This window comes from Phascolarctos cinereus, unplaced genomic scaffold (genome assembly GCF_003287225.1).
Source record: "Phascolarctos cinereus isolate Bilbo 61053 unplaced genomic scaffold, phaCin_HiC Scaffold_7;HRSCAF=346, whole genome shotgun sequence".
NCBI classification, from domain to species: Eukaryota; Metazoa; Chordata; class Mammalia; order Diprotodontia; family Phascolarctidae; genus Phascolarctos; species Phascolarctos cinereus.
The window spans coordinates 45,624,113-45,696,201 of record NW_027556180.1 but is presented as its reverse complement, the minus strand read 5'-3'; the positions used below and the strand labels follow the sequence as shown (position 1 = coordinate 45,696,201).

Sequence of the window (72,089 nt, the reverse complement as noted above, 5' to 3'; positions counted from 1 at the left end):
AAATATTTTTAATCTGTATTAATAGGATCATAAAATTTAGAGTAACCTTGTGACTTGTGTAGGTTAGAAAGTCAAAAAGTAGCAAAATTGGAAATCAGGTTTAAGCACTCTGATGCACAGTTCCACATTCTTTCTGCTCCCATCAGGGTATTACCAAAAGGTGTTGCATCCAGAGAAGGGCCATCAGAAGAGTAAGAGGGATGGATTGGAGTATGAGTATTGGCGAAGGAGCTTGGAATATTTAGCCTGGACAAGACAAGGCTTGGGGTAGATGTGATGGCTGTCTTCAAGTTATTGAGGTGCTGCTATAAAGAAAATATTTTAGATTTCTTTTTTTTTTTTTTTGACTCCAGGCATTAGAAGTGGAAACAGTAAGTAGAAGTTGTGGAAGGGCAACCTTCTTAATTGTCCAACAGGGGAATGAGCTGCCTCAGGAGTGAATGGATTTCCAATAACTTTGAATCCTTAAGAGGAAGGTGGGTGAGAATTTATCAGAGACGTTGAAGGGAGGGAGCAGAGGTTCCTATTCAAAAATAGCTTGGCCTGAATGATGCCTAATATCCATTCCAATTTTGCGATACTGTATTGGGGACAGAGGGAGGGGAAGAAGCATATTGCAAAGGAAAATGTTCTGGATGTGGACTCAGGGTTACATTCCAATCTTAGCTCTGCTATTTGATGGGCATTTTGGCAGATGGGTTAAATGATTTCTAATTTAAGGTCCCTTCCAACTCTAAATCCTAGGATCTTATTCTGTGATTTTTATCATTTCTTCCAATTGAGAATTTACCTTCCCTTCTGCAGATGCCACAATGATGTGAATACATACCAACAGCTGATTCTCAAGTGATTTATATCTATAACCAGTCATTTCCTGTCAATTAAGACATAGTCAATTTGATCTCTTAGGAAGTTACACAACACCTTCCGACTCTTTTCCTTGAAGAAACTATTCATTATGCACAGGTGTGAGGCTTCTGAATAGTCTATAAACTTCTGGTCTCTTTCATTTCTTGATCCTGAAACAATTCCTAACAGGGTTGTCAATCTTCCTCTCCAAATCAATTTATGTGTTGATTTCTATTGCACGAAGGTTGTCAATTCAACAAATTCAATTCAATTCAATAAATATTTGTTAAGTGTCTACTTATGCCAAGAAAAGAGTATTTAAATACTTGGAATCAGGAAGCCTGGGTTCAAATCTTGGCTTGTACTTTTTTAAACTATTTGTTTTTGTTCAGTCATTTTCAGTTGTGTCCTACTCTTCATGACCCCATTTGGGGTTTTCTTGGTAGAGATATTGGAGTGGTTTGCTGTTTCCTTCTCCAGCTCATTCTGTAGGTAAGGAAACTGAGGCAAACAGGGTAAAGTGACTTGCCCAGGGTCACACAGCTAGGAAGTGCCTGAGGCCAGATTTGAACGCGAGGAGATGAGTCACTGTGACACCAGACCCAACACTCTATTCACTGTGCCACTTGACTGCCCTTTTAACTACATGACTGGGGAGAGGGGCTATCTGTTGAATATCTGGCCACTGGACCCAGATGGCTCTGGAGGAAAAAGTGAGGCTGGTAACCTTGCACAGCCCTCCTTGACTCAAAGTCAATTCCAAATCCCATCTTCATCTCCCTGATGTCATGGTCCTCTTGGAGAACAGAGGACAAACACCACAACAACAACAATGACTGGGACAAACAACTTTCCTCTCAGTAGGCCTCAGTTTTCTCATCTATAAAATAGGAATAAAAATCCTTGTACCTTTTGTGGTCTGCTAAAACGGGATTAATTTTTCGGCCACAGAAGCTTCTGCATACTATCTACCAAGTTGCAGAAGAGTAGGTTTATGGAGGGTATACACATCCTCATGAAAAACACAGATTCTTGAAGTTTAAAGATATATGTTTAGACGACCTGTGTTGAAGAATGAAAAATCTTAGGCTGAGAAGCAGAAAGGACCTCAAATGCCACCTTGTCTGACCCACTTATTATACAGATGAGGAACCCTGGGATGAAGAGAAGTTAAGTGATTTGCACTAGTCGCTCAAGTTGTATCTGTCAGAGTCAGGATTTGAATCCAGTTCCTCCAACTCCACAGCCACTTGCAACAATTACTTTATAGTGTTGTTGTGAGAAAGAGCTTCATAAATTTGAAAGCTTCTATGAATGGGATCGATGATTAAATTGTAAATTGGAGCAGGGACTGCGTCATTTTTTTCTGTTCCTGTTCCTTTTTCCAAACTGGGTGTCTTTCAAATAAAAATTTTTGTCCAATCTAATTTAACTGGATTCACTCTACTAGGAACTGAAGGAGACATTAAGTGTTGAGAAAGCATGGTTCTTGCCTTTATGGACCTTCCGGACAAGTAGGAGACCATGACATATACTGTATGCAGGTAATTATAGCATAAAATAATACATGATAAGTGTATCAGAAGGTGCACTCCCCCCAAAGTTCCATGTCAGGTCAAAAAGAGGGAGATATTGGGACTGGGAAAGAGAAATTATAGGTCATTGTTCAAAGAATTCCTCTATTTCTTCATCCTTGATAATCCATCTATCGACCAGCATTAAAGCAATATAGGCATTGTGCTACGCCCTGGGGTTTAAGGGAAAAAAAAACCTGCCCCCCAGAAGCTTACATATGATAAGAGAGACAACATGTAAATAAATAGGTATAGACACCATGGAGTAGAAGGGAGGTAACTTTAGAAAAGAAGGTCCAAGTGGCTGGGGCAGTGAGGGTAGAACGAACCTTAAGTTACATAGCAGATTGCAAAGGAGGTCAATGTAATGGCGCCCTCCCTCCCACATGCCTCCAGAGGTATTTTCTGTCTGTTTCTGGTGGACCATGTGGGAGCTCTGTTGGGGCCATATATGACTGAGACTCTGCTAATTGGCTGCTGGAAAAGCTGATGACTCGTGATGTCACACCTGGTAGAAAAAGGAGTCACTTCCAGCTGGCAGCCTTCTTGGATGCAGCTCTTCAGGTGACAAGATGTGATTTCAGGGAAGGGTGGAGGATGGTCCTTCACTACCCTGACATAGTGGTAGCCACTGCTCCCCTCTTGGAACATAAAATCAACTAATGAGCTTGTACCTGGTTGCCTGGCTGCCTCTTTTGTTCTCCTTCCTTTAGTAATAATCTTGGTGAGCATCAAAACACCCTGAAGAAATGGCAGCTGTCACCTTTCTTTTCCCCAGAACCAAAGCATTCATGGGAAGAGTGCCTAAGCAGTGGCAGGAGTGTGTTAGTACCAAAGGAAGATTTGGCTTCTGAGGGCCACCACTGGACAGATGCAGCTTGGCTATTATAACAGATAATAACTGCCAAAAGGAGGTGAAGTGGAACACAGCTAATTATGTGTCTTGCAAAAACAGTTTTATATTAAATATTAACTTTCTAGCTGATTGTAAGCTTATTGCCAGTAGTAATAAGATAATAAATGATGTTTAAGTCATTCAGTTAATGCTATGATGCTTTATGTGTGAGAATACATGACCTGTCCTATGTCCAATTCTTATCATACGTTGAGTACCTTTTTTGCTTTCCTCCTTTCTGGGAAATCTTTTAGGCTTGAAACTCTAACTATATTATTATAATTAGCAACATTCTCCAGAGTAGCCAGATTGAGGCCCATGAGTCCATGAATATTAGACTTTTCCTAGCAATAAACCCAGTATTCAACCACATAGCCATGTTACAGATCAGGGAATGGTGTATACCACCAGGAATTTGAGACTCAAAGGACCAGTTGCCTCTAGACTATATTAAATTAACTCATAGGCTGAAATGATCTTTATAGTATTTTGTTCATCTTGATCAGTGCAAAAGTGAGATGGCCAACCGTCCTCTAAAGCATCGTTTCCTGTTTCCTTTTGGGCTCACTTTGAAACCAATACCACCAAGGCCTTTATTCAACTTGCAGAGAAATCTTTGCCTAGGCCTTTCATCCAGCTAGAATGTCTTCAGGTCTATGTTTCTTGTAAACCTCTGGTGGTGCCAAGGTGGCTCCTGTAACTTGTGTGGGTTGTGGTATTTGATTCCCAGAGGGTTTGTCCCAAACTTCAGTAGTTCCCTTGCTCATTTCTTTGATCTCTGGCTCTTCCCTCCTTGCCTCCAAATGTGCCCAGGTCTCTCTACTCTTTTTTTTTTTCACTCAGCTAGTAAGTGTCACGTGTGTGGTCTGAGGTCACATTTGAACTCAGGTCCTCCTGACTTCAGGACCAGTGCTCTATTCACTGTGGCACTCTCCACTCTTTAACATGCTTCTTTAGACCCTAACATCCCTACTCTCATAAGGCTTTTCTCACTTTCATTGATGAGTTCTGCAAGTCATTTGTTTGTGCTTTCTTCATTTCTTTACTGCCATTTCTCAGCCCCTAACAATCCAGCTTTTAACCTTAACATGCTACTAAAAATGCCATCTCTATGACTGCCAGTTTTCTCTTAACTGCTGAATGCAATGTCTTTTCATCAATTGTTATCTTCCTTTACATTTCCGTAGCTTTTGACTAAGCTGACTTCTCTTCCTCTCTCGATACTCTCTCCTCCTTTTTCTTCTGGGACACAGGACCTGTCTGTTCACTGCTCCTCCTTTGCTGCTTCATTTACCGCCTCCTAAACAACCCTGCTCTCTATCTAAGGCTCTGACCTGGTCCCTTTTCTCTTCTCTCTATGCTTGGTGATTGCATCAACTCCATATGTTCAGTTATCATCCTAGATGACTCCTAAGTCTATATATCCAGTCCTCATTGCCCCAACGAGAGGTGGCATGGCATGGTAGATAGTGCACCAGCCTCAGAGTCAGAAACACTCGGATTCAGATCTCACCTCCAACACATATTTAGTTGAGTGACTGAAAGCAAATTACTTAATCTCTTAGAATCCTTAGATAAATCTATAAAACTATAAAATGCCAAATAGATCCTCTGCATCGATACAGGGTGTTTCCTTACTAGGAGTACACACCTACACTTGTGAAATCACAGGTTGAGATCAAAACTTTTTTTTTTAAGTTGTAATACATTTATTTTTGGTAGAAATTTTTAGTACATCATGCCTCAGAATTTACGAGAGATGAGAGGCAGAGTGCTGCAATGTAATGGATGGAGTGCTGGGCTTGGAATAGGATATAGGTTCAAATTCTGCCTCAGGCACTAGCTACAATCTAGGCAAATCACTTAACTTCTCTCTGCCTTGCTTCTTGATCTGTAAAATGGGTATAATAATAGCATCAGCTTCAAATGCTTGCTGTGAGGATCAAATGAAATAAATTGCATTAAGATATTTTGTATACCTCAAAGTTCAAGCACGAATGATTAATTTTTAAGCTATCTTTTTCTAGGGGCAGCTAGGTGGCACAGTGGATAGAGCACTAGCCCTGAAGTCAGGAGGACCTGAGTTCAAATCCAGCCTCAGACCAAACACTTGATACTTATTAGCTGTGTGACCCTGGGCAAGTCACTTAACCCTAAATTGCCTAAAAACAAATAAATAAATAATTGATTTAAAAGATGTGTTTTTCTTGGTATAGGGCTTCATGAGTTTCGTTGATCTTTGGGTCTCTATGTTCTATAATGTTTTTCTTTCAGGTAGTTTTGGACAATTGACACGATGGTCTTCTCACAATAAAAAGACACTCATGTAATTCTAGCTCTAAAATGGAAAAACCCAGAAAACCATAGTCATAAATCCATTTGTAATTGTTTAGACAACTGATATTTATTTCCGTCAAATGCTTTCTGGCACCCTACAATTATTCTCCATTTTATCTTGTTGTAACAATTCAGTGATACTCACATACAAAATAAACAGCAGCTATTTAGGGACTGCCAGGAAAACTCACAAGCTGTGGCAGAGACTGTCCAATACCCTATTCATCACTTCCTACACATAGTGGGTACTCCCAAGATGGCGAGGGCTGCCTGAAAGCATTAGCTCTTCAAGTTTACTTTTCTCTAGGGAGGAATTCCTCCAGGTCTTATTCTTTGAAACTATGCTAAATCTTGAAAACATGCTTTCAAATTTTCTTTTTTTTTCCCTGATCATACTATCTTCCAATTAGCTTATCACCCTTATTTTAAAAATCCAAAAAATAACAATAATTTTTTAAAGTTTGCTTTTTTTCTCTTAGGCTCTGCAGATCACATTCCAGGATCTCAGGAACGTGGAGCAGTCTACCATCTGGTACTGATGCTGCTAGATAATAAAGTAACAGAATTTGGGGATAGAAGGCTTCAGAATGATGAATGGATGATGATTCAACAGCTTTTTCCATCACCGGTAATAATCCCGAGTTGCCACGTGCTTTTTTTCCCCCCAATCTCTCTACTTAAAGTCTCCACATTGGAACTACTTAAATTACAGATGGTGAGGTTGATGCCAAGTCTCCAAAATGCGGACCAGCTTGGGCTGTGGGAGTTGGAATTAGGCATTTCCACAACCTCTACCTATTGTTTCTGAGTGCAGGTGGGTTCGGGACTGAGATCTCTCCTAAAGCTAGAGCTAGAACTCTGGTGAGCTGGTTCTTCTGGACCAACTAAAGAACTCCCATTGGATATCCAGTGACTTGGGGACACAGCTATAGATTATTATATTACACAATGCGTGGCACGCAGTAAGTGCCTAATAAGTGTTTCTTGATGGATAATAATTCTACATCAACTCTGAGTTCACAAAGTATACAGATTTATACCTCCCCATTCAGCCTAGAATTACGGTACTATTTTCACTGTGCTTTTTTGTGGGTTCTGCTGCTTTAGAATTTGTTTAGAGCCATTTTTTACAGGTATTTGGAGGGGTTTGGGGGCCATGGTACTATTTTTTCAGGGCAAATTTACACAGGAAGCTAGGACTTTTAAATGATAGAAAATACAACTTTCATGCAAACTACTTTTCTTTTTTTTTTTTCTTAAAAGCTAATGCACCCTACCCCTCCAAATCCCATAGCACTCCAATGGGAACATTCCAGCTACTTTCATTTGATTTTTCTCCTTTCTAAAATACTTTCTAAAACATCTTTAATCTGATCCTTAACAGAAACATGGTTTCTTTGGCCTAGAGAAGACCCAGGGGGACCATGATAGCCCTCTTCAAGCATAAGAAGGTCTGGCATATGGAAAAGAGATCTGATGTGTTTTGGCCTCCAAGAACAGAATCAGGAGCAATGTGGGGAAGCTGCAAAGAGACAAAATTCAGCTTTACGGCAGCAAACATTTCCTAACAATTAGAACTCTCCAAAATGGAATGCTACCTCTGGAGGTGATGGGTGCCCCTTCTTTAAAGATCTTCATGCAAAGGATGACTGCTCATTGGGGATAATATACAAGGGCCTCTTTCTTTACAGGTAAGGGATGACCACATTGTCATGGAGGTCCCTTCCAACTCTGAAATTCTGTGATCTTATGATTCTTTTGGATCACTTCTAAGTCGCCTGTTTTTGGAATTATCTTCGTCTTTACGTCAACTGAAATTCCTTATTTCTTCTAATGTGAAATCCAGTGTTGCTACCAGAAGCCTTAGTTTATTTTACTTTTTCTCTTAGTGATATTTTTTCTACTAAAATCATCATGTGATCACAATACCATTTAAGACTTTTCTGTTAAGAAACTGACAACTGTATTTATTAAACACGATGAACAAAACTGAATCCGCAAGATAAACTCCACTCACAGCAATCAATATCTCTCCTTAACCAACCAGTCAACCAATCCGAGAGCAATGTATTAGTGTGCAAGGAATATAAATACATACAAAATTGAGTTAATTCTTACCCTCAAGGAGAGTACATTCTAATGGAGGGGTACATAACTTGTTTGTAGGTAGGTCATTACAGGATATATACAAAAGACAAGTTGACTTTTTTTTTGGTGGGGAGATCTGGAAGAATCAAGAAAGAATAAGGCAATGAAGGTGAGCTTTGAAGGGAGTTAGAGGCTCCCAGAGGAAGAGGTTAGGAAAGAGCAGTTCAGACATCAGGGATAACTTGCACAAAGACACAGAAGCAGTAGATGAGACTGTTACATATGAGGAGAACCATGGAAGCCAGTTTGTCTGGAATAAGCAGGAAAACTGAGAAGTCAGAAAGCCTTCGCAAAATTTACCTCAAACTACCACTACATTAGCAGTATATTCTAGATTTAGCCAATTTGCTTTTTTTTAAATTTCCTAACCCTAATTTGATTTTTTGGGGAGAGGGCACAGCATTCACCTTTACCAACAAAAGGGCAGCTAGGTGGTACAGTGGATACTGTGCTGGACCTGGCGTCAGGAAGACTCATCTTCCTAACTTCAAATCTGACCTGACACTTACTAGCTGTGTGACCCTGGGCAAGTCACTTAACCCTGTTTGTCTCAGTTTCCTCTTGCATAAAATAAGCTGGAGAAGGAAATGGCAGTCACTCTAGTATCTTTACCTAGAAAATGGAGTCACAAAATGGGATCATGAAGAGTCCAACAGGACTGAAACAATAATTGGTAACAATTTACTGATAAAAACAGCTGATATTTATATGGGACTTAAAGTGTGCAAAGAGCTTAACATATATTATTATCATTTGGTCCTCAAAAACAACCCTCTGAGGTGTTACATCTCTACAGATAAGGAAAGGGATGTTTGGAGAGGTTTAAAGCCTTACACAGTTACATGGCTAGGAAGTACCAGGGCTACAATTCAAATTCTTGTCTGATTACCATAAAGTTGTTAGGAGAGGACTGGATCAAATTCACCAAACATTTATTAAGGGCCTACAATATGCTAGGCACTGTATTGTGCAGTAAGGACAGGGACACAAAAATAAAATGATCCCTGCCCTCAAGGAGTTTTTAATCTTCTCAATGGTAAACTTAGTGGTAGCATAGAACTGAATACAAAGTATACACAAAGTAATGCCTAATAATTTCAGGAGGTAGATAATGGGAGGAGAGAGTGAATTCCAATTCTTAACAAAATCTCAAGAACTTTTGTATTGGCCAACTATTTGGTGAGCTACTCAGAGGTAATCTTGTCCAAATCCTGCAACGAAGTGACTTTCCCAAGGTCACTCAGCTAGTTAGTGGTCTACTTGCTCATTTTTATTCATATCTAATTTTTCCATCTAATTTGGAAAATTTTAGCAGATGACTAAATTTGAATCAGATGTAAAAAATATAGTCCATTGTGCCTTATATTTATGTAGAGCCAACTGATAGAGGAACTCTAAGAAATGAAAGATGAATGACTATCACCATACAATAATTGTTATTGATTCAGTCCCTTAGGATAGGAAGGAAGGGAATAAATATGTATTTAAGTGTCTGAGGCTGGATTTGAACTCACAAAGATGAGTCTTTCTGACTCCAGGTCCAGTGCTCTATGCACTATGGCACCACCTAGCTATCCACTTTACAAATACTATTCCTGGGACTAACGCACTGTAGGAAACTGTACTGATATTTGTGTAAATATGGATAATTATTTCAGCTAATTTGAATTCTAACTAATTTGATCATTTGGGGAGTTTTGTTTTTTTCCCCATAAAACACTTGTGACATGGTCTGGGACACAACTGAATAGAACCAACTACAGACTCAAAGAGTTCCTGTCTCCAGGCTCAAGTCTCATGACCTCAGAGGTAATTAAGACTATTCTCTTACCCCTAAAATCCCTATTGGTACCAGTTTTAAGGGAATCTCACAATGAGTTTTCACATTTTTTTTAACTCAACCAGGATCAGTAGCATGAAATCATGGAATTTTAGACCTAGAAGGACCCCTAGAAGGTAGGTGTCAGCTAGTCTAAGTCATAGAGTCATAGACTTATGGCTTGAAGAGACCTCAGATTAGAAGTCATCTAATCCAACACCTTCATTTTATAGATGAGGAAACTGAGGTTTAGAGAGATCAAATAATCTGACCAAAGTCATATTAGGATTTAAGGCTGGGATTTAAGTCCAAGAATTCTGACTTCAAATGTGGCACTGGATTTCATTGTATCTTGCTGCACTTGGCAAAAGATTTATTCCTAGGTCTGCCAGTAGTCCATTTAGGTTTCTAGTTTTCACAATGTATAGTTGTTTCTTTTTTTTTTCCACACTTCAAAAGACATGTTAATAAAAATTATCAATAGATTACAGAAGATCTGCAAGTCAGGGTCTCAGTCAGTCACTCTGAATACCTAATGCTCCTTCACATTGATGATGAACAGGGTCATTTTCTATCATGATTATGATGCTGGGAAAAGACTGGTTCAAACCAGCGGTCTTGAGGGTACCATACAGTTGAGGTTTAGGGATGCTGGGACCCCAAAATCACATGTGGGTTCTGCCCGAAAGAATTTGACCCAAGCCTTTTTTCAGCCAAAGACAAGATTTATTAGAACATCCATCATATTGGGCAGACTCTTAAGAGTTGGAACATCAGTAAACTATTGGCTAGATTATAAGAATCCGAGCACCTTAATGGAGACAAGATGGACCTTATACACACAAAGACTAAGGGATGGATCTAGGAGTGGCCAAGTAGTTTGGGGTGACTAGAGGAAGGGCCTAAGAACGTCGGAATGGGAGTGGCCAGTAAACAGAATGCCTGGGACTTGGACCTCCTGGCCTAGGGAGAATGGAGCCCAGCTAGGATTAAGGGTGGGAACTGGCCAGGGGCCATAGGGCTAGGCTAGGTTAAGGGTAACAGAATTGGGAGATTGGGCATAGCCACAATGAAAGGCCAGTTAATGGGATTATAGCCTCAGGCAAATGCCAGAGATTTGGCCACGGTGGGAAAGTCCAGAGTTTTTCCTTTTTGGGGTATAGTTCCCATCCTCATCAATACCACTGCCTCTTTTGTGTATCTTTAAATGAGGAGCTCACAGTCTAATGGGAGAGTTGGTGATTATATCTACAGAATACAAAACTACTGAGTTTGATGGCAAAGAAAAGGAAGTACTGTGTAACTCAGTATGTGAGCTTACAGAATTCATAAGGTAACTCTCGCTGCTAATTTAAGTAGGCTCAAGAAGATGACTAATTCATAATAGATTATTGAAAGTGATTGGGGATGAGATCTGGACCCCAAAAAGGAAAAAACCTAGACTTCCCAACCTGGCCAAATCTCTGTCTTTCACCTGAGGCTATATTCCTATCAACAGGCTTTTCATTACAGCTACACCCAATCTCCCAATTCCGGTGTTACCTCCCAATTGCCCCAGGCCACTTCCCACTCTTAATCTTATCTAGACTCCATTCTCCCTTGGCCACCATGGTCCAGGTCCAGGTTTACTGGCCACTCCCATCCGGATCTTCCTCAGACCCCTCACTCCAAACTACTTTGCTACTACTCCTAGATCCCTCCCACAGTCTTTCTGTATATAAGGTTCATCTTGTCTCTATTAAGGTGCTCAGATTCTTAAAATCTGGCCTGCTTGTATTGGCAATACAAATGTTTAGATTCCTTAAGAGTCTGCCTTGTATGATAGATGTTCTAATAAACCTTGTCTTTGGCTGAAAGCTTGGGTCAAATTCTTTCGGGAAGGACCTGCATGTTGTCATTTTGGGGTCCCTGCATACCTAAACCTCTAAACCTCAACAAAAGGACTTAGAGATGTGGCAGAACTGGGGCAGCTAGGTGGCATAGTGGATAGAACACCACGCTCTGCAGTAAGGAGGACCTGAGTTCAAATTCAGTCTTAGACCAGACACTTGACACTTAACTTGCTGTGTGACCCTGGGCAAGACACTTAACCCCAATTGCCTCATCAAAAAAAAAAATGGCAGAACCTCTGAAGTTGACCAACTCCTTGACTCTAGTGCCTTCTGTCAGTAATTATTTCCTATTTATCTTGTATTTACTTGTTTGCACGTAATCTCAACCATTAGATTATAAGCTCCTTGAAGGCAAGGACTATCTTTTGCTTCCTTTTGCATGCCCTGTATTTCTGAACAGTGCCTGGCACATGGTAGGCACTTAATTCTTTTAACATTTCACCCTAATGTGGTCTTTGTATCCACTCCTGCCTTCCCAGGCTTCTCTGTTCTCATCAAATTTGTCATTTCTTAGGCACAGTAATATTTAAGTGTCTTGAGGCTTTCCAACCTTATATTGCTCCTTTTCACCCAAGCTATATTTGAGCCTAACTCATAACAACCAATCAATCAGTATTTGTTAAGTGCCTACTAAGACAGTGAAGCTTACAATCTAACGTGGGTAAGGTAGGGAGGCAGCTCATAAAGAGAGGCTGAAAAGAGGGTGGGGTGAAGGGCCACCAGGGAAGGTAAACTGAGCACCCTCCTGAAGTGGAAGTTTGGTAGTGCCTGACTCTTCCCATTGTGAGAGATGATCTCTCAGAAGTGAACGCTCCTCGGGGGATCAATAGTTCTTGTTAATATTTCTTGATTGTTGCTTGTAAAACCCTCCCCTGCTCAGACCCTGTTTTTAAGGACATAACAGAAATAATATGCCCTGCCCCCAACCTGAACTGCTTGCCCTTAGCTTTCCGACTTCTCTTGCCTCTGGGATAAGGGGGAAGTGGGTTAGGGAGGGGAAATTGCAGGAAATTTCGGTTTCCTAGGAATTACCTAACTCATGGGAATTCGGCCCTAAACCCCCTCCTGATCACCACACCACTGCTAAGTCAGCATTAGGTTTACTAAATAAGGACATGTATAGTTTGGATTGGCTATACCTTGTTTCCTTGTTCTTTCGTCTTTGAATGTTTGAGCCCAGAATGCAAGTCCGCCTCCCAGCTAATGAGATAGGAAGATTTTCTTTCTCACCTAAACTGTGAGCTCTGAAGCCTAGCCAATGGGAAGAAGAACCAGTGGGGGGGGGGGGAGGACTGCGGTTAGGATCTATATAATCTGCTGAGCTGAACACACTCCCTCTCTCTTCAGTTCTCTTCAGTCTGCACCATCTTTTGGGTGCTCTGAGGGGGCCCTTTCTCGAGAAAGCCAATAAACGAACTATTCTTTTTGCTAATATCTCTGAGTCTCTGATTTATTGTACCCCACACACCTTTATTCAGGGTCTCAGAGGGTGGGGATGAGGTGGAGTCTGAGGCTGATGGGATGGTTTTCCCAGAAATGAGCCTCCTGGGGCATGATGGAGAAGTCAGTCAGAGAAGTCCTACAATAGTTTTGCCAGGTGAAAAATGAGATGTCCTGAGCAGAGCTCTCTCCTTAAATGGGTTTTCCTTCTGAGTGATTTCCTGATTCCATACAGTCCTGAGTACTATTTACTTAGGATTCCCACCCCTCATCTCCCATGTCTACCTGTTGACTTTTTACCCATCCTTTAAGGTCCCCGAAGATTTTCTTAGGCATGGGTCTAATCATGTCAGCCCTATCTCAAGAATCTTAAGAGGCTCCCAACTGACTCTAGGATAAAATTCAAACTTCTCAGCTTGGCATTTTCAAAATCTGCTGACAGACTATTTTTCCACTCTTCGGTTCAATGACTTAGAGTTGGAAGGAATTTTTAATCAAACTCTAATTTTTACAGGTGAAGAAATTAAAGCTTAGAGAAGTTCATGAATGTCTGAGGTCGTTAAAGGTAGTAAATGAGAGTCAGGACTCATTCTTAGGGGTCCTCTGTCTTTTTTGGGGGGAAGGGAGCAAAGTACAGAGAACCCCCCCCACCTGCACAGGAGCCAAGGCTTGTGTATAATTAATTCCCTTTCCTTTAGCTTTATACCTAGTGAAGAATAGGAGGGCATGGGTCTTCATCACCACTACCCTCTTTCTAGACTCATAGGATATCCCTATGAAGCTCAGTGAGAGAGAGCTTTGGGGGCAGAAGACAGAAGGGCTGAGAAATGGAGCCAAAGGATAGTCTGGCCTTGAGCTATGGTAGTTGGGACTTAGGAGCAAAGTGGCCTGCCTTGTCACATTTTTATAAGCATTTATTAGGCACCTACTATGTGCCAGGCACTGTGCTATAGGGAGAAGGCTCAGAGGAGATATTTAGGAGCTGTTTCCTGAGAATATAACTCCTTTGAAAGGACTGTTTGGGAAGGCATGGTCAGAAGACAATAGTAACTATTTTAGGATCACCCAAGGAAAGGGGACTCCAGTGGATTTGTGATCTCATTCATTTGGAAGTTCCCTCTGCCAATGCAGATCACAACCTATCCATGACTGCCCATCCTGTGCTGCTTTCATACAGGTCCTTTCATCAGCTTGCCCATAAAACAAAGGAAAGGGTCCTAGGATTAAATGCCTTCCCCCATCCAGGCAGTAGGAAGATATTAAGGAATTTTGCTGAGTTTGCTTTCTTTAACAATCCATAGAGTGGGCTTGCATAGGGAATACACAGTTATTAAAGACTCTCTCCCTTAAGAATTATGGGGGGCTAGTGGTGTGATTCAGGAGAATTAGGGTTCAGGCTGAGCCATCCATGGGAAAAACTGATGTCCTATTCAACACTATTGAATGGCTCCAAATCATCCACATGTACTAACACTAATGACCTCTCTTCCTGTGGCAGGCAGATCTGCTTCCCCACTCCTCCTTTCTGAGCAAGGTTAGAAGCAAGCCAGTTGAACTGGTTTCTCCTAAAGAGGAGGATCCCTTGATCCACTTCTGTCCTCTGTTCCTTTGCATGGGCAGTGCCCCATGCCTAGAATACCCTTGCTTCTCACTTCCAGCTGGCTTCTTTCAAAACCCAGTTCAAGTGCCACTTCCTCAGGAAACCTCATCGGATTCCCTCTACCCCACTGTGGCTCACACTTTCGTAGGATGAATAGACTTAAAGATGCAAGAAACCTGAGAAGCCGCATGGTCCAAACCCCTCATTTTACAGAAAAGAATAAACCAAGACTAGAGAGAATAAAGAACTTGCCCATGGGCACACAGGACACCAACCCAGGTCCCTTTCCATGGAACACAATGTCTCACCGTTTTGTTAATACTGACCTATGTCCCTGTTATTTTCTTCCAGGAGAATGTTAAGTACCTTAAGGGCAGGTGCCATATTTGTTTTTTGTCTCTATCTTCAGTGCTTAGTCAAATAGTAGGTGCTCAATAAATGCTTGTTGACTTGAATTTCAAATTCATGTTTAAGCCAACCTGGAGACAGGGAGCAGGTTCCTTGAGGATAGGGCCAACTTTTTTTTTCTTTACATCACCACTTCTTAGCATAGCACCTAGCATACAGTAGGCACTTAATACTCATTGACTTCCAGTTACTCCAAACTGCCATTTCCTCCTCCTGTGCCTTGGTGCAAGGGATCTCTCATGGATCCCCTAATGTTCCCATTCCCCTCTGCCTCTCAGAATTCCAATTTCCATTCATGGGCCACCCCTGACAGGAAGCCTTTCCCGACTCCCCAGTTGTTGGGGACTGTGCCCTCAAATGCTCCAGAATTGATGGTTTAACTGGATGTACCAGAAAAATAAGAGTGTAAACTCCTCCAGGGCCAAGTTTGTCTTTTGTCTGCCCAAGGGAAGGCACTAGAATCAAGAGGAGTTGGTCAACTTCAGAGGTTCTGCCACATTTTTTTTTGTCACAGTACCTAACACATAAACAGTGTCTTACACATTCAGGCCTGCTTTAAGATGCTTATTAAATGGAATCAAATTGAATCGTCCCAGTTCTAAATTCCCTTTCTTCTCCGTGACCTTAAATAGCATTTTGTAGCCCTTTTGTGCACTTATCATATTCTGTTATTCCAAACTGCTGTTATTACAATATTCTGGAACTGAGAAGTTTTGAAGAATATTAATAGCTTATATTTATAAGGCATCTTATGGTTTTCAAAAGCTTTAAAGCATTTTCAAATGAGATAATAATTGTAAAGTATTTAACATAGTTCTTGGTATATAGTAAGTACCATGTAAATGGTTGTTGTAGCCTCATTTCAGTATCAGAAACCTAGGTGGCAGAGTGAATGGAGTATTGGGCCTAGAGTCGGCAAGAACTGAGCTCAAATTTGGCCTCAGCCACTTAGTAGCTGTGTGACCCTGGGCAAGTCACTTACTTTAGTTTCCTCATCTGTAAAATGAGATTAATAATAGCACCTGCCTGCAGGATTATTGTAAGGATCAAATAAGGTAATAATTGTAAAGTATGTAGTACTGTGCGTGGTACATGTTAGGCTATGTAAATGTTAACTATTATTACTATATTATACTATATGCTATATATTATATATTAGCTGCCACTACTATATAAATGTTAGCTATTAGCTATAATTGTGAGCTCCTTAAGGAAAGGAACTGTCTTTTGCCTCTTTTTGTATCCCCAGTCAGGCATATAGTAGGCACTTAATAAATGTTTGATTGGTTGATTATTAAAAAGTTATTGTCTTCTAGAGAGTGTACTTCTTGACCACCTTTGCTTCTCTCTTTTCCCAGATACCCCAGCCTCAACAAATAACTCACAGCCATCACACCCCTACTCCTCCCCCACCACACAAACTCGAGGTAATCTACTGGTCTTGGAGAATTGCCTGGGGCACTGAGAGGTTGGGACACTTGCCCAAGACCACTCAGCATGCTTGTGTAACCAGGATCACCAGTCTAGAGCTGGGACCTCCCACATCTAGTCCAATCCCCTCTTTTTACAATTAAGGAAACTGAGGTCTACAGAGTTTAAGTGACTTGCAGAGGTCAAACAATAAACATTCAGAGGTGGAATTTGAACTGAAATGGGCTGGAGGCTTCTCTAGCATATTTTGAAAGTCTAAAGAGGAGGGATGGCCCTGTCAAACCAAGCTTTGGAATGTTGTCCTTGGAAAACTCAGAAGGAGACGCAGCCAGCTGGAGCAGTGGATAGAGCACCAGCCCTGAAGTCAGGAGGACCTGAGTTCAGATCTGATCTCAGACCAAACGCTCCACATTTACTAGCTGTGTGACCTTGAGCAAGTCACTTAATCCCAATTGCCTAAAAAAAAGCGCCAAAAACAGAAACTCCCACTCCACCCGAAAATTTGGAAGGAAAACAGCTTCACAAGACTTTCAAAATAAAATGCTAAAAATTTCAAAGATAATGCTCCCTCTCCTTTTCCTACTGAAGAAAAAGAAGCATTAAATAGACTCCATGCAAGTTTTGGGGCATGTTTTGCTTTTTTAAAAATATGCTGTGGGTCTGATTCTGAATTTTGAGGAACTTCAGACTCCCAGAATTGCTCATCCCCTGTCTACTGAACTACCTCCTGGAACCCAAGGCTTCCTGATTTTCAGTCAGTCAGTAAATAAGCAATTATTAAGCCAGGCACTGTGCTAAAAATGAGAAATTTGTAAAGATTGTTGCAAACCTTCAAGTGCTGAAGTGTATGTGTGTGGGTGTTTATATATATGAAAATACCCACACACATACACAAACCCACACACATATACACATATATATATGAAATAATCTATTTCCCTGATCAACATTTGTAACCAGTTGGTCCTTCCAGCTGGCCAAACTTCTGACCCCTCTGATTTTTCCTCCCATCCTACACCTTCAATGTTATCTGGCGATTGTTAATAGGTAAGGCTGGGCACTGCAAAGCTCCCCCACCCCCGTTGCCCCCTGTCCCCGATACCTTTAGTGTTATCCGGTGACTGTGAGTGGGTGACCTTGGGTGCTGCACCCCATCCCCTCTCATTGCTCCCCGTTGCTCACAATGTTATCTGGTGACTGTGAAGTGGGTGACCTTGGGTGTTGCACCCCGTCCCCTCTGGTTACTCCCCCATTGCCTGTTATCTGGTGACTGTGAGTGGGTGACAGTGGGTGCTGCACCCTGTCCCCTCTCATTACTCCCTGTCCCCTACACCTTTAGTGTTATTTGGTGACTGCAAGTGAGTGACCCTGGGCACTGCACCCCTGTCCCCTCGTTGCTCCCCGTTGCCTATGTTATCTGGTGACTGTGAGTGGGTGACCCTGGGCGCTGCACCCCGTCCCCTCTCATTGCTCCCCGCTGCCCATAATGTTATCTGGTGACTATTAGAGGGTGACGCCGGACGCTGCACATGACTCAGGACCTCAGAGCTGGAAGGTGACCTCATAGGTCATCCAGTCCACACAATGCGAGAGTTGGACTAGACGGTCTCTAAGGTCCCTCGTGGCTCACGATATCCCGAGTTTACGCGAACCCGGGCTCCTCTCGGGTCTTGAAGCCCCGGGGTCCAGACCCTGTCCCCCAAATAAAAGTACTGACAGCACGCTCTCTCGTGCCGGCGTCGCGCGGAAAGCCGCCCTCCTGCAGGCTTCGTCCACTCCGGCGTACGCATGTCTGTCCACGTCTGCTTTCGCGGAGGTGCCCGAGGGTCGAGCTCCTTGAGGCCGGACGCGGCGGCGCAGGGATGCCCGCAGAGGCAGAGGCAGAGGCTGAGGCACGCCAACGAGCATTGGCGTCCTCCCCGCCCTCCCGCTCCGCCTCCTCCCTGGCCGCACGTCGGCCCCGCCCACTTCTGGTCTCCCGCGAGCTCCACGCGAAGCCCTCTCCCAGCGCCGCAGGAAGCCGGCCGGGGCGGGGGGCGGGGCGGTGACGTCACGACGCCGGCGCGTCACGGGGCAGCGGCGGCGGCGGCCAGAGTAGCAGCGGCGGCGGCGGTGTCAGCGGCAGCAGCGGCAGGAGCGGCGGCCGGGGCAGCATCGTCCTCTTCTCCTCCTCCTCGTCGTCGTCCTTCTGCTTCCCTCCTCGCGGTCAGCGGCGGCGGCGGCGGCGGGGCGGCCACGGCGGCGCTGCCGCTCCTCCTCCCAGCATCCCTGGCGCGGCCGTTCCGGCCCCATCTTGGCCGAGGGGAGGGAGCTGCCGCCGCCAGAGCAGCAGCCGCAGCAGTTTGAATTTGAGTTCCGGCCGAGCGCCGCGCCGCGCAGCGCAGCCCAGCCCGAGGAGCCCCGAGCCCCGGGCCCCGAGCGGCCGCCGCCCGGCCCGCGCCCCGGAGCTTCAGCCAGCCGGGGCCTCCACCCGGGCAGCAGCCGCAGGCCTGCGGGCCGGCATGGCCCTGCGGGGCTCAAGCTAGAGCCGCGAGCGGCCTGACGAGAGGCGAGCCCGGCGCCGCCCCGCCCTCCGCCCGCGCCCCGGGGCCTGCAGACCGGCCCGGAGCCTCGGCGGCGCCTCGGAGCGGGGGGGGGGTGAGCGAGCACCCCCCGGGAGCGCTCGATCGGCCCCGGGGGGACGGCGCGGCGCGGCGGGGAGGAGCGGGAGGGGATGTGTCCGACCCCCGGCCGGGCCCGGCTCTGCCCCTGACGCTCCCGGCTCGGGTTTCACACCCTCCCCCAGACTCGGGCCCTCGGTGTTGGCGGGATCCGGGTCCGCCTCGGAGCCCCCACCATGTCCAAGATGCCGGCCAAGAAGAAAAGCTGCTTCCAGATCACCAGTGTGACCACGGCGCAGGTGGCGAGCAGCATCACCGAGGACACGGAGAGCCTGGACGACCCGGACGAGTCCCACACCGAGGACGTGTCGTCCGAGATCTTCGACGTCTCCCGGGCCACGGATTACGGCCCGGAGGAGGTGTGCGAGCGCAGCTCTTCCGAAGAGACCCTCAACAACGTGGGCGACGCCGAGACCCCCGGCACCGTCTCGCCCAACCTCCTCCTGGACGGGCAGTTGGCCGCGGCGGCGGCGGCGGCGGCCAACGGGGGCGGAGCTGTTAACCCCCGGAACGCGGCCGTCCCCCCGGGGCCTGCGGCCGCCGCCCCCCAGGTGTCCGCCTCGGCCGTGGGGCTGGTCAGCGGGGCCGCGGCGCAGGCAACCGCCGCCTGTAGTTCCCGCTTTCGGGTCATCAAGCTGGACCACGGTTCCGGGGAGCCCTATAGACGCGGGCGATGGACGTGTATGGAGTACTATGACCGGGACTCGGACAGCGCCGTGCTCAGCAGGACCGGGGACTGCATTAGGCACAGCACCACCTTCGAGCCCAGTGCCGAGAGGGACAGCGGCCTGGGCGCCACCGGGGGCTCCGTGGTGGTGGTGTCGGCCGCGCAGGTCACGCAGGGCTCCGACCCTGGCGGCGACGGTTCCCTGACCGCCGTGTCCCAGGCGCTGCAGACGGAGAAGGCGCCCCCCCCGCCCGCTCCCCAGCCCCAGTCCCAGCAGTTCGTGGTCGGGCAGCAGCAGCAGCCGCAGCCGCCCGTAGGTGGGGCTGTGCCCCCGAGCCCGGCCCAGCCGCTCTACTCCAGCCCGGCCGCGGGGCCCCCGCAGCAGAGCGCATCCCCCGGGACGGCGCCCACCGTCGTCTCGGTGGGACACAATGGGAAAGGCCCGCAGCAGGTGCAGCCCACCGGGGCGCCGGGGACCCCGCCCCAGCCGTTTGCTGCTTATCCCCAGCCTCCCATGGCTGCTGGGCATCTGCTGCCAGCCCAGCCTTCTGGCCAGACCGACTACGTGCAGCACATGGCAGCGATTCAGTCCCAAGGAACTGTTCAGCAAGCTAGCACGGCCTCTGTTAGCAGCGCTGGGACGTCTAGTCTTCCTGTGGGTCAGGGCAGCGGCCAGAATGCCCCCTCCGTGGGAGCACATTTGGTGGGAGGACCCTCCCAGTCTGGAGAAGCCGGTGGCCCGGCCATGTGCAGTCAGGCTGCCATCCCGCAGCCCGGGGCTGGGGTGCCCCCCAAATCTGTGACTCAGCTTCCAATGGGCGGCAGCAGCCAAGGGGCAGCAGTGCCTAGTGGCCCGCTCTCCATGGTCCCCGGAGGTGCGAGCGTGCCCGCGGCCGTGCCAGGCCCCAGTGTGCCTAGTGTGTCTACTACTTCTGTTACTATGCCAAATGTCCCTGTTACTCTAGTCCAGTCCCAGCTGAGCGGCAGCCACACTTCAGGCAGCAGAAGTTCCAGCGGACTTCCCTTGATGCCAGGCACATCCAGTGTTCCAGCCAGTCTGCCGCAGGCCAATCTAAGCCAGTTTCAGACTCAGACACAGCCTCTAGCCGGACACGTTGATGAGACTAGAAGAAAATCAGAACCCCTACCTCAACCACCGCTTTCTCTCATTGCTGAAAATAAACCTCTTGTGAAGCCTCCCATTCAGGATGCCCTCGCAAATCCCCTTTTGCCCGCAACGACTCCTATGAACAGTCTGGCCAGCTCTGTCTTCGGTATTTCCATTCCTGTCGATGGCGATGAAGATAGGTATGGAAATTTTCATTTTAAACATTTATAATGTTAGTACAACATCAATTACTTTTATTTTGGAGTTTCTGATCTCTTTTTTAAAAAAATCTTCTGGGGCACTGAACAGAAGGTCATTTAAATATATCTGCTATGTATTCAGAATGGGTTTACAAAGACCCGAAGAGAGGTGTTCATTTTAGATCATTTAAAAGCTCTACCTAAAACTGCAGCAAATGACTTGATCAAGCCACAGCTCTCAAAGGCTGTATATCAAGAGCAAAAGTTTTAGGCTAGCCATCACAATTACGTTTGATAGCACAGTTGGAAATAGTTTTTTCCATAGTAGTTCTTTCTAATGTGTCCTACTTGTCAACTTATGGGAGAACATGAGCTTCCATAATGTCAGTTTCGAGTTTTGTTTTTTTTTTTTAATCATTTAGAGAGGAAAAGTTATAGGTGGCTGGAATAGACACCTAGCAGGAAAAAAAAATTGCAATTATTAGGCGGTTTCTGCAGGGTGTTTTGTCCAGGGAGCAGGGCTGATGGGGTCAGATAGAACTTCAAGAACTCATTCCTTAGAAATTCTGGAAGGAAAAAAAAGCTTCACCTGACTTTTTAAATGAAATTTTACAATTTTAAAAGAGAAAGATGCTCGAAAGAAGCTCCCTCTTCCCTCTGTCTTTCTGCTGTGGGGGGAAAAGGCATAAAATAGGTGCTTGAGGTTTTGGGGGTTTTCTTTTTTTTAAAGCTGTGTGCCTGATTCTGAATTTAGAGGAACTTAAGTGCTAAATTGTAAATAAAGGTTGTTAGCTTCCCCTTCCCCTTTGCCCTTTTTAAGGGAAGCTCTTAAAAGCGGTTAACTAAAAATTAGTGAATACCATCACATTGTTTAATGGCTGCCATTTGGTTGAATATTAAACAATTTTAGTAGGTTTAGAGGGAATTCAAAATGAAAATTGGATATATTAACTTTCTGTACAAATTACTTTTTTAAAATTTGGATTACGGTTACAAAAATATGCTGTCAATTAACATAGAAAATTGCAGGTAAATTAGCGGATCAGAAAGGACATTAAAGCACTCTTTGATTTTTAAGAGGTTAATTTTTTATGTGTTGTCAGACACTTGAATCATTTCCAAAGGATTTCTCTAGGATATTATGGTGTGTAGAGGAGCACTATTTTGCACTTTATTTTTTAAGCTTTCTCTCCCTGTGTTTCCTCTTAGCCCTTTCCCATCCATCCTTCTCTTCACTTCTCTCTATATAATTAGTATGTCTTCAATTTCCTGTTAACACAGCACATACATTAAGTATGAACATTTTTCTGAAATCCATTCATTTCTAAGGTCAACTATGTATTCCAAATATTTTTTGAAAATGACTTGTAGTAGCTGTTAAAAATTCTCAATTTCAGAGTTAGGGACTATTATTACCTGCCCATAAGTTAGCTATGTTGTTCAGTATATTTATCTATGAAGTCTGAATATAAAGTAGTGGGACTGATTCATAAAGCCACAGAAACATCAGTAACATTACTTTTTATAGTCACACAGATCTGAAATGCATGTTTGAGTGCTCAGTTTCCTAGTAACAATTGATACCGTATGATAGGCATCGTTCCTTTTGGGTTGCCACCTACCAGTCATTCCTTTGTGAGAGATGCATGATCATTTTGGCACCTGCCTGCTTCTGCTTCCATCCCACTGATCAGCTCAAGAGGAGACAGGTGGATTAGTCACTTTTTTTTAGTATATAACTCAAAAAAAAGTTCTCATTTTGTTCTTCCCCACTCCCCCTTTGATTTACTAGGCTTTATAATGATACACTAGAATTTAGTTTTGCGAATGATTGTGAGGCAGTAAGCAAAGGAACACATGACTGAGCCAACTCTAGAATTTATTCATTAGTATAGTATATGGCCTGAGTCTTTTTCTCTCACCTATCCCTCCCTCCCTCCTCTTAAAATATCTTTTATCAGGTATTTTTAAAAAATCTCATCAAGCATAAAAATAAATTGAATACTTAATAAAACTTTGAAGTGTTGCAAAAATAATTTCTTTAGGTGTATCTGGATTGTACTTCATGTTAGGCCAGGTGCTATATAAGTGCCAGTCACTATCATTTAAACCAGTATAGGGGTTTCAAATTTATGTATAGGAGGGCCCAGTAATTTTGATACCTGTGTATTTAAAATACATAGTTGACACTTTTCTCAGTTTTTTTTCCACTAATAAGATTTTCACTTAGCATTACTTGGAACAGTTACAAATTATGTGCATTCCAAATTTCAGGCCATTAGTTTTAGTCTCTGAGTTTTAAATTCACTGTAGTAGTGAAAAGAAATTACTTTGTAATCTAACACATTTGAATATTTTATTATTGTACCAACACATTTACCCTGGTGAAGGAATAAATCCATTAAGTAGGTTCAGTACTGACTCTTCCCCCTCCCTCAATGTAGAGGACTGAGGGGTGGTTTATAAAATAGAAAGTAGGATTGTTTTCAAGTTCAATTTTTGGCATAATGTTTTTGAGAAAAAATTTTATGACTTACATATGTGGGATTTATAATTTTAAAATTACAAGTAATTTAATTTGTAATTCATATAAAAAATGGAATAAATATAGGGAAAGGTGAATAATTATGGCTACACTTACAGTATGTAGGTATAGCATCTTAATTTTTTGTGGCTTCTGTAACATTTAAGCTACCTAAAATCTTGAGGACATATGGGAAACATTTGTTTGATAATAGTAAGATTTTAAGGGAGGAGAACTAGATAAAGTGATTTGGGGCTGATACCTTTGCCTAAAACAAACTTCATATGAAGTTCTACTACAAAATATTTGCATTAAACAAGTTTTACTATATTTTCTTATTGTTGTGGGGTACTCCTGGTGTGGAAACTGCTCCCCTGTTGCAATTTGATAACTGTCCTACAATTTATATGGTCTTGGAGAGTTGACTGTGGGCACTGAGAGGTTAGGTGATTTGCCACTGGTCACGTAGCTCATAGGTTGTCCTGAGTCCAAGGTCTGACCTTTTTTATTCACTATTATTCACATTGCTTCAGAGAAAGTTGAGTGACTGAGCTATTGACACCCAATTACAAGATAATAAAATGGTTGTATACTAGTATATCCTAGGAGGTCTTTTATAGTTCATCAAATTTAGCATCATTTGCTAACTGTGAAGTAGATACAGTAAATATACTGCGATATAAGTGGTTCTGGTAGTTTTAGTAAGATGTGCAAGAATTAAGTTATGATCTGTCTAAAATTTAAGGAGTGTTTTGGTAAAAATTTGAAATGTAGAATGCTATATAATGGGTGGCTTGAAATAGGTCTTATAAAAATTTATGAAGAGTGTTGGGTGGATATTGCTAGCAAAGTTTGCTTAAACTTGATGTTTGAGTCTTTTTTTTTTTTTTTGTAAATGGGGTTGGGGAGGTGCAAAATCTTAAACTGACCTATTGGAAAAGGAGCAGAGTACACATCTTTTTCCAGAGATAGCTGACCAATATGAATTCTTCAAGCTACATTCCAGGAACTTTAATGAATGGCTGCAATTGTGAACTGTCAACTGCAGCAGAAGGCTGTTGAAAACCTGATTGTAAGGAAACCTTTATGGCACGTATCCCTAAATTCTGTTAAATGATTTTATTTATAGAGAGCTAATAACCACTGACCAGGTATTATGAATTGTAAGACTGAGGGGTTAGAGCATGGCAAATATTGGAAGAACTTAAATTGTGCTTAGAGATGTTAATATTTTGATTTAGGTCTCCATTGCTTCTGCTATATTCTCTTCCTTTTATTGAAGTGTAAAATCAAAAAAGATTCTGCAAAGTCGAATTAAGATTGTATAGTTATTCTTTTGAAGCCTACAGGAATCTCTATAGCTGAAGTGAACAGAAATCTTAGTGGATTTACTAATTTGAAAGGAGAAAGAGAAACTGCATGTTTAAATCTCTTGGTATTATGGGAGCATTGCTCTCTGTCTCTCTCTCTCTATAGCTTGTTTATATTAGCTCACATATAACTTTGACCCAGAATTATAGCTGATGCTATCAAGCACTAAAGATACCTCCACCCTCCTCTGCAGGCTTTGAGAGGCTGCTTGTTACTGCTCATGAATAATTAGCCAAACATCTGTATGCATAGAATTTCCTACAGTTCTGTGGCCTCTCCCCTAAAAAATCCTATTGGCATTTTTGTTGTGCATTCTGCCACCACTAGCACTAAATGAAGTCAGTGATCATGGTTTTTCTAAGGGACTGTGAATGGTTCCACTCCTTTGATTACCAAAACTGGTTTTAGAATTAATAGATATGGTGCAAGAAAGCAGCAGCAATGGGCACGCCCCCTTTGCTTAATAGATTGTAGTTTAGTGGGACTTTGGGCCTAAATGGCCAGAACACTTATCGAAGTGTGTGTGCATCTGTTTATACAAATAGAAGAGGTAAACCATGGATTTTTAACTCCCTGGTCTTTGTACGGAAGTTTGTTGAATAGTATTTGTAGCAAATCATTTGTGTGTATTGTCCTGAGACCAAAGGTGATGTTACTTCTTCCTCTAGTGTTTTGGGTAGGGTTCATCAGAAAATAATGATAGTAAATAGGAGTGAACTTAGTCTGAAACTTGTTCCTTTGGAATGAAGGCTAACCTGCTTTTTGCTGAACGGAAAGATTGGGGATAGTTAGGCAGCCTGCTCCGATCCATGACAAATAACTGCTTTATGTCAGTGTTCAGTGACAAAGGGCCACAGATGGGAATGGGTGCCAAAATGAAATTACTTTGCCAATAGAGGGAATGGTTGTTGAATCTTGACTTGATAGAAGAAAAGGAGTTGAATTAAAGAAATAAGGTTTGTAGTCACAGAAAGGGTGTTTAGCATTTCTCATGCAATACAGTGACCTTGTAGCTTTGGTCATATTTGGTTTAGTCATAGGCTTTCCACTGATGCTGGTTACTGCCTGCATTTACTTTGCCAGTAGATCTGTTTATGAACTTGTAACTGAATAATGTTGGCTCCATACTCCTTTTCATTGCTGCTTTTTAAATGATTTAGTGGAAGAGCAAATTTTTTACTTTGAAGAAATTTTATGAAAATAATTATGGCTTTTGTCTAGCTCCTTAGAAGTTTGAATAGTGATAGTGTTTTCAATCTTGGGGGCAAGGGGGGGGGAATTTGCCTAGCAAAACTGCTCCATTTGCACATCTTCACATTTTTAAGGTGGTATAATTCAAACAAGCCCAGCCTGATTAGCAGTTTAAATCTTTAAGTTGCCTCATTAATAAAGCTATAATAAATTGAGTGAGTTGCTTGGAGTATTAACTTTTACTATTCCTTGAATTAAGCAGCTTGATGTTTCTAGCCTTGCCTAAGGCAGAAGTTATCATTGCCACCTTCCAAAGTATACAGCTTCTATTGCTTATTAAGCAGCATTCCCTAAAACTTTTATGGTGTGCTATATTGTACACACTTGAAATTTGTAATGACTCCTCAGGTAATAGCGGACACTTTGTCCACATCAGGACAACTGCTCACCAAGGTCATTTTCTTCGAAGCCCCTAAGGTGGCTGAGGTCCTTATGTCATGCCCAGCTGCTGCTTCCAGCTGTCCTCGGGTTACAATCCTGCCTCTGCTCTATGTTGTGTGGTTGATCCTATTTTAAAAGTTTCTCGAAGAGCGTGCCTGAACTTTTTAACTTGCCATTTGCTATGAGAGACCACTTTAGTAATTCTCTTTTCCACGTATTCTTGGGCTTTCCCAGTTCTTCTGGAAATTACAATTTACAACTACCTGATGGATTTAAGTATTGCAGTAATTATTTCTCTGCAATAGCTTTAAGTAGTAGTTATATTTTTGTATGGGTGTAGAGTTGGTGAGAGCCTCCCAACCACCCTGAGAAGTAGGTATGAAGGTAGGTACAGATTGAGGTTAATGAGGCCTAGAGAAAGCATGTGATCTGCCCTTGGTAACAGAGCTAGAAAGTGACAGAAGCAGGATGTACAGCCCAAGGCTTCCTCCAGGAATTGGATTTGGAATCCTTGCTTCCCAAACCAGACTCAGACCCCACTGAGATTATGGAAACAAGAATGAATTCACCTTTTAAGTTATTCTGCATTCTGATTGATGCTGATTTAGTTGAATTAAATAAGAATCTTTAATCAGATGTTTTATTAATAACATTGATAAAATTTTAATTCATCAATAAACAGTGATGCTATTTTAATTATCTTATTTTAGAAAAAAATTAATAGTACAGTTTTATCTTAAGTGTGTACAATAAATAAAACTAAATATTACAGAAAAGTCCTATGGGGGGAGATTATTTATAATTTATCTTAAAGTATTTTTAAACATTTTCTCAAGTCTTATACTTTATGTATTTTGTGTCTTCTGAAGAAAGGGATTTCCTAAGCAAAGATTAAGCTAAACAACTTCCTGAGTTGGGAATATTACTTAACTTAGCAAAACACCTATAGAAAGTCCAACTTCCTTTTGAAATAAATGGTAAATTAACCTTCTTAACTTTGATGTTCATGAGTTAATATTTAAAAAAAAAGCAACATTGATAATTTTCAGTAGAATTGATTCCTTTACTGTAGTCTCTGGGTTAAGTGACTTACCTAGGGTCACACAGCTAGTGTCAAGTGTCTGAGGCCAGATTTGAACTTAGGTCCTCCTGACTCCAGGGCCGGTTCCCTATCCACTGCATCTCCTTAGTTGCCCCTATTTTGTAGTATTGTATGCATTGAAGAACATTCTTTTTTTTTTGGTTTGGCAATGGGGGTTAAGTGACTCATCCATGGTCACACAGCTAGTAAGTGTTATGTGTCTGAGGCCGGAGTTGAACTCAGGTCCTCCTGAATCCAGAGCCGGTGCTCTATCCACTGCACCACCTAGCTGCCCCTCCATTGAAGAACATTTGAGAAATGGTCTAATCAGACTAACAAAAAGGTTGATAACTAACAAAAACAGGTCAACAGCCTTTGTTTTGTAAGGGATGTTGATAGTTATTTTGGTCCTTTTAGCTTCTGTTCCTCTTAGGGTTGACTTTCCAGTATCTTTTTCAGTTCACCCACCAATTATGAAATACTTGTTTTGTGTTAAGTACTCTGCAGGATACGAAGGGATATGGCATGTTCCCTGCCCACATGGAGCTTATTTTGTTAGGACAAGACACATGAAGCAGTTAGAGAACAGTGCAGGACAAGGCAGAAGCCAAAATGGGTTGGACAAGTTATTATCTGGAGCCAGAAAATGGAGAATGATTGGGCTAGAGAAGCTTTGTAGAAAAGTTGACTGTTCTCCCTTTGACTTTTCACTAGACCATTTCATGACTACTGTCAAAATGAAAACTGGTTTATAAATATTCTAGGCTACACTTAACTGGAGATGCCTTGTAGATACTTGTCAAGCTCTTGGAGACAGCAAGTTTTTCTCCTATGGAGAAAATGCTTTACATTTTACACCATACCTTGTAATTTTTATAGTGCTTTTTCCAGTAATAATTTAATTGACAACCTCATCGTACAAGACTAGGTTGTGTTAGTATTGATTAAAGTACAAAAGTACCTCACTCTGAATACATCTGTGATAAAATAGTAATGGAGAGGGACAGAGAATGAGTTACCCTTTGCTATACAAAAGATTTACAGTAGGTGCTCTTTAAACTGAATGTGTGTACATAAGGTCTGTTACTTTGGGGAAGCGTAGATATGCAGAAACACTGCATTTTATGCTAAGTGAATTCAGAATTCAAGTTTCTTAAAACAAGTTTAAAAGTAATGACAAAGTTTGTTATAGTATTGGTGTTTTACTCACTGTATATAGTCTTGATCTTCCCCTGGCACTGTAGTAGCTTTTTATGGTCAGTTCTTTTTTTGTTTTCTCATTTTCCCAGCCTCCTTCCTGACTTTGGATTTTATGTTAATGTTGGACTGTGCTCCCTTGGGAGCTGGGGGGAGAGGCCAGGGATGTCTGGCCTACTCTCCTGTGTTTTTTTTTGTCCTACTATTTTCACAGCTCAGTCCGGGACCTCTTTTTTTTTTTTTTTTTGTCCTTCCAGAGTAGTGTGATTTAGGGAGAGGTCTGTTCACTGCCCTCCTGACCAGATTTTGGTCTATTAACTTATGTGTGTGGTTGAGTTTCTATAGACTGTTGGTCTGTTAGTGTTAGCCCTGTGGGATTTTCTGCTGTATCCCTGAAATTAAAAATAGAAATAAACTTAATTGGTGGGTTAAATCCTTCTTACTTGTACATCAAGTAAGCTCACCCCAAGTGAGCTGCTTTGGGGAAATGGAAGGGAAAAAAAGTGAAGTCATCAGCTTTTAGGCATAGGGACCAGCCCTTTTGGAAGGTTGCAATTTAAGAAATTATTAGGCCCCTATAGGTAGTACTGTTTGCCTCAGGCATTCAGAACTGTGTTTGTTTTCATAATTCCCCTAGTTTGTAATCCAGGGAGAGCTTTTTAAAGTAGTGGAGAGACATAGACGTAAGCTTTTGGGTGAGAAATTGTGTGGAAGGTTTGTCTTACCAACCCCTTTGATTCATGGTTCCTTTATCTCATTTTAAGCTTCTAGGGTTTTTTTTTCCTTCCCTTTTTTATACAGTTGAGGTTTTCTTTTCTCCCTGTATCATAGCTACTTTCCCAACAAAGATTCTCTTGCTAAAAAAAAGATAGATATGTTATCTGGGCTTTGAGTCACTTCCTGCTGTGCCGCTTTCAGGGGCCTGGAAATGGCATGAGTCCTCTATTTGGCATGTGTACAGGGAGTAGTAAACTGGTACAGATGAATATTTTGCAGAGTGATTTTCAAAAATATCTGCAAGTGGTCTGTAGGAAAATAGCCATTTTTGATCAGATGACAGTTAAGTGTAGATAATAAAAATAAATTTTGATTTTCTAAAGAGTTTTTTTTTTACTGAATATTTAAATTAACAGCCTTTATTGACACCTTGAAGAAAATTGAACAGAAGTTTTTGATGGTAAGGGCTGGTATATTGGTTGTTGCAAAACTGTTTTCAAACCCTCTTCTCACAGGACATGAAGACAATTTGTGAACAAAGCTACCCCAAATCCAAAATTCCTTTCTAATAGTTTGTTTTCTTAACAGGTCTCCTGTTAGTGTCTTTATCTGTCTTTAGTAGGCTGTTTATAGCCTTGAAATGCTTGCTGGTAGTAATACCATTTTCCCCCTATTTTAATGTTTTTTAGACTTTGTCACTCTGAAACAAAATAGTCTTTGATGTTCAGACCTTTCAGCATTTATAAATAGCTATCATTTCCCCTTTCTCCCTGCAATTCTTGTTTAGCTAGGCTTCACAGAGATAACTCCTTTAATCTCTTTATATAAATCAATTTTTGGGACAATTGTTTCTATTCTTATCCCTATAAGGAATGTAAGCCCTTCAACTTAGGTGTTATTCTAATTGGAGGTTCAAAAAAAAAGGCACATTAGGTTTCTGCTTGTGTCAGAAAATAAGATTGATTTCATCTTTGTGGTGCTTCTTTTCCTCTTTTTTCCTTCTTTCTTTTCCTCTCCCTTTCCTCTTTCCGCACACCCACATAGCTAGCTGTAGCATTTCCCCAAACTAAATGTGCTTGTGTTCTGAAGTCTTTATTTCTGTGTGTAGTATTGAATGTCTCAGGTGCTTACTATATCTTTAAATACAGTTTAATTGAGGAAACTGTTTACCTTTTTTTTGTTTGTTTTTTTGTTTTTTGGTGAGGCAATTGGGGTTAAGTGACTTGCCCGGGATTGTACAGCTAGTAAGTGTCAAGTGTCTGGTCTGAGACCAGATTTGAACTCAGGTCCTCCTGACTCCAGGGCCAGGGGCTCTGTCCACTGTGCCACCCAGCTGCCACTACTTTTTTCCTTTTTAGATGTTTTGAACTATGTAGAAATCCATGTGTGCAAAATTGAGCTTATGATTTAAAACCAACATATTTGGTAAGATTTCATTTCTATGAAGTTAAGAATTAAATTTTTAAATTTCTTTAAGAGAAGTATGGTCCTTCTGTGTGTGTCCCCTTCTGTCCCCCAGTTAAATTGAAAGAACCCACTTATATGTAGGTGCTAGGAATATTAGAAATGAAACAAGTTCCTACCTTCAAGGAGATCACATCCTGTTTTTCAAGTATGTTACTTAGCACTCCATTTTTGTGAATTTTGGCTTTTCAGATTTAATAATAACTTCCAGGTTGTTTTTGTATTTTTATACTTTTCTTTTAAAAATTTCATTATATACCTAAATCTTCCAAAGAGCCTTTAAGGTAGGAAATGAAACCTTCTATGATTCTGAGAGGTCTAAGGAACACCATATTCCTTAAAATCAAATAGACTCTTCTTTCCTAGCAATTATTTTTAAAAATTCTGTTAGCCAGAAAATTCACTGAGAAGACTAGACCAGGTTTTTAATACCATGAGTGGCTGCTAACATTACATCTGGCAGATCAGTGGTTCTTTCACATCTTTGTCTTCAATCAGGGTTAAGTAGCTTCTTTTCCCTTGCGTGCTATTAACAAGATTCAGGGGAGGAGGCTTCGACTAAAATCGGACAAGATATGGCTTCTTTTCGTCATTCTGCGCTTGGTGCTGCTACCAGCAGTCCGGCCAGGCTCTAGGGAGAAGTTCTCTTGTAAGAGATGGGTGAAGCCTGCAAAATAATGGATCAGAGCATCACTTAGGGATCTTTGGTTCTAGATGGGTTCCAGGTGGGCTTGCTCAGGTTTAGTGACTTGCCCAGCACACACAGCTGCTAAATGGTTAAGTCAGAGGTAGGGTTTGAATCCAGGTCTTCCAGACTCCAAGAGCAGCCCTTGACTCACTCAAAACTATCAGCAGAGACTCCTTATGACTCTTCGTCTTTGCAAAGTCAGCTAGTTTGATAAGAAAGGGCAGTGAGTTTTATTTACAATGACTTGGCATGGCAGTGTAGAGGTAGGGACAGAGGCCACAGAAGGTAGAACCTCATTTTTCATGAACTTCACATTCTGGCTGTGTGAACTTGTCAGTGCCCAGTAACCTTAAAGTTGCAGAGTAGGCTTCAGTTTCTAAGGGGACAGTGAGTTTCCTCATCAGCAAGGGGAAAAAAACCCAAACCTCAACACCCCATGACCTAATTAGTGTATTGTATCTAAACCAAATTTAAATCAAAATCTAGCTATGTATGGGGAGGTGAGGGAGGCTGTCAGCAGATTTCTTGAAATGTCAACTCTTCATTTCCCAACATTAGGGAACGAGAGCAGTATTTCTCAGAGGGCAGGGATTAGGATGGAAAATATTATTGGATCAACCCTTTAAGAAGCTATCTTGTGTTTCTTTTTTTTTTTTTTAAAGGCAGTTGGGGTTAAGTGACTTGCCCACGGTCACACAGCTAGTAACTTGTAAAGGGTTTGGTCTGAGGTCACATTTGAAGTCGGGTCCTCCTGACTTCAGGACCAGTGCTCTATCTAGTGCGCCACCTAGCTGCCCCCTTGAGTTTCTTTAAAGTGGTGCAATACTTGAAGCTGTAAGGTGGACCCCACACACACGTGTCTGTAGAATGACACAAAAAAGGGTACTGGAATAAACTGCCACCCACACCCCCTTTGTGTATGTGTGCACCTTTTCTGTCTGTATGAATCACTTGGTGCACGCCCTTTGATCTGCATGTCTGGCCGCTGAACCCTATGCTGTACTGTACAGAAAGAATGTGCTGTTTATCTTCTTTGTGTACATGAAGTGAATGTAAACATTTGTAAACAACAAATAGAAAGGACAGGTAATGAAAAAAAAAAGATGTCTTAAGGATTGGTTTTGGTGCCCAGGAGATGCCATAAAATACTTTTATGCTTTTCAAAGTACTTTTATGTACAGTATCGTTTTATTCAGTGTTCATTGTAGTATTCTGTTGAGATACAAGATGTTCTTGGTCACATTTGACCCAGTTTTCTGGGTGCCCTTTTGGACTAGGAGAGCTTTGGGAGTATGTGTGTTTGTGTGTGCACTTGCTTCCTGGTGATGGGTTGTTCTTGGGCCATCCTCAGACCTGACTTCAAACAAGGATGAATCTTGGGTATTCAGTGTCAGATTAGGTCAGTAGAGAGTGGGGAGGAAGGTGACAATGGTAGATGAACGCTAAACAGTCCTTTCAGGTACCCAGGCACTTGGATAGATTCTGAAAATAGGCATCTTATCATAATCACCAGCTTGAGCATTAAGAGTCAGGAAACACTTTTAGCAAGGAAAAGAAATAACCTGAAAAGGCAAACAAGATATTTTGAAATATATCTGATTTTACTTAGAATGTTTAACATACAGGTTTAGATATATAGACTGTACTAGGACACTTGTCAGATTACCAAATGGACACAGATTTGGAAAATACCCCTGATATTAGTAATGTCTTGTTCAACTTCAAACCAGCAAGTTAATGCAGAACATTGACTAGAATGTGAATTGGTTTCTGTATGCTTATAACTAGATAATAACAATATTCAGTCAGAATTCTGTCTTGTAGTTTATTACTGAAATAATGATCCCGCACAGATGTTACTGGTGAAGAGCCAGGTTAAGGTTAGCTAGTTTTTATTTCAAATTTCACACTCATGTTTTTTAAGCAAGCAGCATTTGTTTAAAAAAATGTGAAAGCAATTACGTGCCTAAATTCCTTCATCTTTATGTTTTAAAAATGATTTGTGTACATTCTCAACATCATTTACATTTGATTCTTGGATCTCACAGGAATCCTTCAACTGCTTTCTACCAAGCGTTCCATTTGAACAAGTTACAGGAATCAAAGACCCTCTGGGATAGGTATGAATGCTTAAGTATGGAATGCATACATGCAAAATTGTATGCATGAACTGCTTTGCACTCTGCTAGTTTCTCGTCATTACACATGGTCTTAATTATGTAATTTATTTGAACTGGGAGGGAGCTTAATTCACGTGGTGGTTAGAATGGCATAGAGGGCATCAAAACAAAATTAAATCTAAATGAAATTTGATTTTTTTTTAACCTTCAAATTATATACATGTAAATCTGATTTATGCTCAGGAATTTTGTCTTCCACTGCATTAAACTGGATTTGCAAATTAATCTGTTAATTCATGTCTTGGGAAATCGACATGGAAAATTGACACATTTTAATGCTATTTCATAAAGGTATCCTAAGCCAAATATACAGAGTTAATCTAAAAGTTTGTTTCTCTTTTGTATCAGTTTATTGCACTAAAGTCTTGTCATAAGATGGTTTACTGCAAAACATTTCAAATTGAGAAATTTGAGATGGAACAAGACAAGGGTATCAAAGTAGTCAGAGCTGTTTATGGCGAGAAACTCTTAACATTATCCAATGTGATTGCTGAAAATCACTAGAAATGCATTACTAATTTGTAAACTGCAGCCAGCCGCTTTCTCACAGGAATGTGACAGGTTTTGGTTTTCTTTCTGTGCTTTTCTTTTTTTTTTTAATGTGGAATGAAGTAGTGAATTTCTTTTATGGCAAAAGGTGCTTATCTTTTTATCTCTGCTTTAACACACTTTGGGGTGGGAGACTTACGCTGTGTTTGTTTCTGAATATTGATTAGCTTTACATCGATCTTGTGTTTAATTACAAGAGGTTGAGGGTAAATGATCTTTTCAAAACTTGCACAAAGCTTTAATGAATTCTTTAAGTTGTGCCTGGCAACAAGCACATCCGTGTGAATTCTGGCGTAATTTGGATTCAGCACCATCTCTTTCATCATAGAAGACCCTAGATAAGTGTATGTGCCCATCACATGTTGTGTGCTGCCTAGAAAATATAATAGCATTTTGTCATCTTGGTTTCAATTGTTTGGCTTGATTTGCTTGTGTTTGTGTTTCTCCTGTTTTGCTTTTTTAGAAGAGATGTCTAGTATTTTTTTTAAAGTCTTGTTTTTATGTAAAACTAGTCAATTAAATAACAGTATTAGGACTGGAAAGAGCATTATTTGAGAGATGATCTCTTCTAATTCAGTGTTATAGAATCCTTTGTCTTAGTGATTGATTCTTATGGTATGTTATCTGTGAAATGTAAATTAGGAAGGAGCTTTCCATTTAAATGATTAGTGCATTTTTAACAACCTTTTCATCTTTTAAGTCTTAGATTTAATAAAATATTAAACATGGATCAGATTTTGGGAGGCCAGGAATTATTAATAATCTTTAAGGGTTTTATTTTTAAAATTTCATTAAGTATAGTCCCTCTTCTGTTACTTATTAGCCATGTAATGTTGGGCAAGTTAGTTGGGCCTCAGTTTCTCCAGCTCTATAATGAACTAGACTAGACTAGATTTCTGAGGTCCCATCCTACTCTAAATTTCAGTGATTTTAAATGTGTGGTAACAATTGAGTTAATTGGTAATATCAATATTATTGGTAAAAACCAGCATAGGTGACTGATTATTTTTTTTTTTGATAAATTTCATTCCTAAGAAGTTTTGTCTCATTTTTAAAAAATGAACTTTGGGCCTAATAACAATAAGACTTAGTTTCTTTATAAGTAGATTAATTTGTATAGGTTATATTCCTGATATGCCTGCCATTTCTTGGTTCTTCTATATATTTCACTTTTCTTTGTTCCTCCATAGTTTTGAAGTTTTGATTTTTCATCTTGTCATACCCAGATGTTTATTCTCTTTAATGCACAATAAGTGCCTACTGTGTGCTAGCTAAGTGGGAGAGATGCAACGTTTAGGTAAGGGGATCCCTGCTTTGGTGGAGTCTACTCTCTTTAACATTTTAAACAATTCAAACTACTTATTATCATGTTTTTAATATTTGAAATCTTTGAACTTTTAAAATGTTCTGTGGTATTAGGAAGAAGTGTTCCACTAGATAAATACAAAATTACAGAAGAAATTTGATTGTTCTCTTTACCCCTTAGTGACCTGGAATAAATTTGATGAGGAATGAATTTTCTTAACAGATTCTTCCCCGTCACATTTTCTTATTAACATTGAGATAGGACTATGATCTTATCAAGTGACTTTTTACTCATTATTATGTCTAAGCAGTCAAACCCTGCTTAAGCTGTTTGGACCAGAGCACCTTTTTTGTTTTGTTATGTTTTGTGAGGCAATTGGGGTTAAGTGACTTGCCGGGGTCATACAGCTAGTAATCGTCAAGTGTCTGGTCTGATTTGAATGCAGGTTCTTCTGAGTCCAGGGCCAGTGCTCTATCCAGAGCACCTTTTTTAAACCAGACTTTGCTCTGGTGGCATTAACTCCTTCCTTCTTCCCCCACCCACCACTCAGATGCACCTTTTTTACTTTTTCTGATGGCTTCCTATGGTTCTTTTGTGTTAAAGGCACACCTAGAATGCTCAAGTTAGAAGCCTTCTTCTTGTACTCTGCTCCTGTCAACTACCTCCTGTTATCTCTATCTACTGCTCTTCCAGCAGCCTTCCTGAGCTGTGCTGTCAATCCATTTTCCATGGTTCAAAGAAAGTGGCTTTTAAATCCATTGTGCCTTTATACTTTTCTGTTTCTACAGAGCCTATCATTTCATCTGTTAAGCTTGTTCTTTTCCCCTTGATTCAAATACTTGGAAAGGCCCTTCGCCTTAAGAAAGACTAGGTGAAGTTGTTACCTTTTTAGTCAAACAAAAACTGCTAAAGGGTTTGTTAAGTCATTTTTCAGCCCTGTTGGACTACTTGACCCCATTTGGGGTTTTCTTGGTAAAGAGACTGGGGTGTTTTGCCTTTTCCTTCTCCAACTGAGGCAGAGTTAAGGGACTTTTGCCCAGGGTCACACAACTAGTAGGTATCTGAGGCCAGATTTTAATTCAGGAAGATGAGTCTTCTGACTCCAGTCCCTGGGACTTTTTATATTACAATGATTCTTCTTTGAGAAATATCTCCGCCTAATCAGGAAGGTCATCTGTTGCAGTGATTAACTGGTAGGATTTCCTGTTCTCTAGGAGACTAGTGTCCTTGAAAAAGTCAAATTTCAGCAGTGATACTCTAGCCTATTGATTGCTTAGTAATATTTTATTGGATTTGATTTCCTACTTCTGCCCTTTAAGTCATAGAAAAAATTTTTAAGATGCAGTCTTATTAGCTTTGCTTTTTATTTTCCAGAAAGCCCCATTTGGGAGCCCTTAGCAGTTAAAAATCAATGTAAGCTTGTATTGTGAACAAGAAGAAACTTGGTTTGTAGAGTTAAAGGTCAAAAAGATCATAGTTAAGCTGTAAGAATACTTTAGGGACATTAGAATTATTTAGCCTCATTAACAGAGTTGTTGATGCTTCTCTGAAGAATGTTCATCAGTGAAATTCGGAAATGACAGGTAGCAGGTTGCTTGCACAAGTGGTTAGAGAAGCAGACAGGGATAGTGGTATACCTTAAACTTCAATAATTGTGTCTGTATTTCTGCTGCACTTGCTGCTAACAGATCATAGCCTTATCGTAGTGAGTTGCTGTGTTTGAAAAACTTAATCACTTTTTAAAGATTAACTTGTCAACTGGTATAGACTACTTATATCAAAATGAAGCATCAAAACAAGACTTTAATGGGTATGTTAGAAATTTTGGATTAAAACATCTTTTTAAAAAATTAATTTAGTAGAATTCAATTAATGGTATCCATCACAGTGTTAATGGTGGGTTTTGTTTCACTTATATAAATATATTCTAGGTAATTTGAAACATGTTACTAAATATTAAAGTTTTCATTCAACATTAGCCATGAAATAATCTGCTGGCTATTCTCCATATGTTAGAATACCTGATTCTTTTACATCAAGCAGGGATAGGCAATTAGAGTTATGAGTGCCAGCTGCTTGAACTTGCTTTTGGCACTCACTAGCAAATATTAAACCCGCTGGTGTAGTAATCAACGACTTGGTCATCTGTTATACATATGCATATGCATCATATATCCCGGTTGAAGCAAATGCTATTTGAAAGAAATATTACCTTTAATGGATACCTTTGGTATTGGCTAAAGGGGCCAAAATATTAGGTAGTTATGAGTAAAAGTGAGAGCTGAATCTAGGATGATAACAAAGTATTGTTTATTGAATTTTTCAAATATTTAAATGCACTCACCATCTAAATTGTAAATTTCTTGAGGCAGGAGAATCCTTGCTTACATACTAAACTTTAACCCACAGTGCTCAGTACCTTGTATGCTGTAGGCACTTAACCATAATCTAATCTTATATATATATAAAATAAAAATAAAAATTTTGCTGAGGCAATTGGGGTTAAGTGACTTGCCCAGGGTCACACAGCTAGTAAATGTCAAGTGTGTGAGGCCAGATTTAAACTCAGGTCCTCTTGACTCCCAAGGCTGGAGCTCTAGCTACTGCGCCACCTAGCTGCCCTTATCTAATCATTTTTGTCCTTGTCCAAATTAAGGGAAAGGAATAATGGTCCACATTAAGCCACATACCAGGCTAGTCTTATAGGATAAACTTTTGGAACATTTTCTCAACACGGTTTTTCTAAAGATACCATTATTGGTGGTAGTTTTGGTGATGTCAGCTGAACACCAATCTCTTAGGACCTGGAGGGAGATAAAACTCACTGGAGATAGTACTGTTGTTTGACTCAGGTAGCCAGATGTTGTTTAAGATTCTTGGCATTTTTAACAGCCAAAATTGAATTCCATCAATATCTTTCTGAAGATAATTTAAGTACGAGACTATTTCCTATTAGAGCTTAATGTTTTGATCCAATTGTGAGGCATACCTCCGTACATACATATACTATAGTGTGTGTAGCCAAGTGCTTCTCATTTTCCTTACAGCTATTTTCATATATAAAATGAGTAATCTTTGAAGGTACTGTGAAGGTTTTATTTTCCTCCAGGAGCTCAATATATATTGAAATCAAGAATAAGAAAGGTATATGGAGCTGGAAATTTGAATCCACGTTGGTTGAGAAAGAGTTTCTGTGTAAGAAGATCTGACCAGCCATTATGACAGGGACTTCTCAGTGCTGGGGCCAGCAAACATCAGGCACCCACTGGAGCATACGTGAATACACTGCAGGAAAGATGTGATTTTTATGGATCTAGAAGTAGGCTTCTTTTCTAAGTAAGTGCTCAAATAACCATAGACATGAAACCTAAAGGTGATAAGAGGCTAGAAAAGAGTGAAAGTGAAAACAATTACAACCTGCTTGAGAGGTAAGCAGTTGACAGAATGGATGCACAAAACTATCATAGACTATACATACACTTAGTGTGTTTCTCTACTACAAGGCCTAGATCAAGTCATTAAGTACTTTGTTTAGTAAATGGTTTGATGTTAATTTTAGTATCTGTCTGAAAAGGTTTTTTTTGGGGGGGGGTTGTTTGTTTTTTTGTTGTTTTTTGCACTTCTAAGTTCTAGTTCTCACAGGCCGCTGGCCTGACATTTTGGAGGGAAATCTACTTTTAAGAGATGTCTTTAAAACATTGGAGTGCTTTTAGTTCGGTAGTTAAATAACCTGCCTAGCAAAGCCTGTGATGAAGCTTAAATAAGAATCCCTGAACTCGGGGAGCTTGCATCCTAGTGGGGTGATAAAGCCAGAAATGCATTGTAGACCTCTGGAGTAGAGGCTGTTATACTTACGGGGGGAGAAATCAACAAGTAATTTTTTTTCTTGAGTAGGTGGGGATTGGAGCTGGATTTTAAAGGAAGATACAAATTCAACGGCATCATGGAGCAGGGGACGCATTAGGAACATAGTGAGCAACTTGAGCAAAGGAGGGAAATTTCTCAGGGTGTTTGAGGGAAAGAAAATTTTATTTTAGCCAGAGTGTAGGGATCATAAATGTTGGACTTTAGAATTCATCTAGTCCAACCCATTTGGTTCACAAATGAGGGCCAGAGAAGTTGTGACTGTAAGTTAATAGTATATATAGTAGCATGTGTTGAGGCAGGAAAGGTAGGGTGAAGGACTTTAATCACCAGCAGATAATTTCATAATTGTATAAAGATTAGTCTGTCACCTGAAGGGATTCCTTTTTTAGGTCTGATATTTTTGGGGGAAATCATTTTAAAGAGATCTTTCAGGGTTTTTTTTTTTAATCTAAAAGGTCATGCCACCATTGTAATTTTTTTATTAAAAAAATTCACTAACCATGACTTTACGTACTACTATTTGAAGGCCCAAACAGGCTAAGAAAGAAAAGTCACTGCGAATTGGTACTCCAAAATAAAAACTCTCCCTTAAAACAGCCATCTAAAGTTTTAATGAAACACAGGGTTTAATTCAATTTTATTTCTTCAGTTTTGAATTTTCTCTCTTCTCACCTTCACCACATGTGGAGAAGGCCAGAAAAACAACTCATATGTATAGTCGTGCAGAACAGATTCCTGCATTAACCCTGTCTCCATTCTCCTCTTCTCCCCCTACCCCACCCCCACTCACACACAGATAGACATACAAGAAAATTTTTTTATTTTCTGTCTGCAGGTGAGTAGCATGTTTCATCATGCATTCTTTGGAATTTGGTCATTGTTTTGATCAAAGTTGCTAAGTCTTTCACAGTTGATCTCTAAAATACACTGTCACTCTGCATCAGTTCATACACGTCTTCCCGGGTGTGTCTGAAACCATCCCATTCATTGTTTCTTCTATCAGAGTCATAAGCCATTTCCCAGTTGATGGGCATCCCCTTGGTTCTTAATTCTTTGCCACTAGAAAAAGAGCTGCTACAAATATTTTTGTACATATGGGGGCCTTTTGCTCTCTGGGGTATAGACCTAGTAATAGTATTGCTGGGTCAAAGGGTATGGCATAATTTAGTAGATTTGTGGGGTGGGGGCACTGTTCTAAATTGATTTCTACATTGGTTATACCAGTTTGCAGCTCCATCAAAAAGCACTATCGAAGTTAGCTCAGTTACTGGGGTAGCAGAAGGAACCTGGAACTGAAAGTGTGTCCACCAGGATTGGCCCAGCCTCTACATTTGTTTGTTTTAAGGCCTGACATTAGTGTTAAAGAATTGAATTTCTAAAACTAGTAGTAAGGTAATTTAAGACTTGGGAAGACTTGGAGTAGATTAAATATCATGGGAGGGGGAAAAGCCTAGACTTTGAAGTCGAAGGAGTCTGGTTCAGATCACTGGTGACCTTAGGCAGGTGACTTACTTTAAAGGTGGATCTTGGACTTCCATGGTCTGAGAGGACCTTGTAGTTCTAAATATAGAATGATACTAAATCTTAGAGTGATGGTCACTTGATGGAAGTGATGGGCAGAGGCAGATTCATATATGATAAAGCAGGTAATGTAACGTTTTTCCCCCACAATATTCCCTTCATCTCATTTTCGATCAAATGACTACCACCCTAATTCAGACCTCCATCAGCGTGCATTCACTGTTTCAGGGACCTCATTAAGACTTGATCACCCCTACCATCAAGTCCCCCTACCACCAAAACCCCTTTACTATTGTTTGACTACCCATCACCTTTCCATACTGTCTTACCTTGTTCACTACCTAAGGCTGCTCTGCCTCTACATAATTCCATAATATCAGAGCTGACTACTCTTATATAGCACCTACTATAATTTTTGTGGAACCTGTAATATTAAGCAAGGTATCCTTGTATTTCACTGTGTTCAGTGATTGCTATCTGCATATGACTCAAGATTTATGGATGACTGTTAGTAGATTTGCTGCTGTAACATTTAGCTTTAAAAGTCATTCTTTTGCTTTTGGGATCCTAAGGAGAAGTGTATGAGGTTACTTTTGAAACCAGAAGTTTCATAGATAGCCTTGCCACACTGTAGGTAGGCTGTCTGACATCCTTAAGATTGGTTTATCTTATCCTTCTTACGTACGCTGAATAGTTGAGGTAGTTAGGCGGCATAGTGGATAAATCTCTGGGCCTGAAGTCAAGAAGATTTGAGTTCAGATCTGTCCCTCACACTTTTACAAGCTGTGTGACCCTGGGCAGACCACTTAAACTCTGTTTGCCTCAGTTTCCTCAACTGTAAAATGGGGATAATATCACCTACATCCCATGGTTGTAAGGATCATATGAGATTATTTGTAAAGCACCTAGCACAGTGCATGTTGTAGGGGCTTATTCTCCCCCTCTTCCACAGTCCTCTCAGTCTTAAGGATTGGCATCATAATGACCCTTTTGACAATTCACACTTAAAGAGGGGGACAGCCAGCCAGGAGGACTTGGATTTGAGTCCTGCATCTGACATAAACTGGCTGTTGTGACTCTGTATCTCTAAAAGACTTTGTCGATGCAGACTTGCATTGAGAGAAGGAGTTGACTCATGAGCATCCCATGCCAATGAAATGTCGCCATCCAGGGACTCTTTTTAGAAGCAGAAGCTTCTGTACTTGCCCATTAAATGAATGGGGGTGAGGGCTGGCAGGTGTGCTCTGGCCAGCATAATTTCACCAGTAATAATAATTAGCATTCTTCCTCCCAATTGACTTCAGCTGAAAAGATGTGGACCAGTTGCAAATAGTGTTGAAACAGGGATTTGATCAGAGCTGTGAACCGGAAAGCGAATGAACACTGCACTTTGCCTATGCCACAGCCTCAATTTCGGGGATGTGTGTTTTTTTAAACTAACATGGGAACTTAACAGAACCTTATGTTCAGTTTAAGAATATTTAACATGGGGGAGGGGTAGAGTAAAAACCATAATGCATCTTAAACAAAACACAAATCCCGAACACACCACTTCAGGACGGGGCCCAAATTTATATTTTCTAAAACCAGCTGAAACATCACAAGTATTCTCACCTTTGTGTTTTAGTCCTATAATTTAAAGATCACACTTCTTCAGCTGCTCTCAGTTCAAGACCACTGCTACTGAAAATTGGTACAATAGAAGACATTTGGAAAGGAAAGCGATCCATGTCTCATTAGGCTCGGGATTTTTAGGGGTGGAGCGTGGGGGGGGGGGTTGGATACCAGGAATGGGAATTGAATAAAAATGGTAAATACTGACTTGCAATGATTGAAGGTCTTAACAAGCCTTCTAATTTTCTGAATATTTGTCCAGTACTTGGAAATCTGCAAATCAAGTTGCAGTTCATTTTGTGCTTAGTGCAAGACTTGAATGACCCAAACCTAGTGGCTTAGTTTTTAAATATCTGTTGGCTAAACTTAAACCATTTTAAATGCTTGATGCAGGTAAACTCACATCAGTGATTGTGGAATCTAAATAACCTCAAGAACCCATTTATATAATACCAGTTTGGTTCCCAACTGCCAAAAGTCTTCAATACTTAAAAGATCTTTTATATAAATTGGCTATTAAATTACTTAGAGAGACAGCTGCTCAAGAATAGGTTTCTGTTTTATTTTTGGCACAGGTAAATAGTTATTGAAATTCCGTAGCAAGGGATTAAAGGGTATAACTCTAATTTATTCAGAAACAGTGGGTGATTTGGATGTGTCCACAAATGGTAGGGGAAGTTGACTGTGTCCCTGGCCAGAGGGTGATTTTTCTTCAGTTTTAAATATATATGGTAACACTGGGGCTTCACACTATCTGGAGAATGAAATATACCCAGCACCCAGCAGTTAAGTATTTCCTTTTACTATAACCATCTCTACTCAGTAATAGAGTCCAAAAGTATCGATAAGTGTTTCTAGAGTCATGACACTTTTTATATTTTTAAAAATTAAGGTTTTATTGTGTGTTGTGTTCAACTGTTAGCTAAGCAACACTTCCAGTTTACCTTTTGTGAAGGTCCTTATAAAAGTGACTATCAGTAAAGTTCATTAAAAATAATTTTGGCTAATAGCCCTCCAGCAGGTGTTAGTGATAATTAATGTAGTGAACATCTACTTCATCCCACCTGCTTGCCATCTTAAGATCAGTCAAAGATCTCACTGGGTTTTCTCATACACATATCTGTGTGTATGTGCATTTCTTCACTTGACCCTATTAATATTTTGTATGTATTTGAACTGGAGAAATGTTTTTGCATAAATTGAAACCTTTAGTTAAGTTTCAAACAGTGACATGTCTAAAAAACCAGTTCATTATCAGAAGCTTGTTTGGGATCTTAGGAGTTCTTTCTCATTTTTATATATCTATATATTACAGATTATTATGGGTAATCAAATGAAGAGGAAGAAAGTGGCAGCCCTTACCTGTACAATAAACCTCTACTTCAGACTAATTAAGTAAAAGACAAGCTAAATTATGGGATTTATATAGAAAAATTTTAAATTATAAAAATTTTGAAACACTTGTATTTGATAATAAATTAGCAGATTCCCTAAGAATACCTGTTAAGCAAGAATTTATGGGGGGGACTACAGTTAGGTGGCTCAGTGGATAGAGTTGCCAGGCCTAGAGTCTGGAAGACTCCTCTTTTTGAGTTCAAATCTGGCCTCAGACACTTAGTAGCTGTGTGACCCTGGGCAAATCACTTAACCCTGTTTGCCTCAATTTTCTCATCTGTAAAATGAGCTGGAAAAGGAAATGGCAGACCACTCCAATATCTTTGCCAAGAAAACCTCAAATTGGGGTCAGGAAGAGTCAGACAACTGAAAAACTACTGAACAACAATTTATAGTATCTGTTGTTTTATTTTAATGGTAGCTATCCGTTTAAAATCTTTGCCTGAAATGGTCCTTCAGTTAATTTATATTGATCACCATTTTTATTAACTATGAAGATGTTAGCTAAGTAAAGGTAAACTCAACCCCTCTTTATTATGAAACATTGGTCAATAGGACCTGCACCTATACAAACAGTAAATATAACGGTTAATATCTTTGCTTTCACTAGCCTTTGAGAAGGAAACCGGCCCCTCCTACCTTTTTAAAAATACACTAATGAAATCATAGCTTGAAATCTAAAACATAAATACCAGAACCAAATTTATATTTCTCTATTAAGATTTTTTTTTGTAAAGCTGGCTATGGTGTAACCATGTAAACAGAATGAACTGTGATGTATAGTTAATAAAGTGTTCATTTTGTCTATCTTTATAATCAATGTGAATTGATTACACAAGTAAAAATAATTTCCAGGCTATATTCTGTTAATGACCTTGTAAAAACTGCAATATCTTGATCTCAGGATATTGAAAGAAAAGCTATGCTTAGTGAAAATTTTTCTAAACTATGAGGGTTCTTCAGTTAATTATAATGCTCCCTTCTCAAGCATTTAAAAGTTTCATTCTCAACTTCCAAAGTAATGAGATCTTACTTTATATGGTAAAAATGCTTAATTATTGTCAAAAAAGAATCTTAAATATGATACACATAGACACTAATTTCAACATACACGCTGGGGAAAGGTTTTCAAATAACTTTATGTACATATAACTTAATTTAATTTTAAATTAATCTAGACACATGCAAGGCCCGTTGGACTGGTGTACTAGAATTTTTCCCTCCAATACACAGAATCACTGAATTTGCTTTACAAGGCTATTCTGTTCTGTTTGCCTTCCAAAGGCTTCGTGAGCATTTACCAAAACAATGCTTTTCTTTGTTAAGAGGCCTTTTAGCATAGGGTCAGCCAGTCTGCCCTTTTTAGATGACCAGTTCATCAAAGCCCTGCTGACAAGCAAATTACCAACATTAAACATATTTCAGGATGTGTGAATTCACCTTTGTGAGTATGGCTGGGTTTTGTACCTCATGGGACTTGTTCCACATAGGAGTAGATTAAAATAAGCCTTTTTCTCAAGGATATAATTTTGGTTTGTAACAAACAGACTTTGAACTAGTCTCTTTTCAAGCACATGGGAGAATGTTGGTACCACAACACTGACCACTTAGAGAATTATATTCGCATCAGGTTATGGATTTTTGCCTTCACCAGGTGACCACATTACTTGACTTTGCTTTGTTAGAGGGCAGAGTAAAGTTGTATACTTATATAAATTTATTCATTGAACTCAGATGTGTTATGAGATTACATTGAGAAGTATTTTTGGTTCATAAAGTAAATAGACTGATTATTGTTCTGGGAGATTTCTGCTTGTCAAAGCTATCTCTGAGGACAGATGTAATAGAAGAATCCAGTTACAAGTTGAAATCTATATAATACAAGCCCTGATCATTTCTAATATTTCAGATCTCTGAGAGATTTCGAAGTCTCTTTTTACAATAGTCACTAAATAGTTATTGCTTCATACCTAAATTCATTAATTCTTGCATTACCTTTTAAAAATGCTTTCTCTTCCCCTGCCCCTACCCCCTTGTCCCTATCCCCTATGTCAGTGCGCTCTTTGGTCTATTACTAGAATTGAATTTTAGTATCACTGACTCCATCTTTTTCAACCTAGATTATAAAAGCCTACACATTTTAATGTATTTTCTATACATATGGATTATTTGCAACCAAAATTGAATGTGGCTTGATGGGAAACTTATTAGTGGATCCTTCAAGGATTGTAGAGAAAATGCCCTGTTGAAGATGTTTTATAAAAATAACTTTTAACCTAAATTAATTCCCCTCATTAAAGTATCTCTAAAGACCTCACTTGGTAATGACACTACTTAATACTCATTGTAAACGTGTACCTACAGCTACAAGATTTTAAATAACGTAAATGATGAAGATACATATTAAATGGGTTTTTTTTTTATATTCCTCATATAAAGACCCCTCTGCTAAAGGCCTCCTATAATTCATCATAGCATGGAGGTGACTGCAGGCTTCAAGGCTATGCTAATGGAAGAGTGCCCTCTGGCAGGTCCTACCAAGATAGAGAATGAAGTCAGGTACAAATCCATCGATGGTCTGGCCTGAATGCAGAAGGAACAGCCTTACTCATTTTATTCAAGTTTATCACCAGAAGATTGGCCACTAGGTGATAAATGTTGTGTTTTAGCCAATACATGCTTCAACAAGACCATTTAAAGCGAAGAAGGCTTGTGAGCTACCTTAGTGGAGTGTACTTACACCAATGAAATCATAGCTTGAAATCTAAAACATACATATATCAGAACCAAATAGATCTATGTTCTTTGTCTCACCATTAAGCTTTATTTTTTTAAAAAGCTAGCTATGGTGTGCCCATGTAAACAGAATGGTCTGTAATATATAGTTCACAGTACTCATTTTGCCCATCTTAGTGATTAGTGTGAATTGAGATACAAGTCATTTGTGCTGTAGTCCAGTTCATCCATTATATAACTCATGCTTTTTTTCTTTTTTTTTACTGGACTGGAGAGCTGGCTATGGCCAATTAACAGCATTGCATCTAATATACCAGAATCATGAACCTAGAACTTTTGGAACAGTTTGGTTTCTACTTGCATATTCTACTAACTAGTATTCTAGGTCCATGTTGAAATTCTGAATTGTTTCCAGGTCAGATATGAAATTATTTTACATTTTAAAAAATAAGTTTTAAAATGTCAGTTGTGTAACCATGTTAAAAACATAAAACCGTTGCTATATAAAATATTTTAAAGCTATTTGATTAAAACATTTATTTACTTAAACTCTTTGCTAGAATTTTTTTTAGAGTTCAGCATCGGAGGAGGAATGTGACATAATAATGATCGAAAGCCGAAAGTTTAAAAGTTGTGATGCCCTCCCATGGTTGGAGGGTTATTCTAGCTTCTAAGGACTGAATGTTGTCCACAAGAGTGTCTCATCAGGTCATAAAATTGGTAAGACATAATGGATTAGATTTTATGTATTATACCTGATGTTATTGTATTGAGATGACTTTTTATGAACAAACTGAACCTACGGTATAACTAAGAATATAGTATTAGATTTAAATTAACAAAACTTTTGGAAATTTTAAGCATTTGGTGTATTTGATCCTTTGTTTTATGGGACTGAAGACAGTATTTTTGTTTGGAGAATTATGCTAATGTGCATCAAAGAAGTAAAAATAAGTGAAACCCTGTATTGGCAACTGGTTTTTAAAATGTCACCATCACATTGACTGTAGATATGAATTTGCTGTCCACAGTGCAAGCTTAGACATTACTTTAATAAAACACAGCAAAACATCCTTAGGTAATTGACTTAGTTTAGAAAGCCTGTTTAGAAAAAAAAAAATTTTAAAGCAAACAGAGCTTTTTAAAAAGCACTTTGTGTATGACTCCATTTTCTTCATTTGGTCTACTTTAAGTTCCTTTATAATTACTAAGTGATTTTAGGGTTTTTTTTTTCCTTCCAATGGATAGGTATTTCAAGTCTGAAATGAAGAGAAAGCCCAATGGATTCTTTTAAATTGAGAATCTGGATTCTAAGGTGCTTCATATTGATGTGAAATGACAGTGATTAGGAGACTTGAAGGAATCTTGTTTATCTTGTTCTCTTGCCCTAGTTTGAGATCTTTTACTTAGTGTTTCAGAAAGAAATTGAGGAAACCCTCCCCCCCAAAAAAAAGGGCAATTTTCATTTTTCCCCAAAAGATAGTCTTATCATATAAAAGTAGTGTTTTGTCGTGTTTGTTTTTTGGTGTGAAACTACAGAATTTAGACCTAGAATTCTAAAATAGTTGTGTGGGACCTGGAATGCTAGAGACACAAAGTGAATAGCATGGGTTCCATTAGTCTTTTTGTGATGATACTTCTGAAATATTGAACAATTTTCAGCATGAACACATGGTTAACATCTATTTTGCAATAAAATTGCTTTAACCTTCATTTATTCTGGGACTGTCCCATGCCCAGTATTTCCATATCTTCCCCCAAAGTCTACCAGAGTATTTAAAACCCAGACTGTTACATAAGCAGATTAGTTTGGAAATGCCAATTTTGTCTAATCTCTCTTCATTTTTGAAAGTGACCCTAGGGTCACAGAACTAGTAAGTGGCAGAATAGGAACCAAGAGTCAAGTCTCTGACTCTGACTGGTGTTTCCTTGAAGTCATGCCGTCTCTATCATAAATAGCCAAAATCTTTAAAAAATGAAACGAAACTTTCTAAGGCACACCAGCATGAGACAATTTTAAGTAAACATTTAATCACTTAGTAGCAGTTAAGCTAATGTAGCACTTGTTTTTAGCTGAGGAAAGTGACTTTTCCTTTCCTGCCTTTAGAATAGTCCATATTCTCCTTATATTATTCTATGGCTTTGTATTTTCTAAAAGCTAATTTTAATGGGTTTCTCAACAAGTTATAATTCAGTGCTTAATAGAAGGAAAAGTACCCTCACCTTTTACAGATGAGAGTATCTCATCTTTTTGTAACCATTATTCTCTTTAACATCCTTTTAGTTTATTTTTGCTTTATATATCTTCCTTACTGTTTGAAAAATGTATTAAAAACTCAAGGTTACCAATAAAATATTTGAACATTTTCAATTGAGACTTTAATTAGAGACTTTCCCCTCAGAAGACAGGGATAAGTTAACCAGGGAGAAGTCAAGTTTAACAAATAGCTATCTATCATCTATCAATACTTATTGATATATGCAGGGTGGTCCTTTATAGTGTTATTCTACATTTACAGTGTAACTAGGCATGTTCCATCTTCAGTTGGAATTTTTATCCTAAAAAAAAAAGTGAACATAGAGCCCTAAACCTCTACACACACACACACACACACACACACACACACACACACACACACACACACACACACACACACACACACACACACACGTGATTGAATGGAAGGGAAAAAAAGCTTCAATTTACTAGTATAAAATTTTCCCTGTATACTTGTCCTGAGTATAGCCATCATGAGTTTTAGTCGTTCATGAGAAGGAGGCATTTATAAACATTAGCTACAATGTGTAGAAAAAGCAGCTAAAATACTTTTGAAACCTAGAATATGTTGGAATAAAGATCTGTTGAGTAGAAAGGACTCCTCTTCACTAGATGTAGTCAATATTTTCCCCACTTTTACTTACATACCTCATTTTTCAGTCTTCTCTAAAATGATACCCTTTTAACATTTATTATTGAATGACTTTATTATTTCGGTGCCTACTATGTACAGTGGTCCTTAATGGTATTTTTAACCAAATTATGGACCCTTACAACTAATTGTACCCTAAAATAAATAGTTCTTTTAGTAGGGCACTAACATGTATTGTGTGATGTCATTGAACATATATATTAAATGATACTAATGTAAGAAAATTTGAGATTTTTTTTCAGGGAACATGAGAATGGTATAACACATGAAATATAAATTCAGCTGAACTGAAAAACTATTGAGTGTTAACTCAGTTAATATGTGAAATGGTTCAACAAAATTGAAGCTGCTTAGAATTCCCATTGTAACTAAGCACAACTTGATCCTTTTCATTGGAGTTTAATCTTACTTTAACTTTAAATTTTAATTGTCACTATCCCAGATCATATACTTATGTAAAGCCACCATATAGCAGATGATATTTTTCTTTATTGATCAAGTTTTAGTTTGAGTATTGTATTATTTTATAGAAAGTGCCTTTGAGGACCAAAAAATACTTTCATGTCTCTTTTCACCATACCTGTATGCACTGTATGACAGTAAGTTACTATGGATATATAGCTAAAAAAGGGATGTTAGAAGTCATTTTGACTCCCGCCATTTTACAGATAAGAGAATTGGAGGCCCTCAGAACTTCAGTGACTTCGTTTTTTCCCTCAAGTTTATGGTTGAATAGAAGACATGGTTTAAAAAAAAAAACTGATTACAACTACATGGAATTTTTTCAAAACTGCTGGGGTTAGTTTAAAGATCTTCAAAAGCATCCCCTATTAGATCATGGAAGTTTATAAAGTACTATCCTCCCAGCATCCCTGTGGAGTAGTATGATCACACAAATTTCACAGCTGAGAAAACTGAAGGCCAGAAAGGTAACATGCAAATAGCAAATTGTGGAACTGGACCTCAAATTGATGGTATCTTCTGATGAGCTTTAGTTCAGCTTCAGAGTTCATCAGTTGCTGCTCCACCAGGATCAAGTACTGCTCTTAATACAGGGTGATTCTTCCAGGGTCTGGATTGGCCCTGCAAAAATTAAGTCATCATTTAAGGAAGAATCAGTCTTTAAGTTAAAAGGCATATGAATTATGTACAAATGATACTTGTACTGCCATTCGACATACCTAAATCATAACACTGTCTCCTTGGGGTATTCAAAGAACTGGAATGTAGCAATGCTCAGTAGTATTTGTGTAGCACTTTAAGGTTGCAAAGCACTTTCCAAGTCTGTCATTTAATCCTCACAACAGTTGTGGGAGATAGCTGTAATAAGTCCCTCCATTTTACAGAGGAGGAGCCCAAGGCACACAGCCAGGGAATGGCTGGGGCCAGATTTGTACTCCAGATCCACCACTCCGTTGGGTACCTGGCTGCCTCTCATCTAAATGGTTTTTCATTGTTAGATGTAGCGGGAATGCTTCCCCCGCTGTAGTTGTCACCAAAACGAGCTTGCTTCTTTTTGTGTACGATGCTCCTTAGAGGACCTGGCACGGAAGAGGAAAGCCTTTTTACCCTTTAACAGCTGCAGTTCTGTAGTGTTATTGGTATCTTAACCTTTTTTTCCCCAGTCAATCAGAGCCCCGCTCAAAGTTTTTTGTGAAATAACTAGAATTACTATTTTGAACTCAGCTTTTGGTAACAGATTTTTGTTGGGCTTGCGTTGCTGAACCATTCTTAAAGGATATATATTTAAAACAGAAAATTCAAGATCCTCTAAGTGCTCCCTTAAGACCACTCTAATGATGTTATTGGGTTTTCTGTTTTACTTTGTTAGCATATGTAGCATAACTATTTGTGTTCTCCTGAGAAATTTGTCAGTCTTAAATATTATTCCTACCTTATATATTAGAAAATGAGGTACAAGGAATCAAATGATTTTTTTAAGGCCTTGCTACAATCATAGAGAATAAAATAAAGGAATTTAGGGTTTTTTTTAACATTAGTAATAGGTAGTTTCAGTTGCTTTTGTCACCACCATTTTTATGAAGGAATGCCTCTTTGTTTAGGATGGGGCTAAGATATTACATTGTATGTCCCTAGCATGACATCAGGGTCAGAAGTTGAGTGGGGTAGGACCAAAAGGGCACCTTAGCCAACTTTCCAAATCTTCAAGAAGCCAGTCAGATCTTTGGTCTGTCTTATGTTATTTGAAGTAATAACAAAAGAACAATTTATAATTAAAGAGTACCCAAGTCATAGCTGTGGCTTCTGTAGCAGGAAACTCAGAAGTCATCTAGACCATAAATCTGGTACTTTTTTCCTTAATTATGCCATAGTGTTTCTAAGCAGAGCATTTTCTACTCTTGCTGACAAAAATTTTAAGTCCAGTATGCTGTCTCCTGTGCTGAAGCTACCTTTGAGATAGTATCATCAGTTCTTTGTTTCCTCTAGGACCACGGCCAGGACCAGGCCTATTCATAAGCCAGCCTTTGCCATTGAGTTTTAGGGAGCCAGACCAGAGTAAGACTTAAGGGAATGGAATGAGCTAGGATAATTAGCCCCCTCCCAGTCTCTAGGGATAGACCATAGGTTAAAAAAAAAGAACTTAACTCAAAGATATGAAGTCACACCCTCAATCCCTGCTCCCAGGCTTTAGAAACAGCCCCAGAAAACCCAGGAAGATATTAAGGTTAAAACTGTGCAGTTGTTTTGTGGAAAATAACTAGCAGATATTATGAGAAATTAAAAAGTGATCCAAGTCCACCAGTTTAGGCAGTAAGTAAACGGAACGAAACTTTGTAACACAGAGAGGCAGATTTGATTTCATTAGGTGTCATTGAATCTTGATCAGGTGAAACCTATGACTGCAATATATCTCTGTATGGGTATACCTGTTCAAAAGCAACAAGGGCGGTAAAGGCGTGTAGAGAGGTGGTGTCTTATATTAAGAAGGCAAGCTTATGTGAAGAAATTTAGGAACCAAAGCTGGGGTCAGCAGAATGGAGAACATTTGGTCAGTGACCAGTGAAGGCAGAAACAGTAGTTTTACTTCAGTGTACTTCAACCCCTCAACAGAAAGGAAATAGAGAATGAGTTCTGTAAACTGTTGTCCCACCTAGCAGAGGCGGGATGTAGTAGGGGCAGCACACTCCTTCTGGAACCTGGTCTTTTCAAAGAGCAGAATAGTTTAATAACTTGACTTAACAAGGGAGTATTCTGTCTTGGATCGGGGATGGAAATGATGATGCCTTCATGGTAATTGAGGAAGAGTCTGCCCCTTCTAGAGTTTGTGAAAGAGAAGGAAATAGGGTCTCGTCTGACAGGGCCATGGATGTAGTTAGTGAAGATGGAAGAGCAGCTCTGAAGAATTCAGCAAAGAATACACAAAAAAGAAGTATCCTTGATGCTCAGATGACCCAAGGAGGAGCGGGACACGTGGGGCCGGTGCAGTCTTGTACAGATGCGCCAGGTGCAAAAGTGAAAGGGTCGGAAGGCACAAGGCCTCTGCTTGGGCTGACCAGACATTCCATGTTAGTGAAAGCGTTGCTGCCCACTCTTACTTCTGTTTTCCTCTGCCACAGGGAATTTTAGCAACAGGGAATTTGACAATAGTGATTTAACAGAGAATTGATACCTAGACAAATAGGGCAACTAGTTGCTTTTACTAAATTCAAGTCACCTGGTCCTGATGAACAACCTCCTCAGGTTTTTGTCACATAATTTTGTTGGTGATGTTTGGAAGATCATGGAAAATGAGAACGGTACCTCAAGAATGGAGAAGAGCAAATGTCCCAGTTTTCAAATTATAGGAAAGTGAGCTTGACTTCAATTCCTGGGAAAATTCTTGCGTAATTAAAGGAGAAGATAAGTGAACTTTGGAAAGGGAAATGGTGATTATAGAGCTTCAGGATCAAGAACTACTCCTGCCAGACTAACTTTGACCACCTTTTTGACAAGATTACTAAACTGTTCAAGAGGAGGGTGCTGATGTAGATGTAATTTACTTAACAAAGCTGTTGGTAAAATTTATAATTCTCTTACTCTATTTGTAATTCTCTTATTAAATAGACAGATCTAGTATATCTGATAATTAATAAAATTAGGTGGCCAAGCTAAGTGCTGTTATTAATGAGTAGCTCAGGTAATTGTGCTTGGTTTCCCTGTTCTATTTAACATTTTGTGATCAAACCTGCAGATTTTCTGGAAGGGAAAGCTTCACACACTGGATGGCAGCATGGATCTTGACAGACTACAGTATTGAGCTGAATCTAATAAATTGAAATTCAATTTGGGAGAGGAATGTAAGTCTTAAAATTGGTCACCAAAAATCAGCTTCACAAGTCTGAGATTAGGGAAGCTTAGCTGGGTAGTATTTTGTCAGAAAATGATCTGGTGGTGTTAGTGGATTGCAAGCTCAATATAAATCAGCAGTGTGAGATTTAGCAGCAGAAAAACCCCATATGGTGTTGGCCTAGCTGTTGTTTTTACTCACGTTCGACTTTTTGTGGCCCCTTTTGGGATTTTCTTACCAAAGATACTGGAGTGGTTTGTCATTTCTTTCTCCAGCTCAATTTACAGATGAAGAAGCTGAATCAAACAGGGTGAAGTGACTTGCTCAGGGTCACACAGCAAGGAGGTGTCTGAGGCTGGATTTGAACTCAGGTCTTAGCACTCTTTATCCATTGCACCACCTAATTGCCCAGTAGTACTCTGCTCTTATCTGAGGTGTTGTGTTCAGTTCTGGGCGTAATGAAGAACATTGATATTGATAACCTAGAGAGCATCCGGAGGAGAGAGGACACCTTTACTTTCACCTTGCAATGAAGATGCTTAGCCTGGCAAAGAGGAGTATCATGGCCTCCTTTGTTCTTGGGCAAAGAGGACCATGACCGGATGATGTCCAGATTTGTGCATGAAGTGGATTTAAGTGAGGCAGAGTTGCACAAAACCTTACTCTCTTCCGAGTCAGAAGTCCAGTGGCAAGACAAAAGTCAAGATTACGGGCAATGGCTCAGGATGAGTCTTCGATGTTTGACCAAGCATTAAGTGTTCCACAGCAGCTGCTTCAGGCACTTTCATGGTTGCTGGAACCAGTTATTCTCACCAGCCACTGCACCAAGGGGAGTCTTCTTATGCTTGGGGTAGACACCGCCTAACTCACTTAGGGGTTTGAGGCCTGTTGGTTCCCCTCAGCTGGTGTGGCTGCTGCACATGCTGCCGTTTTTTGGAGCCGCAGGAATGGAGTGGTGAACACACAGCCCTGAAGAGGGCTTGGCAAGCCTTCGTACCAGGGGTGCTAGTCCTACCTGAGCGTTCCATCCATTGTCCATACGGGATAGAAAGAGGCAAATGGAGACCTGATATTGGGGGGCAAACGTGTGGAGGTGGAATGACAAGCCTCAAAAGAGGTTGTGTTCCCTGCCTTGGGGGTCTTTTAAGCAAAGGCCCAAGGACCACTTCTCATACGTTATAGTATATACTTCCTTTCATAGAAGTGGACAGGCATGGACAGATGGACACTGTGGTTCCTTCCATTTCTCAGTTTCTATGATTCTTTTAAGTAAGCTGTTGTATCTTGAAGAAATGTTATAATGCTTATGTACAGTAATTTAAAATTTTAGTAAAATGCTGATTTTTAGATGACTTGGCTTACTTTGAAATTTTTATTAGGGGCTTTAATACATGTCGTTTATAAGAATTGCTTTGTTCTGCTGGGTGAAATCTCATTCTTTATTTATGTAGTATCAGATGGTGTGTTTTAACTGATTTTTAAAAAAAATTTTGTATTTATCTAGCACATATTTTATGTATTCTAGAAGAATTTTTAAAAATGTAAAACTGTGGTGTGTAAGATTAATTCTGCTTAGACCTTTAGAAGATTTGCCCAAGAACCTTTAAATGTTATTGATCTCAACTAAAGAAGTTGTTAAACTTATTTCTTTCCTTAAACTTTTTTTTAAAAATCTGTACCCTATTCTTTTCCTTGCTGAAGTAATTTGAACTCACTGTTAGTTGTTTTACTTCAGGAATTCCTTAAGACTATTTTGTCTCACCTTCATTTATCTTTTTTAAAAAAAAAAAGACAACTACTTTCTAGATGTCCTGTTGCACAATCATAAGTAAATTTGTAGTTGAATTGTAAGTTTTCATGATAAAAGGATTATGAAGTTTAGGAAAAGTCTAGTTGATTGTGATACATGGTTCTCCCACCACCACCTCCAGATCTAGGGTTTCAAACCTTAATATCTATCGAGGAAATATGTACATTTTTACAAAAATAAAATAATAAAGTTACTAAAATAATTAAAATTGCTAAATGACATATAGTAAATGTACTATCCTGTAATTGCTTTGACAAGCTTATTTCATTGAGATATAATTTAGTGGTATAATATTGTTAATCTCTTTAAAAATCAATTCTACCAGTTTTTATTGAAAGCAATTACAACTCAAAGTTAGCTAATGCCTAGAGGTTACAGAAGACATATTCCCAAATCACTGTATACTCTGACAATTCCTATCAGTAATTAGAAAGGTTTTAGATAATTTAATAGTAGTAGCTAACATTAACTGCTCATAGCAAGTCAGAATTTACATAGCACTTTATGTGCCTTCTTGCCTGTGGACTCACAGCATTCCACAGGGACAGAAGGGGCAAGTATTTTCCCTATTTTTCAGATAAGGAAATGGAAACAAACAATTTGACTTAAAACTTCGTACAGTTAAGAGAAAGATTGGGAATTTGAGCATAGGTTTCCAGATCCACTGTTCTTTCTTCTTTACTGTGGCTCTTTGGATAGCGGCCCAGGTGGGGAAACTGCAACCTCTAGGCCATATGTGACCCTCAAGGTCCTCAAGTGTGGCCCTTTGACTGAATCCAAACTTCACAGAACAAATCCCCTTAATAAAAGTTTGTTCAGTAAAACTTGGACTCGGTCAGAATATGCACCTAAGAACCTAGAGGACCACATGTTGCCTTGTAGCCGCAGTTTTCCCTACCCGTGATTTAGCCTGTATCCCAAAGGTTTTTTTACAGGGACCATTAGGAATTTTTCTTTTTACCCCAGCCATGTTGAGACAAACCAACTGCCAGTCATTCATGTGTTATAGTATCTATTCAAATTAAGGTTTGGAAATCACGTACTAAAAATGTTCTTGGCTCCAGTTAGACCTAGCTTCCCGAGGTAGAACTGTTTTAGGAGTGCTATAAATACTAACAATGCCTTGCAGTATTGGAGAGTTCATTGAGGATGAATAACTAAGGTTTCCTGGTCTGATTAATTATAAGAGCCTACTACCCTGATGCTCTCTCAGCTGTTCACTGTATCCATGTGTTAGGGTAGTTGAACTAGTGGATTCACCTCAGACAGAGCAGTAATAGTTGTGTAAACCATAGGCAAGAGCCTTCAAACAGATCCATATTTGCTCATCTGTCAGTTGGAGACCAGAAAATTATAGAAAACTCCTTTAATAAGATGGATGCCAATGTAAATTACACCAGGCCTTCTTTACAGACCATCTTACAATTGTCCATATTGGTCTTTGAATAATTCGCAGCTGACTTACCAACATCTTTCCAAAACAGGCTCAAGAAGTGAACTAAAAAAGTTTAAACAGATGTAACCAGTATTTCAGGATTAGAATCTTATCAGGTGTTTTGTAGCACTTTTTAGAGCTGGAAATTTGTCACCAAAATTTCATGCCCTCTCAGTTGCTGATATGAGCATGAGTGGAAAGACTTAGTTAATCAGATACCAGTATGCATCTAGTAAGTAAGAAAGACCTTGAACTCATTTTCCACGAAGTATTATGAGAAAGCAAGCCACAAATGTCATTTAATTTGGGGCCTGATCAAGAACGCCTATAGAATTGACTTTACTTATTATTTTGTTGCTCAGTCATTTTTCAGTAGTGTCCTACTCTTAAGTGACTGCATTTGGAGTTTTCTTGCCAAAGATATGCAATGGGTTGCCATTTCCTTTTCTTGCTCATTTTACAGATGAGGAAATTGAGGCAAATATGGCAGATGACTAAAAAAAATGAAATAAATCGATGCTATATATAAAAATCACCTAGGTATTGCTATAGTGATTATCATTTAAGTGCAATCAGATTTAACTTTAAAACTATATTTCTAATGTTGGAGTAAAAACTCCTCCACTATTATTAATACAGTGCTTCCCTCCTACCCCTTTCTCACACTCTACTTAAATGTTTCAGTCTGACTCACAGGAAGGAAACATCTATTCATCTTGTCAAACATCGTTCTATGTTAGGTTACCAACATTCTCAAAAAACAACTGACAAGTTGTGTGCTGAAACTGATTCATTTGATATAACAGCCACATTTGTTTCCTTGTATTCCATAATTAGCAGCAGATTTTATTAACTCAAGCAGCAGAAAAGATTATAATTGATAACATAGTTTTTAGGTTTGTTTGTTTGTTTGTTTTTGGTTTTAGGCAATTGTGGTTAATCAGCTTGCCCAGGATCACACAGCTAGTAAGTGTCAAGTGTTTGGTTTGAGGCCGTATTTGAACTCAGGTCCTCCTGACTTCAGGGCCGGTGCTCTATCCACTGTGCCACCTAGCTGCCCAAGTTTTTGGTTTTAATAGTAGAATGTTACCATTGTGCTTACTTCACAATCCAGTACCATGGTTTCCTAAAACCATACTTAATTTTCTATTAATAGGAATTTTTTTTTGCTCTTCTGGGTGCTAAGTTTCAGTGTTAAAATTCCTTGTTTGCTTCCCAGCTTAAAATATGGTTAATAAAGCATCTTGACTGTCAAGTACAGTGATATCAAAATGGTCGTCACTTAGGAAGGGTGAGATAGCTGGCTGATAGTGAAGAAATAGTGCTGGAGCAGGCAGGGCCCTCCTTTGAGGGGGCTGGCCCCCTGTGCTAGAAGACCCCACCCCCCCTCCCAGGCAGGTTGGCCAACTTTGCTTGCAACCTCATTAGGTAGGTTAGTGTGAGGAAGAATTGGGGTGTTAGGAAAGGCCATTTACAATCTAGACATTTTGATAGCTTACTATTTTTACAGTTTTTACTTCTTTTCCCTTTACCTGTTTACCTTCTGGTAAGCTGGTTAAATATTATGTTTTAGTGCACAGAGTTGCACATGCCATGACCTTAAATTTTGACTAGTGAAAAAAATTATATTCTAGTTCAGTTCTTTCATCTTACAGATGAGCAAATTGAAGCCCAAGTTGGGAAAGTGACCGGCCAACATCCATAGGCATTAAGTGGCAGCTCTGGGTTTCAGACCCACATCTTGTGACTCCAAATATGGCTCTCTTAACTACATCATGTTGGCTAGTTACATGGAATTACTTGGGGAAAGTTAGCTTTTAATGTGAAATGCCTATGCTTGAAGTATAATGTAGGAATAAAACTTGTTGATCCTATAATTCTTTTAAACTCATTCACCTGGGAGAATTAGATTTCAACATAGGAGGAATTTTTTTTCCTTCATCTTGTCCTGATTTTTTCTCCTTTTACTTTCTTTCCTTGTTTACTTTAAGTGAAAACAGAAAAACTAATTCCATTTTGTTAGTCTTTTTTTTAAAGGAGAGTCACCAGAGTGGGAGCATATAAGAAAATTTAGCCCTCATTTTTATTACAGTCAATATACAAATAAGGAAGATGAGGCTCAGGGGTATGTCTTGAGAACCTTGGCCTAAATATTGAAGATTACCAAACCTCGTTAGTGTCATCTGAATTTCTGGAATTCAGTGTTTTCCATTCAGATCATCTGTTTTAAGATTTGAGTTTCTGACAAAACATAGTTTCATTACAACTAGATGTATTTAGTATGTCTGTTAATAGGTGAATAATCTTTTCTTGCCACATTATCTTAAAATGATCATTGTCAACAATAATTTTCTCTGATTTTGATTATAATTCTTATTTGACTTTCGGGGGGCTTGATGCATGGGGATGTATCAGCAGGGTGATGTAGTGCAGTGGGGTCAAATCCCTGTTGACTTAGAAAGCCACAAACTAACATTATCTATGTGGTATTATTTAATTCATGTTTATTTTGTTAAATATTTCACAATTATATTTTAATCTGGTTCAGGCCTGCACTGAGTTTGAGGTAGTGTGTGCTGTGGTGCATGGTGTAGGTGGCAGGCTTGAATCAGAGGTCTGGGTTCAGATCCCGTCGCAGACGTTTAATAATCGTATTTGGGCTAGGCACTTAGTCTCACTGAAATGAAAGGATTGTACTTACCTCCCAGGGCTGTTGCGAGGTTCCCGTGGAATCAAACATTCAAGTGATAATGATGGGAGATTGTCAGTACTCCTGTTGTAATGCAGTACTACTGCAGTTTTAGAACTGTCAGTACTAATATAACTGTATGTAGCTGTGTAGGTGCTTGACTTATTTTGTGTCAGTGTTTTTGAGGCTCTGAGTCTAAAGTAAAAATTCTTCACATAGTTGTGCTCATGAGTTGGAAAGCAGCAAGGAATAGCTTTACAAGTAGCTCTTTCTAGTTACTAAGGGTGAAAATGATTCTAGGCTAAACAGGTAGAAAAGGGAACTGCTGTTTTTTCATGTCATTAATACTATAAATGACATCTATCAACGAATTTAACAATGTTTATGGTTACTGTACAAGGATGATATTAAACGTGCCTTTAGAGATAAGAAATTTGTAGGGAACTGAAGCACTGTAATTTTTTTTAACGGAGTTACTGGGTTAATTTGGAAATTATTAAATTCTAAGTTTACTTTCTTGAACACATATTCTTCGGAAGATATGCAGAAGAGTTTTATGTTATTTAATCTTGTCATGTGATATTGATACAGTTCATTTGAGAAAATGGGCTTCTTCCTGGTTGTGTGCAGTCAGGGCTGGCCAAGATGGAACCCTATTGCTCTGTAGTGTTTGTAGTGCTGTTTGAAATGGTGGGGCCTGATACTAACCACATGAGCACGCAGTGAGTCTTTCTCATTCAGATGAAGTTGTCCAATTAGGTTAGGGGGAGGAGGGGCAAGGAAATTGCTAACACTACTGTAAGTAGAATCAAATAGTTGGTGTTAATCATTGAAATTTTTTTTAACAATGCCTGCTTAATGCAGTGCTTTGCATTTCCTTGTCTATAGTTGTCTCTCTCAAAGGCTTTTTAATTTCTTTATATACCTCTGTGGGTCACAGAAATGGTTAAGTTGTATGTTCATCTACAATTTATCAAGTTCAGATTTGTCAACTCCTTTAATTTTGAGTTAATTAGTCCAGCAAACCTTAGACCCTTGAGAGTCAAAAAGGATCTTAGAAATTGTCTTATCCAGACTCACTGTATTGATGAGAAAACTTAATTCCCACATAGTTGGAATTCAGAGCCAGGAGGTGACTGTATCTCTCAGCTCCCACAATCCAGATATGTATGAAGCAAGGTAATTAAAAAAAGATTGAAAAAAGATCTTTACCTAACAAACTATCTTAGACTTCTGCACACAGGCTTATGTCTTCAACATATAACTGTCACAGATGTTAACATTTCTACTGGCTGCATAAAGAAAGCCTCTTCCAGGAAGTGGCCTCCCTTATTCTCAGAGCTGAGCCTTCTGGGAATGTGCAAGATAAGATAAATGATGAACAAAATTTAGTTGCATGTGTATCTGAATCCATGCACTTGTGTAACCACTAGCACGTGGTGCTTAATTGGATAGAACAAAGCATGCTTTCTACTACTGTAAACCCTTGATCAGTCTGGAATTGTTCTATAGTTCTGGACCACTTAGGTTCTTTAACACTGTTCCTAGTCCTGTTACTTACTCATCGTCATTTACAGTAGAGTTAGGCAGTTCTGTGAGAGCTTTGATGGCTGAAAGATTTATATGGCTTAAAAATTGCACACAGACTTTATTAACCATGCTGTCCTGTCCTTTAAATCTTTTGTGCTGATGATCATGAAGGCCGTATGGTATAGTGGGAGGAACCCTCGCTCTTTGCTCTGACTTTAAATAAAAGGAGGATGATGTCATGCAGAGTCTGGTATAAAATTTTTTATCCAGAACTTAAATAGCCAAATCCCACACTTTGGATCACTGGGAGGAAAACCATGGAGAAAAACAACATAGAAACAATTCAGTATGCTGAAGTAGCCAAGAAGAAACTTCGAGAAAGGGAGAGATCACGTAGGTAAAGGCTTTGAGGAATCTGTTATTAGTCTGGGTCTTGCTGGAAGAGCAAGATTTTGACAGATGAGAAAGCACAGGGAGTAATGCCTGAAGGAAAGGAGTATAAGACAAGATTGGTGAACCAGTATAGTTCAGTTTGTCTGAAACATAGAATGCATAAAGGAGAGAATGGTGTGAAATAAGTGTGGCCTGTCTTAAATGCCAAGCTAAGAAGTTTGTATTTTAGTATATAGGCAGCAAGAAGCTATAAAAGTTTTTAAGGGACAGGGATATAGTCAGATCGATGCCTAGGAAGATTATTTTGGCAGCTGTGTGAAGTATGACTTGGAGAAGGTGCAGTAGTAGAGTAGGTCCATTGGGAGACCGTTACAAGTAATTGTAGTATGCTGTGCAAGAAATAAGGGGCTCTGACCTCGGGGGACGTGAAGGCTTGAATTGCTACAAGTTTCAGATGTTTCAGACAGCTTGAGCTGAAAAGAGACCGTGGCATCTAGTTTAATCTGGGGGATGGGCTAGATAGATCTCCCAAATTCTCAAGGTCTAACACTGAGCTCTCATCTGTGTGACCCTTCAGAAGACCTTAAGAGAAAAAAATGTTTTGTAGCCCTTACAAATGAATGAAATCCAATACAATAATGTTCCCTCCCCTTGCCACCCATCCCACATGACTGTTTGTTTATTAAGTGTTTAGAGAGGCAGCAGACTAGGAACAGGCTAGGAGACAAGAAAACCTAGGTTCAAGCCTTGACTTGGAGTAGCTGTGTCAGGTGGGCAGTTGTCCAAGCCTTCCATTTCTGCAAGGGAAATCTTCCACACTGGGAATCCTCTAGACCAGAGGTTCCCAAACTACCTACTTTTGGCTTGCCATCTCCTTTTAAAAAAAAAATACTCACACTCAATGCTGTGCCCCCCCCCCCCGAAATCTTTCTTTAACATTTTTTGGGGCCTTTTGTTTTGTTTTTTAATTGGCATCATTTCTCAAAAATATAAATTTTTTTAAGTGATGCATCTTAAATTTAATAATTCATTGTAAATTTGTGGGTTTTTTCCTACATTGAAATTTTCATGACCCAATATTGTATCATATAACCATATAGTATTGTATTGTAAAGAAATCATTTACATGCATATATTCCGGCTGAAGCATACTGGACTTCACGACAATGTGCAACAGGCTTGCCCACCAGCACTTGCTTGTTAAGACCTGTTGGCAGACATGACCACTGATTAGATTTTGTGTTTATTTGGAAAATAATGTAATCACTATAACTTTAACTCTATTACACAACAGATAAAACACGTACAAACGGTTTTCAAAATTTTCTTCTCTTCTCTTCTTGTGTTTCCACTGCCCCCTTGTATTTATTCAACACCCCCCCCCCATTGTGCCCAAGGCTACTACCATACTGTGTTATCGTGTCCCCTTCGGGGGGGGGGGGGGGGGGGAAGAAGGGAGAACGCTTTGGGAAACTGTTCTAGATCAATGAAATCACATGGGCCAGCCACATTTTCTATCACTTCATTTTCATCTTTGTATTCTTAGTGCCCAGCCTCTAACAAGTGCTTGTTGACTTGAATCCAGGGTGTCCTCAGTGGTTCCCCTGCTTTGACCTCTTCAGATCTCCAGCTTATTTTCCTGGTCTGCACCACACTTGGAAACACTTCCCAATGCTGGACACAATACCTAGCAGGTAGAAGACACTCATTAATTGATTGGCTGTAACCCTTTACAGGTATATGTGGTACTTTTTATAGCCATTTCATTGTAGCCTCATAACTACTTTGTAAGGCCAATTATTTATTAATCTTCATGTTAAGAATGAGGAAACTGAAGTCCAGAAGGATTAACTAAGTTGTCCAAATTCGTTCTCTAGAAGATGGCAGCTGAACCCAGCTCTTTTGGCCCATGCTTTCTATTCAAGCCAATACTAATGCTTTAGGTTTTTAATGCAGAGATTAAAATGGAAAGGAATATAGAACACAGTCGCTAATTTATCAGAAAATTCAATTAACCAGAACATCCTGTTTCCCAGGTATACCAATTAATCAAGGGTTTGCTTTTATATCTTTGGAGGATTGTATTCAAAGCTGTTTGGAGACCTTGAATCAAGTATTTATGTTTATCTTAGAATATCATTGATTTAATCTTATCAAAAAATGAATTTGCAATAATCTCTTTCTGAAAATTTGATTCTAGAGAGAATTAAGCCAGAGGAAGTGCTCTTAAAACAAACATCATTTAACTCTTATGGTTGAAGGCAAAGAGTATTGTAATTTGTGTGATGGAAGTTGTAAATTCAGGACCAAGAGGTCTGTCTTGAAGGGACAAATGAATTTTTTTTTTTGGTTCAGACAGTTGGATTTTTAAAGACATGTAACTATGGGATTTGATTGGATATAAAGATGAGACAGGAACATGGTACAAGTAGACATCATGCAGCCAGTTATACTTAGAATAAATCCCATCTGATCCTCATTTTACCCCCAAAGGGTAAGATGAACCATGTCACCTGGTTACTCAGCAGGTGCTGTTTCTAGTTATTGATCATTAGCATTTTTTTGTAACCTAGTAGGAAATTTGCCTGTAAAAATAAAGGCTGCTTATCTAAAAGATTTTTTTTTTAGGAAGGAACTATATAGTTATTATCTGTAGTGCTATCAAGAGGCTACCAAAATATTTTTACCCTTTTTTTTTAGCCATGTTATATCTTCACCCTTTTAGCAAATAATAAGTACATATCATAAGCAAGACTGTGCTGGTAATGCAAAGACCTTAACCTCTGCTGCAGAGAATGCAACATGCACACAAATATAATGCTGGAGTGTTTAATAAAAAGGAGATCAGGGTATGCTTTGGGGGAGGGAGGCCACCGAAATTGAGCAGTGACTAAGATGCAGAGATTAGATGTATTGAATATTTGGAGGTGAGATATGGGGTGATTAATTCTCTGAGCAGCCAGAAGTCTACTTTGGCAGAAATGTAAAGTGTGATTTTTTTTTTTTAGCTTATTTTCACAGTAAATTCAAGTTCATTTTTTCTGTCTTTGGGAGCTTGCCTTAGGCAAAAGTGAAAGAAGATTCTGCTGTGTAGAAGTTAATACAGGGTGTCACAGAAATCTTAGTACAGTTTTAAGTTATAATAGCACTGAATTAACTTTTGAATTTTTAGACCTAAAATTGTTGACTATATAAATGTTTGATTTCCCTTTAAATTGAGTAGAAAGGTATATATTAACCCTGCTTTCTTCAGCTACATTTGTCAGTTCTGCATGGTTTTGTAGTGAGTTGCAGCCCAGGCAATTAGACAGATATATGGATCTCTTGATAAGAATGCAGGTCAAGGCATATGGAGGACCTTCCTTGCCTCTAACAATGTCAAATGTGTGACCATGGACAAGTCATTGAACCTCTCAGTAGGTTAGGAGTCATCTTTCATGGTCTATGGGGAATCATCTTGGTAAAAGTAGTCCTCACATTTACAAAGAGGTAGATTTTGGCTGAATGGGGAAGCTGGTCAAATGTTGAATGTCCTCAGGAAAATAGTGAGTTTCCCATCATTACTATTCTTTGGAGCTGTTCTGTAGAGAGAGACTCCTGGTATGAGTTGGAGAAGATAAAACTTTGGATGTCCCTTTTAACTCTTTTTGTGGAGAAGATCCCCAAGGAAGGAGAGTGAGAAGGGGCAGGGGCAAACATTGAAACCTAGAGAGCTCCTTAGAAAGAAAAAGAAGGCCAAGGTGCTCGTCTGTACTGGGAGAACCAGCTGGATGTATGGTAAGGAAAGCTGGGGGCAGCAGTGTCTGGGAACTGGAGGATCAGGAACCAGTGTCCTCCTGGCCACTTGTCTGGAACAGAACCTGATTGCAAGGCAGTGGAAAAGATTCTGGTTTGACTGTAGAGGTTGCATGATTTCCTTGCTGGTTGTGGTAATGCACAGAAACTCAGCCTTATAAAATGAGGTTCTTCAGGCATCCTCTGTAAATGTCTAAGCAGAGAAGTGGAGGTAGTGTCAGTAAGGTAGCCTTCATAACAAGGGCCCCTTATTGCTGGATCTCCTCCCTCTTCACCCTTCATTGTGTAACCCCTCAAAATCAGGGGTGCTCTCTTACCCTGGATCTGGGCACACTGTCCTCCTTCACAAGTCACTCCACTCCCTGATTCCTGGCTTCCTTCAAGTCTCAGCTAGAATCCCAACTTCTCCAGGAAGCCTTTCCCAGTTCCCTCAGTGCTGTCCCTTCCTCCTAAGGATGTCTTGTTGGGTACCTCGTGGTTTACATGTCATTTCTCCCTTAGACTATGAACTAAGTGCTTGAGAGCAGCGGCTAGTTTTGCCTTTCTCTATTTCCCTCAAACGTAGCTTGTGCCTGGCATTCAGCATTTGACCAGCTTCCCCATTCAGCCAAAATCTACCTCTTTGTAAATGTGAGGACTACTTTTACCAAGATGATTCCCCATAGACCATGAAAAATGACTCCTAACCTACTGAGAGGTTCAATGACTTGTCCATGGTCACACATTTGACATTGTTAGAGGCAAGGAAGGTCCATGGTTGACTACCTTGTAATAGGAGTTGTGTTTAACCCAAAGTCAAATTTTGCCTTTTAAAAAAATGTCACTTGTTCAAGTTCATACTCTTAAGTAGTCATTTAAAGATAACATTTAACATAAATGTTTGGCTAATTAGGAATTAATTGGACTTTCAAGTCATAAAATTGCTTAGAAATGGTTTCAATCTTGACATGTAGAAATTTTAAAAATAGCAAAATATGGAAGGTACTGTGACCCAGAGTTCTGAGGCAAACGTTGAATTTAAATGCTTCTTGTATTGTAGACTTCGCTTTGGAATTTGACAAAATGTGGCCCAGGTCATTTTCATTAATATTTTTAGAAATTTTTCAGAATGTAACTGACAGTGATTCTTGAACTGAAAAGCATGTCAATAACTTTCTGTTTAATACAACATCATTTTTAAAAAGCCCTTTATATATGAAAAGGGCAACACGATGTAATGGATAGATAACTGGACTGGGTTCAAGCCCTACTCCTCCCCCATAAGCCATGTGACTGTGGTCACTTAACCCCATCTTCACAAGTGCCCTTGGCAGCTCCTCATCTCAGCATTGGACCAGTCCCTGTCCCTTATTTGGCATATGTGAGGGTACCTATTTATACAGAAAGTGTACATTTTCTCCTCTATAAGCAGCGATACCTAGAAGTCATGTTGTATCTCAGTTTTCACAGTTTAATTTTAAGCAGTGGTAGGTGGTTCATTTGTTAATGTGATTTGTGTGCTTATGTATGCTAAGTGTTTTCAAATTTCAAAAAAAAAACTAACCTAATAGGATAGCTTGTTAGGGATTTTGGCCTCAAAAGGCTTGACTTGCAGGCTCCAGAACACTAATCTCTTGCTCATGTGGTTTGCTGTAGAGTTTTCTGAATCATTCAGATGGTTTGCTTCCCCCACCCCCAGTTAAGTGATAATTAGAATTTCTGCATTAAAAAGCATGGAGAGTAACTGTCTTTTCTTAAAGGTTTTGGTATCTGGGACATTGGAAAGAGCTGTATGCTGTATGGTGCAAAATGTCTGGCTTTTAGCACAACTAGTAGAGTATGAAGAGAAGCATGTTGATTTTTGAAACTGGGAATCACTTCCTAGCTGGAATGACATGTCTTTATATATCAGAAAGTGGTTGTACCATGTTAAGAGAGACCGTCACTATCTAATGGAGCCCTTTTATCTTACAGATGAGGAAACTGAATACCTACAGTTAAAAAAAATCCCCAAAATGGATTAAATGTGATAATTTCAAATAACTAGTATAACATTTTAGGTAAAGCATGAAAAGTACTTCTTAACAATTTGTCATATTGTTTTAGAGGCTAGAAGAGGGAGGGCTAAATTCAATGCCTTGAATTCAATGCCTTGGACATAGTAGGCACTTAATTAATGTTATTAAGTTGCCATTTGATAAAATGTTTAATTTTTTTTTCCTTCCAGTGCATCTGGGGCAAGCGTCGTAGCCATTGACAACAAAATAGAGCAGGCCATGGTAAGTAGAATTTGAATAGTACTTAAAACACGACCCAAAACGTATTGGTTCTGTTGGCAAGAGGGTATTTCTTCGACAAAAATTTGTTTGGTTAATTCCTCTTTAAAATGCTTATTTGTATAGGGCCTATTTTATTTGGCTTATACAACTAGATTGGCAGCTAGGTGGCTTAGTGAATAGAGCACTGGGCTTGGCATCAGGAAGACTCATCTTCCTGAGTTCAAATCTGACCTCAGACACGTAAGTGTGAGATCCTTGGGCAAGTCACTCAATGCTTTTTGCCTCAGTTTCCTCATCTATAAAGTAAGTTGGAGAAGGAAAAGGCAAACCACTCCAGTATCTTTGCCAAGAAAACCCCAGTTGGAGTCACAAAGAGCTTTGCCTGACCAGAAGTGGGGAACCTGTGGCCTCTTTTGACTGAATCCATACTTCACACTCTTAAATTTGGATTCAAAGAGCCACACTTGAGGGCCTAGAGCTCGAGGCCACAGGTTCCCTGCCCGTGAACTAGATGAATGGTTTCATGATTTCTCCTTCTCATTCACAGGATCACAGCTCTGTATTTAGAATGGCAGAGAAATTATCTACTCCAGCCCTCCCAAGTCTTCATTATGTCATTGAGGAAACTGAGGCCCCAAGTTTCTCAGATTCATAGATGTAGAGCTTAAAGGGTCTACCTGCTCTATGTCCTAAAGTATAAATAAGCATCAGAGGCAGGACGCTCAACACGGGACTGTTCTGCCCATTTCTATGAGTTCATGGAGAAAAAGTTTTACCAAGGGGTCTTATTGGGTTGTTAGGTTTTTTTATTTTGGAGGAGGGGAGTGGGGTGGAGGAGAGTCTTTCAGAAATGTGTAATTTCTTTCCTGTCCAGCTTAAGGCAACCTCTAAAATATTATCAGTGAACCTTTTGGGTTCTGTGGACTCTTAAGATAAATTTACTTATGTTCCCAGCTTTTGATATACAGCTAGGTGAAACACACACGCTTTAGTAATCTGCAAATAAATATTGTGTTCAAAATAGTACGAATGAAATTTTTGGAAAATCAGTTGTAATGGATTTCATTTATTTATTTATTTATTTAGCTTTTTGGTGAGGCAGTTGAGGTTAAGTGACTTGCCCAGGGTCACCCAGCTGGTGTCAAGTGTCTGGTCTGAGACCGGATTTGAGCTCAGGTCCTCCTGGCTCCAAGACCGGAGCTCTAACCATGGTGCCACCTAGCTGCCCCCACTGTAATAGAATTTTAAAAGTTGCTAGCAGTTGCACATTGTTAGAATTACATAGCAGATACCTCTTCTGCCCTCCAGTCCTTTCGTTCCAGCTTTTCCTCTTCTGTCTAATCTTTCTATCCACCTTTTAACTCTGCTACTACCTTTTGCTCTATCCGGCAGTGAGAATTCTTTTGACGTTTCGGTATGGTTTGTCTGCTGAATTTGCTGCATTTGTGAAGAACAACTTTATGTATTTGGTCTGCATACACTGTAAAACAGGTTGAAAACCCGTTTGCAGGAGTCAGTTTTTTAAAAAAATGCTTTTTGCCAAAGTACTTGATTTCTCTTTTTATATCCTCTGTTTCCTGTGAGTTGATTCTCTTTGACGTTGTTAATTCTGTTTACAGGATCTGGTGAAAAGCCATTTGATGTATGCAGTAAGAGAAGAGGTAGAAGTGCTGAAGGAACAAATAAAAGAATTAGTTGAAAGAAACTCTTTACTTGAACGAGAGAACGCACTGTTAAAATCTCTTTCAAACAATGATCAATTATCCCAGCTGTCCACCCACCAGGCCGATCCTCGTAGCACTTCCCAGCAGCAGACAGCGATAGCACAGCCTCCTCAGCCAGCGCAGCCTCCACAGCCGCCGAATGTGTCCTCAGCGTGAAGCTTGCTTGCTCGCCTAAGACAGACCTGAAAGCAGCCTGTCCCGGGGTGCCACTGGCGTTCTCTCCACTTTATATGAAAGCAAGTAGCCACGCGTGTGTTTGGCCTTTTCAGTATTAGACAATCATCCTCCAAGAGCTAGTCCTCACCTTGAGATGTGTGCCCCATAGTTGCTGTCATCAAGACCCGAGGAAAGTCATAGATGAGGGTTAGTAAAGCCGGGAAAGTAAAGCCTGTGACCTGGTGCGCATGAGGGGGCGGGGTCTTTAAGAGCTTGGGTGGCGCTCAGTCTCCTATCGTCCGTGGATTACCTTGAGCCTTCCTGTCTTGTTAGAAGTAACATTTGCCTACGTTAGTTTTCATTTCTTTGTGTTTTATTTATTACAGGGCTGCTATTTTCATAATGTACATGAACAATGTCACAGAACTTTTTCTTAATTTTTAAAAAAAATAAATGTAAGTATCAGTAAAGGAATTGATAGACGGGATTGCATTTACTAGATAAAACATTTAGGCAATAATTGAACAAAAGAATCCTGGCATATTTCTAACACTAATGGCAATTTATCTTTGGTATTTATTTTCAGTAGTAAAGACCCAGCTTGAATGTAAATTTTGTATAGTGTAAGTATGAAGACCATAGTGCATCTGTACAGGTAGTCACCAGTTATTGTGATATAATAAATAATTGATGGGCTATTTTGATGAAGAAAACTTTGCTCATTTCTGTTTCTACTATCTATAGAGAAATTGCCATGATTCCTCTGCTTTCAACATTTCGTATGACCTTTTTTTTTTTTTTGGGTGGGAATAAAAAGCTGTGAAATTGTTCAACCTACTTTGTAACCAAAGAAGCAAAGCTGTGTAATGGAGTTTTTTTTTATAATGCACATTCTTTATGTATTTTTATTTAGTGTTTTCTCATTCACAATTTTCTTTGCTGTCTAGCATGATCTGCATGACCTGTAATCTTTGAACCACTTTCGTACCTCATGTTTTTATCCAGCACTCTTATTGTAATATGTATTAGTCTGTGAACAATGTCAAAGAAGAAGAACGAACAGCTGGTGTGGGTGGAGCTGAGCTAGTGTACTGTGCACTAGGAGAAAATGAAGTGAGCCATCTTTTGTTCATTTAAAATGGTGTTTTGAATTTCGTATGCAGAAACGTTTTGTTACATTGCAGATTTTAATGTATTTAATAAATGCAACATGCAGATTAAGTGCAGTGTATACTGAGTATTTAAATTAAAAATGTACATTTCATAAAATACAGTTTCAAGAGAAAGCATCATTTTGTGTATACTAACACATTAAGTGTATGTCAGAAATTGATGTATAAATATATATATATTTTAACACTTTTTCTGAAATTAAACTGCAGTTTTGTTGAAATATTTGACTCTACATGTGTTCAAAGTTTAATTGGACTTACATTTCTTGATTCAAACTGCTCCTTAATGAGGCAATAAAAATGGATTTAATGGCAGTTTAAAACCTGTTTAATGTATAAGATGACTTGCAGATTATTTCAAGGACTATGAAAAATATTTAATCTGCCTTTTAATATTTACTTACCTCACACTTGAATAGAAAATCCTTGTCTGCCTTGACTTCATATGACTCTTTCTTGAATGTGGGAAGACCAGTCTCCTATAAAAATGAGAACGATGGCTATAGCAATGTTGTGTGTAATTAAGTAATCTGGGAAAGGTTTTATCCATTGTCCTGGGAAGGGATTAATGGGACCTTCGTTAGGGTCATGGATGTAGGCATTGGAAGACCACCCAGCTCTTACATTTGAGGAAACTGAGGGACGGAGAGGTAATAACCTGCCTGAGGTCATACCAGGAGTATAATCTTTCCTTGAAATTATTGCTTTTATAACCATTTCTTCTCAGAGGTTGGTATAAAACCAAAGGTCATCCTTAGCCTTGTCCTAGGCTTAGGAAAATTTGAGTAGTAAACTAGAGGGAAATAGTCTTGATTTTTGTTTGGAGTGAGGAGGGGGCTTATTTTTGTTCTGTGTGAAAGACAGTCCTTGAAATGAAACAGTCATACTTTTTATTTAATATTTGGCAGTTCAAAGCTAGATAAATAATTGTCTATCCAGGACAGTCTCTCTCTCATGATAATTCCCTGTTTGTCGATTTATTAAGAGGGTTCATAAATAATGAGAGAATTGCAGATTCTTCTGGAAGGATTAAAGGACG

General features: G+C 39.7%; 1 protein-coding gene across 4 annotated transcripts; it reads left to right on the top strand.

Annotated features, from left to right (window-relative positions):
• The first annotated feature begins 19,128 nt into the window (after positions 1-19,128).
• TSC22D2 (TSC22 domain family member 2) lies at positions 19,129-71,271 on the top strand. Of its 4 annotated transcripts, none has more exons than XR_002323422.2 (4): positions 19,129-21,028; positions 47,431-47,590; positions 67,947-67,998; positions 69,618-69,655. XR_002323422.2 is itself a non-coding variant. In XM_020980889.2 (4 exons), exons 1-4 carry the CDS (start codon positions 19,230-19,232, stop codon positions 69,876-69,878), a joined length of 2,184 nt encoding a protein of 727 aa, XP_020836548.1. In that variant the 5' UTR covers positions 19,129-19,229; the 3' UTR covers positions 69,879-71,271. The 4 variants fall into 4 exon arrangements, 2 of the variants coding, with proteins under 2 accessions (XP_020836548.1, XP_020836550.1); XR_013483380.1 differs by lacking the exon at positions 69,618-69,655 and adding an exon at positions 53,993-54,098; XM_020980889.2 differs by lacking the exon at positions 47,431-47,590 and adding an exon at positions 33,751-33,822 and having other exon boundaries at positions 69,618-71,271.
• The last annotated feature ends 818 nt before the right edge of the window (positions 71,272-72,089 follow it).

Bases quoted from the DNA above. Each gene is read 5' to 3' on its own strand.
- TSC22D2 (XM_020980889.2), top strand. From the start codon at position 19,230: ATGTCCAAGATGCCGGCCAAGAAGAAAAGCTGCTTCCAGATCACCAGT. The intron at 21,029-33,750 runs GTATGGAAATTT...TGGATCTCACAG, and splicing joins GTCGATGGCGATGAAGATAG to GAATCCTTCAACTGCTTTCT. The intron at 33,823-67,946 runs GTATGAATGCTT...TTTTCCTTCCAG, and splicing joins TCAAAGACCCTCTGGGATAG to TGCATCTGGGGCAAGCGTCG.